Source organism: Genypterus blacodes, unplaced genomic scaffold, assembly GCF_046128005.1.
Source record: "Genypterus blacodes isolate CSIRO-AG114 ecotype Tasmania unplaced genomic scaffold, CSIRO-AGI_Gbla_v1 ptg000017l_1, whole genome shotgun sequence".
Classification (NCBI taxonomy): domain Eukaryota; kingdom Metazoa; phylum Chordata; class Actinopteri; order Ophidiiformes; family Ophidiidae; genus Genypterus; species Genypterus blacodes.
Genome location: NW_027466831.1, coordinates 1,309,571 through 1,381,659, shown reverse-complemented (window position 1 = coordinate 1,381,659; position 72,089 = coordinate 1,309,571). Strand labels below are relative to the sequence as shown.

Below are 72,089 nucleotides of genomic sequence, written 5' to 3'. Positions count from 1 at the left end.
GTCCTGATTAGCTTCACCTGTCCCTCGTTAATCTTCCCTCCCTCATGTATTTAGAGTCTGTGTGAAGCATTCCATCAGTCATCCTAGCGTTTAGTCTCCCTGTTTTTTGGATCTTTGCTTTGTTTCCCTGGATCTTTGCTCCGTGCTGGATTCTGTTTGCCAGGTTTCTGACTGATTACCTGTGTGCTCGACTCTTTTTGGCAAGTAAAGGCTGTTTTCTTTTTTTTTAATCATGTTCCTCTCTCTGGGTCGTGCTATCGAGTCCTTTTGCCTGTTTTTACTCCAGTCGTTAACAAAATCTAGGTATGCATAATTCAGATCTAAGGTGTCAAAATAGCGGGTCTACTTATCAATCAGCAGTCTGTGAGAGTGTGAAAAGGGCCAAAGCACACAGAATATGAAAGACTCCATCTTTCCCCCTTAATAACGGTGCAGCAGGTCGTGCTCATCCCAGCCAAGAACATGAGTCATGATTGGCAACTGAGGTAGTGATTCTCCTTGTGGTGTTCTGTGGGCTCAAAGTTTTTGTTTTTCTAATTCAGTTTTCGTCAGTAGGAGGTGCTATAGAGACATGTTCGCTCACATTCCATCACATTCTCGGTATTTGGATTCCTATGGATTTGAAAAAGGGAAGTGTAAGTATTTCATGGTGTGTAACAGTAACACACTTTCAATTACTTCATCCACATTTTTATGTCACTCGCAATTGATTGTATTATAGGCGCATATCAAATAACCTTTTTAATCACCACTTTCATCTATCGTGTTGCTGTACAGTTACATTTCTTCTGTCAAACTCAACAGTAGTTATTTTGTGGTTTGATAGCAGTAAAAACATGAAATACTTTTATTACCTTTTCAGTTTGCAAACCCACAGGGTGCAACCTGTCCCGAGGTTCTCTAAAGAGGGAGAGATTTATGTGCCAGTTGGAAATTGTTGCCATGGAGGTAATGTATTCGTCATACTTGCACATTGTCATTGGCATATCAGGAATACTACACACAGGAGGATGTAGGTATAGTACATATAGGTCCCAGAGCTATAAATTTCATATATTTCATTAGTACCTCTGAAACCCTGAGAAAACAGCGTCCTCTATTTATAGGCCAGCTGGGCCGATTTACCACCAACAAACAAGAAGCTGGTGTGTTGCACAGCTCCTGTAACGTCACTGGTAGAGGGAATTAATTTAGAGATATGTATGACTTCACTATTTTATTTAGAATTTATTGCAACTACTCAAAAATCTGACATTCATTATGATATCCTTCCTTCAATGACTGTTTGTGCAATTTAAAATTACGCCAGGACTACAAATCCCATGTGAAGAAATGGTTTAAACGGCTCATCAGGGCACTCACAGCGATGGTTTAAATCAATACATTAAACAACGGGTACGAGACATACAAGAAACAGCTGAGTCTACTCTTCTTCAGGCTAAATGTCTCTGTTTACATTCAGGATATTGCTTCATTGGAATGTCAAATTGAAAATAGCGACCAAGGCCAGACAGACACTTAATAGTCGACTATTTTGGAGACATTTTCAGCATTTCTTTTGCAGTGAAAGTTGAAGAATAACTACTAAGCTCAGGGGTGTTTGAAAGAGACGACAAATTCATTATCAAGAGTAGAATTTCACCTTAAGCTCTCATATAAATTAAGACTATTAATCTTAGTGCAGCTAGATTTCTCATTCTTCAGGGTACCGGTGTGTGAACTGAAGTAGAATATGAATCAAAGTTAATATCCTTCACCCTGTTTTGTGCACACCTGTAAACCATTGTTTTTATTTTCATAACACTATACATCAATATACATTTTTTATTTTACATCATATCTATGTTACAAAGTCCAAGAAACCCCTGCTGAAATTAAACCACCACCACCTCCATAACCCTCACCCCAGTCCACTTCCAGCCTCATGCTGTGATCCTGATTGACTTCTGATGGACATTATTCTTTTTATGATGGCGATAATAACTTCAAAAGCATCCTAATGATAGAAATCATAACATCAGGAGCGCGGTTTTCCAATAGTGCTCTGATAGCCATGTGGCAACCTCAGCAGGGAGCGAACAGACTGTCTAGCTGCTCAAAGGTGTGATTTGCCTCACAGTGGAGTGCAGGTCCCTGCAGCACAGGTGGGTTACTATCATTTTCTTCATGGTTGCAAGCACTAAGGTATTGTGAGAAGGTTGGAAGTCTTCGGTTTATGTGTAACCATTTCTGCTGCTTTCTCTGTAATAACTTGGAATTGTAGCTATAAACGCACAATTACACATAAATATTACAATATAGATAGAACTCTACCTCTACGTTTTGCCCGTACAAGCACCTCGTCCTTTCTGTTATATCTTCATTATGGTGACTGTATGGCCAATTTAGATTAGAGAGTGAAAGTTACTCAGAGCTCTCCGTGACATTAATATTGATCAGTTAGAAGGCAAACTTCCCTACTTTGCTCAGGCTCTCTCTCACACACACATACACACATACACACACACACACACACACACTCACATACACTCTCTCTCTTGCTCTCACTCTCTCTCTCTTTCTGTCCTCCCCCTCTGCTTGGAGTCATTCCTGCACCGGCCCTAGTCATTTTCATGCAAAAGATTGCCTTTTCTGCCTGGAGGAGAATACAATGAATAGATTGATTAGGCAATATCGTAATGGGGATAGGGTAATGAGTCTGTCAATCATACAGCAGACAGTCTCAGACAGAGAAAATACGCTCGGGCAGCAGAATTATTCTGCCGATGGATAGGTGGGCGGGACAAAAAGAAGGTTATAGGATGAGCCAAAGAAGATCCTTGACATAGAAACCCTCTAATTGGAATGTGTAGTGTCATACTATGGAATGAACTCTAGCTTGTTTTTACTGAATATGTTTGCTATCTTGCTTAATTTATTGATTTTATTCAAATATAATCTACAATGCAGCATATGTACAGTCAGTCTCTGTGACTGCTGGTAAATGAGAGACATTGCAATGTCCTGTCAGTTGGAAAAGCACTATATGAATGAGTCCCTTCACCATAAAATTGATGGGTAGTAAATACTTGAGGCATAGCGGGGGAATTCGTTCCAGCAATAGAGCCTCTTAATCCTCTCAAGAAAACAAAGCCTTCCTTCAGACATGTGCACGGATGCATTTACCCTTATGGTGTAAAATGGTCCGCAACAAAGGGTTGCTGTATCAACCGTGTGTTTCTGAGGTCACAGGGTGAACACATTTAAGAAGTGTGATATTTCTATGTGTGGCTAGATGCATTTATGGACCAAAACTTGTCTCATTTCAAAAAGGAACGGCACATTTAAGGGTCATTTAAGAAAAGCATTGAGATGTTTCTTGTAATAATAAATATTTGTGGTGGCCTTGTGGGTGTTCAGGTGTATATGTCACGGACACACACACTGATCTTAACGCTATCTGCAGAGTCCAGTCATTCCCAGTGTGAACATATGGGGGCATCAACCTAAAAGAAAAGGAAAGAAATTGTGTCTTCCTATTTGTTGTGCTGGCGGGCACTGAGAGCAAATTTGCTTGTATCTGAAGCTGAGGCGGTCTGTTTCATTTGACATCCCGCCCTATAAACTGTCACCTCTGCCACCCACTAACCCCGAAGAGGTTTGCCACGGAAAACAAATGGCTGCCATAATGACCTTCTCCACTAGAGTTGGGTTCCGTGGCGTGATGTATGTATTTATCCAAGCATGTTTGCTCTGTTTATCTACGAGTGGCTGTATGAGTAGCGAGTTTCCTCCCCTTGGTACCTCAGTGTTTGTGCTGATATCTCCTCTTGGATCTCATCATTTTCTTTGAGGGCTGTTAGAAATTGGGTGACAATTTAAAATATTTATAGGGCTTCAGAAAAGCTGTTATAAAATTCAGAACACTTTAAAGGTCTGTTTTTCAGATAATGGTGGCGAAGGTGTGTGTGTGTGTGTGTGTGTGTGTGTGTGTGTCTGTGTGTGTGTGTGTGTTCCTACCAGTATTTTTGTCTTTGTGTGTGTGTACGCCGTAGAGGGAGAAAATGAGAAAGAGAGGAAGATGCATTTGTGTTCATGTGTGTGTAACTATGAAAAAAAGGGAATGTTCAGCCAACTATTGATTTTGGAAAAGGCACTCACTGAGATGATGAGGAGGTTTGTCCTGTGAAGTGGCTATTATGTGAAATCAGTTGCCGTTGGCTGAATCTGTGCACTCTATATTCATTGCTTTCAATTCTCTAAAGCAGCTTGTGTCGCATCTCCTTAGAAATCATTGAAAGCCAGTGTTTAAAGCATACAGTAGGACGTGGTGCGCCATCCGCCATCGTCTCTACAAAGACAGTTGTCTCCATCAACTTACTTTTCTATAGCCCTCAATCATTTTGGGAGATTCAGCATGAACCTTGTGTTGAAATTGGCAAATTTTCTGTTATTAGATTCCAGAAAACCTTGAGATGTGAGCAGACGAGCGAGTGCAGCGAGGGTGAGAGCAGAGATTTCAACTAGATTGAGACTTTGGGGGATTGTGTTTCTTTTTCAGAGTTTCATTTTTTGAAGTTGTGCCCAGATGATTCCGTAGACTTTTCACATTCGTTAACCTATAGACAAGACACTGGGAGCTCCTTGTGTCTTCTAACACTGTAGACATTTGACATAACGTTCCCCCTTAACTCCTGAGCAGTAACATAATAAGTACTCCACTTATACAACCTGTCCTCAGGCTTGGAGGTTGACCTTTCCACAAATACCCTGTTCATTCCCCTTAATGTGAAAGCAGGGGTGTCATTTCCAATTGTGTACACCTAACACAGCAACACAGATGTCTACTAGCGAGCCTCTAATTGTGGCTCGGTGTGCCGGAAGAAACACAGAGGGCATATCTGTGAGATGGTGAGGGCACGTGTCCCCTGTGTGTGTGTGTGTGTTGTTTGTGTGTGTGTGTGTGTGTGTGTGTGTGTGTGTGTACTTGTGTGGACCATAAAATCTCCAACTTTGACTTGGCTACCATGGCAGCAAGGATTGAGCAAGAAAGGCTTTTGGGGAGGTCTTAACACACAATTTCACAATCACATTTTGACACATAATACATGCGCGCACACAATAAGCCATCACCCAGTTGTGCGCGGCGAGAGGAAACATGCAGTCGGGCTCTGGCTCTGTTCGACCACAATCTGGCCTGATGGGAATCTTACGGCTGAGTGCAGCGCATACAGCACAGGATGCATGGCCACCTAGTGAAAGCATTCTAGCAGGGAGAATGAACTACACACAGAGGAAAAAGAGGTATACAATGGAGGGGTGGGGGGGATCGGAGAGATACAGAGTAGCGGACAAACAGGTCCATGCTTGGATTGGTGATGAAGTGGGAATCAAGAGCCGGAGTGTTTCTCTTTTATCTCACCACCAGATTAAGAATTTTCCTTCCTCCGTTTTTATTTTTTGTAGACATTTAATCAAACAGTCTAAGGCGATTATTAGAGGCGGTGTTATAAACCCAGTTGACCGCTCTGAAAAAGGGAAAGACTTGTTGCGAGCTCTTGCACAGATGATTATTTTTGGGCTGCGCTGGCAGAATATGCCTCAGCACACAGCAGAGACCAGGCTTTGTACAGTGTTTTGCTTGTTCTTGTCTTTGTACATGTTTGCTCCACGCTTTGAGGTTTTGCAGTCATCAGGTTATTGCATCTCTGGATTCAGCCTCTGAAGTGCTCTTGAAATGTTTATTGTTCCCTGTGATTGCATTAAAGGATTAGGAATCGTATGAAAGGCGATTGTGAAGAAAACAGCTCGGAGACAGAACCAACACACTGGGGCTGCGGTATTGGGCGAGGTCTTGAGGTCAGAGGATGAGGTATAGCAGCTGATTCTCTGTTCCTGTCCCTATTCTCTCCGTCTCAGTCAGTCCTCCTGTCTCACTTTACTTAGTGTACAACCTTTCCTTTGGCCTGCGGGGCCCCCACACTCAGTGTCGGTGCCCTTGGTTGCTTTCCAATTCTCTTGGCTGCTTCGCTGTCTCACCAACCCAGAAGGTCGTTGTGTGTTGACCTATAGGGCTCCCAAGATCCCCCCCAACACACACACACACACATACATACATACACGCGTACATAAAAATACTGAAGATGGGAAGGGTGAGATGTGATGGGATAAATGGAAGATTATGAGGCAGATTATGAGATTACACAAGTGCTGCTGATTAAAACAAAATTTGCAACATTTGCAACACCCTTTATTACGAGAAGATTGTGGAATGCAATGAAGTTTTCACCAGAAACTTTATGACATGTTTTCTTTTTGAGCCAGCCAGCTCTAACTGATCATTCCACCCTTGTAGGCTCATTGCACAGTGCAGTCCTTTAAGTGTTAATACATGATGTGCTTGGAAAGCCGTAATTAAGTGTCCTCTTTTTTTGTCTATAGTTATTCCATCCTGCCTGTGTGACTTTATAGCTTCTGCCAATTGCCTGTAAAATGTATAGACCCTTAAATAAGACGTGGTACAGTTGGCAAGACAATATAGGGCGACAGCGTCGGAGCTAAAACAGCCAAATGAACTTTCCACCAACCATGATGCTCAAATGAGATGCCTCTAAATTTGGGTTGGTTCCTTATTATCGTTGGTGCTCTTTCGTGACAAGCAGACGTGGCTGAACCTTAGTTGGGTCTTCAGAAGAGAGTATCTCCCTCCCTGTCAAGCTACCAGGCAGGGTTTGACTTCTACCAAGTCCCTGCTGCCAAATGAAGCATGCTGCTTCTCAGTCAAACTTCTATGTTGACCTCTCTCGCGATGTCTCTATATGTAAGACGTCTTTGCCCGTATAGAGGGAACACTATGTGCCTAAATCACTTGTTGAACACGCCCTCCAGCTTTTTGGGATTCCGTGATCACAGGGTTTTATACAAATGGAAGAAAATGCTGCTGCAATTTTCTCGCAGTAATGCTCTATAATTTCCCCCTTTCCAGCATATTCACTGCAGAATTTTTTCCATTTTTTTTCCAAAATCGTGTGAAAGGAGGTGGAGTAACTCATTCCTCACAGAGCAGACTGGCGTGTTGGCTGCTGCTCCTGAAGCGTATCCAGTCACCCCGCCGCACCTGCACAACCTGTCCGCATTAAAGTCTAAGTAGTGTGAAAGTTGTGACGTGTTGATCGCAACATAAATATATTTTGCACAGACAATGAATATGAAACACTGTGACTAAAAAAGAGAAGACGTTCTCAAAGGTGTGCTGGTTGAAAACGTATTTACCAATATCTATAAAAGCTGTTTTTATATCAGGGCTTTAACCAACAGGACAGATTTGCACAGAACACCATTGCCAGTGGATTTTTCCGGTATGGCTGATAATATCAAGAGCACATGCTGAGTGAACCTAAGACTCGTGTGCAGTAGTGCAAAATCATCTCGCTTTAAAAAGGTTGAGAAGGAGCTCCCTCTGCTACGGACTAATCTACTGATCCATGATACATTAAAAAGCCATCATACTTATTCTGCTGCATACTTGGCATTGACATTACCCGAGTCCATCTACCTCAATATGTTCTGCAGTTCCTTTGACTACATGGCTGCAGGCCACGGTGGTCTGCAGACGTCCTCAGAGGGTCCAGAGCACAGTCAGGCTGGAGGTAAGGGCGCCGTCAGAGCAGTGTGTTGACAGAATCTAGTGCTCTCCTGCCACCCAGGGCCCATTGACACTGACAGCTGTCAACTACCTTGGTAGCAGGACAGCTGTCAGTTGCACTCTCACACTCATCAAACCTATGTAAACCAAAATAGACACACAGGCAAAAAAAAAACCTGACTTAAATAAACAATATTATGTAAAAATATACAAATACATACACAGAAGCACAAAGGGCTCTGCCCAACCACTCAGAATCTCTCTCTCTCTCTCTCTCACTCTCTCTCTCTCACACACTCTCACTCTCTGTCTGTCTGCCAGAGATGGACTACAGAGCACCAGCCACCTATGCGATGAGCGATTCCGTAATTGTGCAGCTGGCAGCTCAGGCGTGTGCCTGTGCCACAGCATTGGACATTGTAGAATGAATGACCACTCAGGTTTGAGAGGGAAGGGGGAGAGAGAGAGAGAGAGACTGGGATGTAGAGGTACGATTTCTTGTCAAAGGGAAACGTCAAAGATTAAAGGAATTAAAGCGAGAGCTAGAGAAAAGAGAGTGGGTGCAGATTCGTCTAAGCATGTGGGTGGATGCTTTGAGTTTTGAAGAGTAGCAACAGTGTTGGCTTGGAGAGAGGGAACAAGGGAGGAGGGGGGGAACAGCGATTTGAATAGAAAGAGAGAGAGAGAGAGAGATGAACGGGGGTGGAAAAGCAGCAATTAGTGTAATTAGGAGACCAGCTTTAGCAAGGCACTGACAATATGTCACCTCTCATTATAACCCATAAGCAAACACAGCAGCCTAATGCAAGGCAGCACCCATTCTCCAGACAGTTCCCTGTGTCAATGCAGATTTAGTTCTCTTCTGTCACGCTCTGCTGCATATCATTGACTTGCCAATACAAAGTGCGGGGTTTGGATCCAGAATACAGAGTCCAGTCAGTAAGAGAGAAGCCCAAAAAATAACAAGGAGGGTCCGACGATCACGCCGCTCAGAGTGTGAGGGGAGTTTGCCGGCTTCGCGGAAAGAAGAGTGGAAGCTTCTCAAGCTGCGGGGGATTGATTAACAGACAGATGAAGCGTGTTCCATGTTCCTGGTTTGAACGAGGGAGTGTGTTCTGTGGTCTGTTTGAATGGATGTATTGGTAATTATAGCACCACAAAGAATATTAAAGTTTTAAGCGTCGGATGATTGGCACCTGCATATCGTAGCTCATAGAGAAACATAAACAGCACTTTTATTGAGTTTGCATTTCAATATGTCAGTGTGTGTTTTGGGCCCGTCGGCTCACAAGAACACAGCTGGGAATCTGAAAACTGAATGCTAAGGAAGCTTATATAGGTGAAGGGAAGTGCTCATACCTGCGTACGACGTTCCCAGACACAGAGGGGGAATGTGTGTGTGTGTGTGTGTGTGATCTTGGTGGGGACTACATCTACATCTCTATCTATAACGTAGACATATGGTTGCACCGCTGAACAAACATTACTTTGTCTGTGTCTGTGTGTAAGAGCAGGATTCCCTCTCCAAGGGAACACTGGCAATCCAAACAGTGCACAATACAACAGATGTCTTTGAATTCATAATTACTGAGGAAAAAAACAAACGTGCCAGCTCATGAAAATAAGACAGTTGTGTGCAGAGTGTGTGTTATCGCTGTGATCATTTTCACGAATAACAAACAGCTCATTTAAACACGTTTCTTCTGAATCTTTTGGCAACTGCCAAGTGTCCTTTTATTATTGATTATTTTTTCCGTTTTGCCTAGGGTTCACTTTCTCACCCCTTGATTCCGTCGCACCAGGCCGCATAGCCAAGCGACTGTGACAAATTGGGATTGGGATGATGAAATAGGCGATTTAATAAGCATGGCAAAGGGGATTGGACTCTGGAGTCGGGTTCACTCCAATAAGCAGGAGCGGCTGAACTCCTCGTGGGCCCAGTTCTGGTGACAGCTTTCATCCATCTGATGGGGAGATTCTGTCAGTGGAAGACGGAGTCAGTTCTGTCTCCCGATCTATAATGTGTGTGTGTGTGTGTGTGTGTGTGTGAGAGAGAGAGTGAGTGCGCCTCTGCGTGTCCACACAGGGACTTGTTTGAATAAATGCAAAATCAGAACATGCATCAGTCTGAGGCAGGGATGCACCGTGGGGAGGCAGCGGAACAATGTGTCCATGTGTTAACCTCAGGCTATTAACTTCCAAATATAAACTCCTTCCTTCAGATGGTAATCATGTGCCTTTTTGTGTCACCGCAGTCCCTGAAATGAGAAGTTGTTATTAGAGAGAGAGAGATGCAGCGATATTCCCCAATGAGACAAGGCTCAACTGAGTCGTCATGCTCGTGTGTGTCTGTGAGAGATGTTTATGTGCGTCTGTGCATCTGTGTGTGTGTCTGTGTGAGAGATCGGTGCAGAAGACAATAAAGGAGATGCGTCTGATTGAAGAGGCTCACCACTGCTCTGAGAAAATGTGTTTGGAAGTTTAACAGGAGTGGAGGTGGGGAAGACAGGAGGCAAAGGAGAGAGAGAGAGAGAGAGAGAGAGAGAGAGAGAGAGAGAGAGAGAGATGAGTAGAAAAAGAGAAAAGCCACAGAGACTAAGAGAGAAATGCTGTAGAGGGAGCAATGCTGAGGCTGTTAAGCAGACAACTGGCACGAAAAAAAAGAACAAATAAAAGAGCAACAGGAGTGCAAAGAAGAAGTGAGTGAGAATGATGGCTGAGATGGGCAGGCGGGGCAAGGGGTGATGGGAAATGTGTTAAAGGTGCAGTATGTGACGGGGGAAACACCAGGTAGACAACCAGAGAAAAAGCAAAACACAGGGGGGAGGAAAGGAAACGGGATAGAGAGGTCGTAGAGAAATGACACAGGGGGACAAAGAGACAGAGAGGCTTTAGGATTAGAGAGGAAGATGAGAAAAAAGGCCAGACATGAAGAGTGAGACCCTGATGTAATAGAGAGAGGGGCTGGTAAGTATTTTCATTTAAACTCCATTGAGGTTGATCATTTTCAGTAACCAATCAATATTTGCAATGGTGCCTTTTACTAATTTTTAACCTCAAGTCTTACGTTTTCACCACGCAAATCCATTTTTATGCCTTTGCTTACTTTTTACCCACTGACTCTTTTCTTGCTTCTCTTTGATTAAGTTGAATAATAAAGATAGAGTGAATGTACAGCTACACTCTACTGCTCATCTTTTCTCCAAAGTTTAAAGGTTCATATGAAAGTCTAGCAGCTATCTGTGCATGATTTGAAATTACAGATGGAATGTTTCTGAGTCAGGTCACCCGACTCTGAAATGAGTGTTTCCTGAAAACAAAAGTATGGAGACGGACATACAGTACTGTATATAGTAAAGATGTAATGTGTGTGTGTGTGTGTGAGAGAGACGGAGAGGGCTATCTGCTGGCCATTGACCTCACGCCTATCAGTTTGCAGTGATCAGTCTTGGCCTGGCTGTCGTCTGTTCGCTGCCAGCTGTCAAAGGGTCGGCCTTAGGCAAGCCCGCTGATGAGACGCTGCAGCCGCACTCCAGAATCAATCCAGCAATCCATAGGTCACGAATGGCTGCACAGTATTTGCCAGTAGCTTTTGGGTTTGGAGAAACAATAGGGAAGAGATAGGAATAAAGGAAAGACGCATGTTTTTATCATGGACGCTAGGTGTTGCTGGCCGCTGAAAACTGAAAAGAGAGCTAATGGAATTGACATGCATCTGATTGATTTTTGATTTTCCTCCAATAAGTGAAGGCTTCTGGCTAAACTGTAGTGGCCAACTTTGGATTCAACTAAAATCCATGAATATAAATCTCTCTCTGTCTCTCGTTAGTCTCCTTCTTTGAGTCCTAATTATGAGTAAATGTGTTCACACTTAATGAAATTCCCTGAGTGAGCAGGCAGTACAGAAGGAGGACAAGATCCGTTGGCTTGGAGTTTGGATTGTGTTTTTTGATACCTTCTCTCAACATTTGATGCATAAATTCTGAGCGGCGGTGCACACACACGAAAATATGTGATACAAACTTTTTGTAATTAAAAATGTACAAGTTGGCACATGCACCTTTCAGTCACGATTAGGGGAACATAGAAAAATTCTCCTCCCATTGCCTTGGAGGCAGAGAAATAAACAGTGTTTCTTATTTATTTGAAGTTACACTAGCACTTCGTAGTTTAAACATTTCGAAAAAGATATTTTAAAAAAAGCATTTTGAATTGATGAATACACCCAGAAAAAACACACTGAAGCGTTCGGATCCAAGCTCAAACCAGCCCTGAAAACGACCACAATCAAGGCTGAAACCAATTAGGAACGCTGCTGCTCAGGCTACATTTGCATCCGTTGCAATAAAGAGAAATGTGATGCGAGCTATGTCAGCCTATGCATGATAAACAGACTGTAAGTGTTATCAGATAAACAGTCGCATTGTTATTTCTCTCTCCAAGCATGAGACTGAGCTCAAAAACTTCAGCGCAAGATTAAAACTTAATCAGTAAAGTAACAGGAAAGCTGTTGATTAGTAATTCCAAATAGACTCACTACGTTGCCTTATTGTGAGAGGAAAACTTCCCAATACAAACCTGCACTTTAAATGAGAAAATGGGCCAAACCCAACCCCAATATACTTCTGCTACCGCTGACCTACCAAGCTTGACATGAGCTGCAGACTTCTGAAATGCTCTATAGGTTTCACCTCTCATCTTCACGGCTGGATTTTCTTGCAAGACTCGGTCAGAGATGAGTGAATTCCCACTCGTATGCTTCCATCAAGGGATCATGATTAAGGGGAAGGTGACTTACAAAATGCCATTATTCATATGAATTCATATTTGAGAGGATGGGAGTGTCTGGGCTCATTTGGGGGGTGTGTGTGTGTGTGTGTGTGTGTGTGTGTGTGTGTGTGTGTGTGTGTGTGTGTGTGTGTGTGTGTGTGTGTGTGTGTGTGTGTGTGTGTGTGTGTGTGTGTGTGTGTGTGTGTGTGTGTGGAGGGGGCTTTACAGCAGTGCACAAGGCAAGGTTGCAATTTTGTCTTTCTTTTGTTTTGTTTTTTCACTACAGTAACACTGCTGTGGCTATGGAAACGGCCTCAGCGGAGAGCAGTGAGTCATCTCCATTGTCAAACACCACAGAACTGCTATTTTTCTATCCAGGGGCATGTGGCCTGTCTCACAGGGGGTATAGGGGCAGCAGAGGCAGGCAACATTGTGAGGTGCAGATGGTTTTGAGAGGGAATGCTTGGAAATAGGCCTGAACCGCTCACACACACATACAGTACACAAACACACTGTCCTGCTAACAAATACCCAGGCAGGCTGCATCAAGCCAAGTGCCAAGGCGTGCAGCACATGGCCGGTGTTGGCATTGCCCGCTCAGCGGACGGAATCTGTTTGCACGAGTGACAAAGCTGACGTTGACAGAGTTGGTTCTTTCTACCCATCTTGGTGTTGCTCCATCCTTTGCTGCACAAAAGAGAACAAAGAACGGAGCGAGAGCAGAGATTCCACACGTCCTGGTGTGAGCATGCACAGCGAGGGCACGAGTCGGGTCACAAATCCAGGTGCTTTTATTGTAGCGAGCTACAATCATAGACATTTTTATTCAGCCTCACCACTGGACTGACCTGCAGCTTAACAGCCTCTTGAGTGCAGGATGGAACTGTTACAAATTGAGGTTACAGTTGTTGTTGTTGATGTTGTTGTTGAAGGAAGGGCTGTATAGCGTTTAGCACGTATACATCATGGATATATGAGCCAAGATCTCCTTTACAAACGACTCTAAAGTGACAATAACAGCTGTATGAAACAATAAAGTAAAATAAATAACAAAGCATTTCTTCAATATTTACACCGGATAGCCCAGAGCAACACATCAGCTACAATATTAGATCAAACAAAATAAAGCTCAGGATCCTTTCCGAATCTTTATTCAAAATCAAAATTGAAGTTTAAACGTCTCTGCTGGAGTGTTTTACTGAGTGGATTTGACAGCCTCAGAGCACTTGGGGGTGTAAATGCCACAGACATTGCTTTGACCAACAGACCTGAGACAGAATTATTTCCGGAAGCTCCAAGCTTGCTGCCGGGCAGGAGAAGGGTGAGATTAGAAGTCCTCCACCAGCCGGCACAAACACGATAGGTTAAACCGCCAGCCTGCCCCGGGATCTTTTTCTTCGACTGGTGTTGCATTTTCCCTTTTCTCAGCATAAGACCAGATGTATAAATGTTATTGTTTGTTCTTCCCTTTTTGTATTTCTTTCATTCGTTTTTTTGCCCCTCCGCCCTGTTGGGTTTGTTTGGAAGAGGTCATTAATCAGCACCAACCACGCACGCACACACACACACACACACACACACACACACACACACACACACAACACAATCCCTCTCCCTCTCCTTCCCTCTTCCGTCCTTTCTCTCATCAACTCATTTTTCTATTCTCTCTTTCATTCTGTTTTTTCTTCTGGTCTTCCTCTCGCTCCGTCTCCTTCCCCCTCCTCCCCCTCGCCCTTCCTTTTGCTGTCTCTGCTCACTCTGCCCTGTCTTCCTGCCTAACCTCTGTGCTTGTTTCACAACAGCCGAGCGCCGTATCAGCTCTCCCTCTCTCCAGTGTTTGTCTGAGGTATTAACGGGTTGTTGCCTCATTGGATAGAATTAATTGATTAATACTTTTATCCAATTAGTGCTCCCTCATGCAATTAATCAGCTGGCCGAGGTTAGGGCCGCTTCATCAGTCGTACGAAAAGCAGACAGATGCTTTGGGTCTGGTGTGTGTGTGATCAACAGTGACCTCTCACTCTCTCTGCCTCTCTCTCTCTCTGCCTCTCTCTCTCTTCTCCCTGTTTTTCCATACACCTGTTTTTCTGTCCTTTCTTCATTGTTATGCCACAGCTCTCAGCCCTTATTGTTAGAATTCCTGCCTGACACAACAATCACAGGCACAAACACAGAGGCATAAAGCACAACGTGTCGGCGGTGGCAAATTGTGTTCTTCAACGATTCATAAATGTAGGTTGCTGGCGTTTTCTTTGCACATGCAATGAAAGCGGCGTTACTCCAGTTTTCACTCCAACTCAATAGATAAGTCAATTAATTCAAATGGAACATATTTCTCATATCCAAGTGCACCTCCTCCTCAAGTCCAACTCTGTGCTCTGCATCTGTCACACACCACACCTGGAAGACATACAGACGTACTCTTTGTGCTCATTTGACACGTTTATTTTCATTATAAAGCCTGTATGTGACATATGAAGCAGCTCATGAAGACGATGATTTTTATTCATGAAAGTTGAATGAATACACTAAATTTATTGATTTGTTTGAGTGTAGTAGGTGAAGAAATAACCAGAAATCCATTCAGGATTGTTGCTGGACGGACGTAACAGAAAATATGAGACAATATGTTCTAAACATTGAGAAAAAATAAACTCAAGCTGAATAAACAATTGTGAGATGATTGCAGCCCAGAATACAGGAGTTTGATTCCATTTAGTCCACAGCTGCTTTAAAGACGTACGTATAATGGCAAAGTGAGTCATTAGCATGGTACCAAATGTTCAGGATTGCTTCGATTTAAATGTGATGATTATAACCGGCGTTTCTTGTTTCTGTCTCACAGGTTCATACTTCTCTTGCCTTTGAATTATCACACAGCTGGACGTATCTGCTGTGAAGTTTCCACACCACTGGAGTACTTTTGAGGGGAAAGCTACTGATGATGAAACAAAGCCACCCGCAGCACATTCAACCTGGCATTGTCTCAGCGGAATGATCGTGGTTCAGGAGGAACGTTCAGCCATGGTTTCCATAATCATTGCATTAGATGCCAGTTTCGTTTGCATAACAGATCGGTGGAGTCATGCTTGAGCTTGGGAGTAATCACCTGAAACACTGAAGAAACTATACAAAATCTGGAAATGACAATAAACGATTCCTCTTAGGACATCATTTCCTTTAACTGAGAAGCATGAAGTGAAACTTCAAACGTTGCGTGGCAATAAAATGTCTTAAGAATGGACGGGAGCTGTCAGTCTTCAGAGGTTTGCTCTTCAGCGCAATTACATGACCGTGTTTCTCTCATTTCTCCGCTGTACAGTGGATCGTTCTAGTTAAATTTGCCACTCAACTTTATTTCCCTTTTACTTTAGGTGCAGTTATGAATAAATATCTAAAGCTCTGTTTTTATTAGATGGTGCTGTCGATACTAAAATAGTTTCGGAATGACTGACCGAGCTTCAGTGAAAACACAATCTGTCCCTGTAAGGAATCCAACATGCTCCCTGAAGCTCGTGATCTGATCTCTATTCAACACATAAACATCACGCTTCTTATGGATTAACTTCTCCTCAAACAGACTTTTTAAGCTTCAAGTGGATCTGTGGGGATCCTTGTATTTCATATCAAATCATTATATTGAGACTGCCTCTATTTGACGCCTTACGTTACATGTAGAATCAGGGCAAATTCTTTATTCTTTTTTTTATTTTCATCAAAATGGCTCCTCGGACAGCAGGAGCTTGGACAGTGATCACAGCTTTGGGACTTCTCAGCTGCTGTAGTTTGGGCTGGTGTGAGGCTTCAAGGACTAGTGGTTCAGCCTCTGGAGTGAGCAGGCAGGAACAAGAGCCCATGGGACTGGAACGGGTGAAGAGAGGATGGGTCTGGAACCAGTTCTTTGTGGTGGAGGAGTACACGGGCACGGAACCACTGTATGTAGGAAAGGTAAGACCTTCTTCTTTCTTCTCAATATACCTGGAGAAACTTTGTGTCCTGTTTCTAAGGACAGTTATGTCCAGTAAAGTGGCTTCTTCAATTGATTTGGCTTTTTAGCAACAGTATTCCTTCAGTAAGAGTATTCAGCAATTCTGTCAACTTGAAAAAGGACTGAGAAGCTTCGAGAAATCTGAATCACCGTCACCTTTCAGTTGTTGCTTTTACCACTTTAGAGAAGACAGAAGAAAGAGGCTCACACACTGCCTGTTTTACGGCTGTTACAGGATTTTAATCAGCTGAAAGACAAAAGTCTGAACACGTAGTGGATGTTATGTTGGTAACAAATGACCAATTAATCCAACCATTTACACATTTATTGGTTTAGTTGAAATGAAATTGTTGTACATTCAAATGTGTTCTTAATTTAATGAATAACCAAACCAAAGTGAACAAAGCCACACTCATTAAAATGAGTTTTGAAGAGGGTTGTGTGTGTGTGTGTGTGTGTGTGTGTGTGTGTGTGTGTGTGTGTGTGTGTGTGTGTGTGTGTGTGTGTGTGTGTGCGCCTCTCCACTAAACACCCAACCTGCTGTGTGCCCTTGTTTGCTAAGAGATGTAAGCAGATGGCAGCGTAGAAGAAATGGCGGAAATTGATTTAAATATTGTGCCAGATTTATCTAAACAAAGCGTCACCTGAGTGGCTCCACAGGTGTAGGCGGGGCCGCTTCCAAGCACAAATAAGCACAAACAATGGACTCACACTGATAGAACACCGTTTTCAAAAGACTCACTCTGGTCATCTCTCATTAGTTTAGTCATTCCTGAAGTGAGAGCTGTTTGGGGTTTTTGTTTCATTCTGCCCCGCTGTGCCATCAGACAAAGTGTGTGTGTGATCTGCGTGTCTGTGATTATTGTTTCAGCATCTATTCTTCCGTCTCCCTTCCTCTCTTTCGCGTCGTATTCGTCGGTTGCTTGTCAAATGAACCTAGCTGCCCTGATGAGAGCGGACAGCCGGTACCATTTAATTGCTTTTAGTATAATGCGATATGAAAAGCTGTAAAATTGATACAGAACACACACAGAACACAAGATCCACTGATGAGTCAACCGTTCCAACAATGTGCTGCCCCTGTTCGTAATTGTTTAAAACGTGGCAGTTAACCAGCTAAAACTTAGAATCCCATTGATCTCGCTATCGTAGCGAGGTAATGGCGATATTCTCTGCAGCATGACTGGCTGTTAGATTTGTCTCCTGGCCATTATCTATCTGCCATTGCGCCGTAGGTCCTCTGGGAAAATGCAAGACCAGGCATTAAAGCCAGAAGGCAGGATGATCGGTCTACTAAAACAGAAAGAGAGAGACGGACAAGAGAGAGAGACAGAGGAAGACGGAGGCAGAGACGGGCTGGATGATTGATACATGAGGAAGGGAAGGAAAGGAAAGGATGGAGATAGGAGGGCGAGGGCTGGGGGGGGGATTCATGCATTTGCTTGTGATTCATCAGCAGACAGCGTGCCAGGGAGGGCGGTGAACTGATCAAAGAAAGAGAGAGAGAGAGAAGAAGAAGAGAGATGTTTTTATTCATAAAATTATACACACTTATTGCACTTGTGAGGAGGTTACAGGCAGGCGTGATCCTTGCTACAGAAGTAATGGTGCAGGAGGTCGTGTGTGTCTCTCTCTCACACTCACACACTCACACCCTCACACCCGTACTGTATAATGCAGCCAAACACACATGGGCCAGGCTGGATTTTAGTATCAACTCTGTAATTTATGCGATAGAGGATTAAAGCCAAATAGCATGCCACTGCTGCATCCAGCTCTTTTTTTTTTCCACATTACTTTCCCTAAGTCAGCATACACGCCAAGCTCGCTCAGTCTCACACCGTCACAGCACACACACTCACACACACACACTCTGCCAATGAAATACAGTTTAAGAAATGGTAACTGACAAGATAATAAACCACCGTCTTTGTGCAGCGCCTTCATTTAAGGAAGGTTCTGGACAACGGCTGTAATTTTAATGCGATCGTCTTTTTAGATTCAGTATGTGTTGTAATACAAAGAGGGAAATACAAAGGGAATGTAATTTTGTAAGAAATACACGCTGAGCTAAAAAAGATGATTATAACATTGTGATTAGTTGAGAGAGAGAGGGGGGGGGGAGATATAGAGAGGGAGAGAGAGAGAGAGATGCAGGAATTTTGCTCTTTACCTTTTTGCATTGTAATACAAATGCATTCAGTGCAAAATTCTTCAGCTGTTCTGAAAGTGCAATGTCATGGCTATAGTGCGAAAGAAGCTACACACATTTCTGAGTTTGACCTCTTATTGGGAGGAAAACCAAGCAACGTGAGGAGAACATAGTAACCTCCAAACCCACACAGCCATCAACACACACTCCAGCACCAACACACAGAAGTACAGTATTTATGTATCTGTCTATACAATCAACACATTCTGATAATCTCCCATATGATTCTGTGGGATGTTACATACTGTGTACGTGCATGAAGTTGGTTTATTTAGCATATGATCGATGCAATTCCTTTAAACAGAATTATGACTTCTTTTTTTAAAGGAGATTGGTCTTCCTGAGCTTATTTTCGTTATATTTTCAAATTTTGTCAGTCGTAAAAAATGAATTGTGAACAAACTGTTCTGTAGTTTCAATCTGTTTTGTATTTCCTCGGTGAAATGAGGGGAGGAAGCCCACAGAGAGGAATCGTTAGTGCTACACACACACACACACACACACACACACACACACACACACACAGCAGCATGTTTCTTCATCTTCCCGCATATATTCCTACATTTATCCGCTTCATGCACCATCTCAGGGACTCTACAAAATTTCAACAAACCTACAAATGCGTCGGCCCTCTCTCTGCTCCACTAGTAAGTACTGTAAACGTATATAAATATGAAAGTGACGCTTTACATTCACCATCAGATTCAGTCTTTGTGTACGTGTTTGCGGTTTTGTATGAAAGTACATCCTCAGTCGCAACAGATTCTTCAGTTCCATGCGATATCTAAACAGGTGGTTCTGACAACCAGACACACACACACACACACGCTGACACAGACACATACACCCACACACACACATGCAGCGTTCTGTCTGCTTGAGCAGTACTTTCCCTTCAGAATCGGCCAAGCTGTAATTAGTCAGATCTCTGCTGTTCTAACATCACAAAACCGCCATCAAAGAGGAACAAAGTGGCTTCAGATGGGATAAAAGAAGACTCAGGAAGTGTAGGGCTGTTATACACGCCGTCTCGGGGAATCTCATTTCCTCCAGCGAGGACGACAGTTTTGTGTAACTCTGCTCGGTCATGAATAATGTTATCATCTTACATTACCTAGGTTTCTTTCTCATGCCTGTTTTATTTACTCCTCTATCTTCCCTCTGTTTGAGGATCTGTACCCTCACACACTTATCTTATCCTTGTCTTCTCACTGATTTCTTTCACTTTCTTCCGCCGCCGCCTGGCTGTCATTCCCCCTCGTCTCTGTCACCCACTCCCGTGGCCTGGTACCCTTCCTTCCCCGTCGTCTGTCTCCACCTATGCCGCCTCTGATACAGTCACCTTGTTAACACTTTGAAGCTGTTAAGATCGGAGAGCTTGACAAGCTTACAGTGAAACGTGGCAGGCGTAGTCCTGATTACACAGACTTTAATATAAGACAGCCAATTTGCTTCTGCTTTGAAACACAGTGAATCCGCAGCTTCCGTGTATCTCACATTCTGCTTATCTTCACTTGAAAGCTGAACATTCCAGTCCAGCAATGCCTTGTTATTCCATTATCCCACTATTCTGTCTCATATACAGGTTTTTAAATGGACTTTCTCCCTCCCGCTGACTTTCAATCATACGCCACTGGGCTTTAAATGATATATATTCAGTCAGAGTTTGTGCTGTAACGTATGACTACTGTACGCACTTAAACCAGCGGCCTCCTGACGACAAAAAACCAACAAACACAAACATCATGACTGCGTGTGACTCATATGTCATTCTCCTTCAGTTACAGTCGGACACTTTGTTGTGACCCAAAGGTGAAGCCGACAGGTTGTCAACAGCCTCGCTTTCCTATGAGACACCCACAGGCTTCCACCTAAATCTCCCAAGGCACTGCAGATTACTAAAGCAAACGCACAGCTAGCCACTAAATCCTCCTAAAAGCTAAGAAAAATAGTCTTTATACATTCAGTGTAGCCCAAACACCCCTGATGAGCATTGCGTATATTATCTTGTCTATGTGTAGATTTTAAAATGTGTGTGTCTCCTGGCTGTAAGTCAAAGCCAAGATCAGCGTATACTCAGTCTCAATGCTCTGTGCTTACAAGTTTTGCATGAGATGACCCTGAGAGATTCTGCCTGGTCTGAACTCTCACCGAGCATTTATGCTTTACAAAACCCTTTCAAGTGTAAAGTTTTGTAGACGATCTTGACCTATTCCTCTCTCAGAATCGCTTCTGAATGCGCAGAGAAATACAGTAAGAGTTACTTTCCTTCTAGCCAATGGCGTAATTTTTAGCGTACAACAGCAGGAGTGATGTGTGGATGTGTGTATCCGCACTGTCTGAATCCAGGAACACGTGGTGCAAAATGTACCCACAGATCAAACAGCATGGGGCCATTTTCCTAATTATTCACATCTTACGCCACTTTGCCACGATCTGGGTAAAGAGGTGCAGCAGCCCTCTGTGGTTTCTGCAGAGCACAGCAATTACCTATTCAACGCAAAAATCCAAGTTAATGAAGTGACATCATTAGGAGCAGCAAAGGATTCAAACAATGGGCACTAGGGCTCTGTGATGCGTGAGATCAACAGTGCGACTCAAAGCTGCGGCCTGAACTTTGCCGCGATTGCTATCTGGCTCTTTTTAAAAGGACATGAGAGGAGCCGATGCGATTGGAATCATTATTAAATTCCATCCCGGCTTCACCTGCTTATCTTGCATTCCTCTCACTAATAATCACCTCGTCCCGCCCCGGGCTCTTATCTAATTAGTGCCGTGCCGCAACAGATATGTGAACAATTTCGTACCAAATTTGCAAAACGACTGCCACGTGTTTTTCTACATACGGTCCAAGTTTTAGAAAATAACAGAACAGGCCAGTGGAAATGTTGTTCTGAATCACTGAGACGGACAAGGTTGTATTTCTTTATTCAGCCTTTGACTAATAAATGTTCATTCTTAAACTGGAAATAAATACATTTTTGTTTAAAAATCATTAAGGTCATGTTTGCACTCCTACCGTCTATTTTCAGCCAAGTGAGTCACACCCATGGTTTGACCTTTCGTGTGCAAAGAACAACTTAGCTAAATGCAATGTGTGTGTGTGTGTTTGCGCTTGTGTGTGTGTTTCAAGCTGCCAACATGAATCACTCCACTGGGGATTTAAGTTGACAGACGGATGAGAATATCCATCCTGAGGAAAGAGAAATGGATTCATCCCAGCAGGAAGATGAACTCACTGTGTATATTTTTGAACGTTCCATATCTGTACGAGGACGGCCCAGTAAGTAGGCATATGTGTGTCTGGCTGTGCACACGTTAAGAGGGGAAGCGCATGCATACTGGCGGCATTTGAACAATTGAAGTAACACAGGATGACACATTCTACATAGATTTTTGTCACCAGAATCTAATTTGGAAGAGAGAGCGAGGGAGAAATATCCACTGGCACAATGAGTATGCAGACTTTTATGAGATAGCTCTCTCAGTTTGGACCAATGCAACTTCTTTTATTATAACTGAAATATTGATATTGTCAAAGTATGTGCTGCTATATTTTCTCCAATTGTTCGTGTATTTGTCTGCAGGAGGATTCAAAATTGAGAGAAAAGGCTGAAAACAGAGAGATAAAAATGGGTACGGGACGTATAAGGGAAGGCAATATCAGGGCGCAGGCTTGCATTATTCGGAGGTTTTACGACAAATACTTAATGAAAACCCCCGTGAGGGTGATAGAAGCCTGTATTTAATTAAGCCTTTATAAAATATTAACTAGGGAGGCTGGGGCGATTTCCCCTCTCCCCTGCTTTGCTCAGTAGATTGAACCACAGTTACAGTGCATAGACAGATTTGAATTATAATTTCAGATAGAAGGTGAGCAAGAAGAGAGAGAGCGAGATGGAGAGACGGAGAGAGAGCGATAGCGAGAGCGATAGGGGGGGTGGTAGCGCTCACTAAAGAGCCAAAGGGGAGGTTGAGAAGGGGGACCGATTCTGCTCCTATTGCTGCCTCTGGAATGTCTTCTAATCACATTAGGGGAGAACTATAGCTCTGATTTATAAGGGCCCTTTTAAGTTCACTTTTCAGCCGAGGCACCTCTATGTCTCCACCTTTAACAATCTTTGAAATGACTTTGGGCTCCTAATTTGGGCGTCACATCCTGTGAAGGGCACTCTGTGCATGAAAGGTGTAAATCATCGCTCCAGCTATAGTGTCTTTTTCACTACAACGGTGATGGCTGCGATAGAGAGCTCAGAAGAAGCCTTGAAATGCAATTGCTGCTGGCGTAATAGATAAGGTGATATGTTGAAGAATTGCTCTGATTTCCTCTCATTCGCATGTGGGTGGTGACAGCAATTGGCAATCAATCAATAACTCAAACTAGACAGGAAAAATGTATTCCCACAAAATAATATCACTTGAAGTTAACTTACTCCATGTATTTACAGATTCACACAGACTCTGATGAGGGGGAAGGCAACATCAAATACACTATATCTGGAGAAGGAGCAGGTTCCATCTTCATCATCGACGAGCTGACGGGAGACATCCACGCCACGGAGAGATTGGACCGTGAGGAGAAGGCTTTCTACACGCTGAGGGCCCAGGCCAGGAACCGGCTCTCCAATGATCCGCTGGAACCGGAGTCCGAGTTTGTCATCAAGGTCCAGGACATCAACGACAGCGAACCCAAGTTTTTGGAGGGACCGTACATCGGCAGTGTGGCGGAGCTTTCACCCATAGGTAAGGCTGGAAATGTAGAGAGTGAAAGTGCAGTCCAACAGGGGAGATGTTTCAGGCCATGAGCTCTGGATACAGTACCGCGAAACCACTTATACAGTATTACATCTCCATCTATGAGCATGCGTGGGGTTTATAACATGATACTTTGTCCTGGTCTCAGGGGGAAGGGAGAAAGTGCAAAAGAGAGCAATATGCTCAAGTTCTCCTCCATTGTGGACATGGAAATAGGAAAGAGCTGAAAGTAGATGCTGGATGAAAATAGATGTGGATGAGAATGAAGAGATATAGTGTCTGAAGGATCCCTGTGTGGATTGTGTTTGAGCTGAAATGGTAGATGAAGAGGATGAAGGAAGAGGAAGGTGGGCAAAGAAAGAAAACTAAGATACTTGAATTGCATTTCTCTCAGATGAGCGTGGCACTCTGACATACTGTTACCAGTGAAATGATGAAGGGAGCATAATGGAGAAAGAGAGGCAGCAGAGAGAGAGATGCTCTTAAAGGGGTGAGATGGTGACCAGGGGAGCACATTTTGATGAAGGCTTTGATGTTCCAATGCTTTTATTCTTGACGAACATAATTATTTCTATAAACAATAGTTAAGCAGCTCAAGATAAGTGTCAGGGCATCATTTGCGTCCTATTGTTGTCTAACCCTAACCCACACCTGAGTTTTTATAAACAAAAGTGTGTGTGTGTGTGTGTGTGTGTGTGTGTGTGTGTGTGTGGTTTGGGAGTAGGTGCAAAATGGAATGGCTGTTCAGTGTTGAAGTCTGATTGGAATTAATTCCTGCTTCCTCAGCATGATCCACAACATGGCCATTTCTGCCTACAGTGCTTTTAAATACTGAATGTGTGTGTGTGGGGGGGGGGGGGGGTGTGTGGTGACAGAGAAGGGTAGAGACAGAGATTTTACACAATGCAGAGTTTAAGTAAAAAAGATGCAAAGCCTGTAGGGGAGCGAGTCATTTCGTTTTGAAAAGAGAGAGAGAGAGGGTAGAGTCCCATAAACCTGGCTTGGTTCATGCTAGTTAATGTAACGTTAATGATGGTGACCCCTCCTCTTTGGCTGCTCCCCCTTGTTCGACCCCGTCCCACCTCAGTCACATGTACGCTCTTAAATGAGCCTGCAGTTCATAGTTTAAACATCAGCGTGGCGCTCCAGCACTAATGAGCGAACAGCAAGTGCTTAGTCAGGCGATCTCGTCGTCAGTCCCCGTGTCTTTACTCTCCTCCTGTTGAACATTAGCTAAGGCAGCATTTTTTTTTTTTGCCATGTCAGTGATAAGGTCATAAGCTCAGTGACAAACTGAAGAGCCAAAGTAAAAAACATGGAGGAGCTAGACGCACCAGCCTGTCACTCCTGGTTTGCACATTTGCCGCCCACTGCCTGTATGCTGCAGGACTGCTGGTTAGGACTGGAACACACACTCAAAAAGTCACTTATTTACTTTATTCGTGACCACATAAGCCCTGAAGGAAAATACTGCTTTTACTGTTCTTGATCAGATCATTCTGGCCGTCAACATTGCATATAGTAATGTGTCTGCCTGTTTGGGTGCCACAATAAATCTGGAGATTGTTCAGTACATCTCAATTTAGCAGGCAAAAACACTGAAAGTAAAACTGAAACACACACACAAGCACAAAAAAAAACTATACTACACTCGATAACGGCACCTCAAAGAGTTACCTTTAGGCACCTTGTGCTTTCATGTCAATTTCTGTGCAAAGTGACTTTTCTTTCTGTAGTTCCAGCCGTTTCTAGCAGCCTCGTCTAGACTGCAGCAATTAAATATGACCTTCTGAAAATAGCATTCAACATTCAGATACATAACATACTGTAATATCATATAATAGAATACATACGCATTGCTATAATAATGTATAATTCATTCTATTTTTATTTAGTATTGAAACGAGAGGGGGCGGAGTTTAAGGTATTCACCAGCTTGCCAAATTCACCCACACTCCACTTGCAAATCAGTGCACATATTAAAGCTGGTAGTTTCTTCTGAATGCGTTTACCTGTTTATACTGAGCCCGAGTGATTGCACAAGAACTCTGAACAGATCGGTCCATGGAAAAAAAATGTCCATGTATATATGTGCTACAGCAGGCCGGGTGTCTAGTCTGAGTGATGTGGACAGGTGAGGAGGATTCATCCAACCTTCATCCGCTGATCAGGAGTCACACCAGCCTCAGAGGATAAGAACAGAACTAAAATAAAACAGAGGATATATGTTGAGAGGTTTTTGTCAGATTGGTGGATCAGTCTGACAAACCGGGTTGGTGGTTTTAGGTATATGCCGAATCTAATCTAAGCACAATTTATTCAATTGTCTTTGTAGATTACTGTCATAACACCATCTGGAACACATCAAATCAGTGTCATGGAGATGCATAATGAGTATAGCCAGACTCAGGGTAGAAAATTGTAGCACTATGTGAACTGAAGCAGGGTTGCATAATCTGTTGTAATGGAAACAGGTAGCAAGCATTTCCCACCGCGTTGGTACATGTACATTGCTGTTTTATAGCCGACCATGCAGCCAATGCCTTGGAAAATGTCAGGCCATAACAGTAAGAAAGTAATCAGGAGTCAGCTTCCAGAGGAATATTCATTTTTACTTATCACCCTGTCTGCATGTCTTTGTCATCGCTACACAGCCTTGTTGCAGAGATCTGGGCTGTCTGTCCATCTGTCTGCTCAGCATCAAATACCCTGAATAACATTTGTTTTTAAATATCATTCCTTGTCAGTGTGGTTTTCAGGGTGGGTTAACTCTAGGCGAGGGCAAATGAAATAGGAGTGGTAAAGACGACGATGATGAAGACTGCGAGCCTCTGTACTGTGTGGTCTGCAGGATAAATGTGCAGCTAATGAAATTGCATTCTTAAATCAAATTTGCAGGGTAAGGGGGATTGAACGTTGGTGGTGCGTGTTTTTATGTCAGGGGTAGGGAAGAAAACATGGATGGAGTCATTCAGGAACAACAGTTACTTCATCCTCTGAGTCACAATATAGCAACCGTGAAAGAGTAGAATGCATTTTTCTCTGAAGCCAAACATTCTGTGGTGGGTTTGTACCGATGTGTTGGACCATGAGGGGATCGTTCCCTTTGGAGACACAACTCAGATTTCTGGCATTACAGAATAACTTTTAATTTATAAATTTCATATCTTTTGTTATAATATAAATACAGTTGTTATGTAACAGGTTTATAACTTTTGCTCAGAATGTCTCCTGTAATTAATCTCCTGAAATAAATGACTCAGTAAAATGCAGGTTGCAGTTCAATGAAGTGCAGAATATCTCTTAACATTTGGAACAATGTGAGATTGCAGTGTGACCTGGAGGTACAGAGCTTCCATGAAGAATGAAAGCATGTTAATACTTATAGGAGAGTGTTTTTGTAAATGCTCTTGATGGACAAAATACAATTTTCTGTGTGAGAGGTGATTTGTTCAAATGGATCTTGATTCATTTCACTATAGCGTTCCAGTTGGTGATTGTTATTATTAACTCAACAAAGCATAGGGCCTCTATTTGGCAAAGATGTTGTGTTTCAAGTAGCCCTGTTGCTCAATCGCACAAAGTCCCATGGTCAAACTCTGGTAGCCGACATGGGTCTTTCATTTCTTTCTTTGATTAAAAACTGCCCACTGGGGTGAGCTTGAGACTGTCTATGCATGTGTCCTTTGTTTTCTCTTCCCTCTGTGTAGTATACAGCATGTTTCTATAGTACGGTATACGTGCTAACCCGTATGAAACAGTGAAATCATTGTTTCCCCTTCTGTAACCTTGGATCATAATGAAACAACCTGAGCTAGCCATGAACAGCAGTAATTGCTCAGCAATGTCAGCAACAATTATACCCAAACAAAGAACCCTATAAATATTACTTTGGTTGGTATAAGGATTTAGTCCTCATTAACCTTGGAAGCGAAAAGGGCCGGAGGGCTCTTGTTTGAAAACCAGTAATGGCTTGAAGGAAGTAAAGATCTATTGTGTTGTAAGATAAAATGTTACACATTGAAGGCCTGTTTGACTAATCGCCGCTCACTTAAAGTCCAACAGGTCATCATCTCCCTCTGTATGGCTCACCGGCCCCTTTATTTTCCAAGTAAAAGCTATTACTGCATTAATGTAAATAACCTTCAGTGTTAAAAGGCTAATGTTCTCCTGTTAAAGGTCTTTCTTTCCCTTTCACAAGCACATCTGACTCATCTTCAGCAAAAAGCGGTCTGGTCCAAAATGTCTCAGTAATATTCAGAGTTCACATTATGTTCAATTAATGCATAAACACTTTCTCCTCTGGTTGGATACATTAAGTAAATGGCTTTGACGGTCTTGAATTAGAGATGCAACAGGTGAGATCTGCTTTTGGTGCACTCAAGGCTGAAAGACTCACAGTGCTGAAAAGAACATGTGTTATATAGAGTATGCAGGACTACCATAGAGCTAGATGGATACATTAACATCCAGTTTCATATGTATCCAGTTATTTCCTGTAAATATGTTTGCAAATAGAATTTAATAGAAAAGGGGAAAATGTACGTTTTCTTTCCTCCCCTCAGATCTCAGACAGATGTGAGTTTGGACTTTTTGTCCGTCAATAAGATATTTGTGGAGCTGCTAAATCAGACTGAGGGTACTGTGGATATGTTTTTGAAAAGCCTAATTCATATTTCAAATGTATTCATCTCTGTTGTCTTTGGTTTTGACCAGCTATACTGTTCAGATACCTTTCAGGCAAAACAACTGCAAACAAAACCCATCAAACTGGTTCACTCTTATCTACAATATGTGATAAAGCTCATCACCCTCTAGACAGTGAGATATTGGAAAGATTGTGCTATTAGATACAAACATACAGAGAGATGATTGAAAGCTTTAGCAGTGAGACCCCGAGTTTACTCCCCTTGTCTATGGAATACTGATATCACAAACATTTCTGTTATTCTGTTTTTTAGTCTCACACTATGACAAGTTTGAACCTTGTTCGACGAAGGTCAGGTGACTGCAAGGACGGGGACGCTGGGAGTAAACACCCTCTGATGATGGATTCAAAACAGGAGGAATTCTGTGATTTATATGGGTCCATTAGAGACGACCACAGGGCTCTTGATTGGCAGAGATGTGGCAGGCCAAGACTAGAGTGCCGTTGCTTCGTAACCCCGGGTAACACTGATTGACAAATAAACAACAAGCAGGGGAAAAAAACGGTCCGCTAAGAGACTTTAAACTGGCCGGTAGAATCCACTAATGAGAAAAACTAATGTAGTGGAGGATTAAAAAATACAACAACAATCGACTGAGCTGAAATGAGCCCAATGTTGGATTCAAAGCGGCAGTTATTCTGCACTTTCCATCGAAGACATACCTAACATTTGAAGTTATATTGCAGATATAGATTGTGGAATGACTGAAATATGTGTTTTAAACTGATCAATATCCTGAACTTTCAAGTAATAATCAAATTGTGGCAGCTTTAGAGATTTTCTGCCAGTCCAGCTATACTTCTAAGCGTGATATCCTGAAATGCAGCAGCACTTTAGCTTCATTGTTGCTGTTCTTCTTCATCAATGGATCAATGGATCACTTATTTAATGTATATGAATGGAAAAGGTATTGATTGCAATTATCAAGCATGCTGCGGTTCCTCACAACTAAGACATTTTGTGCAGGAATCGAATTTGTAAAGAACCTGCAATGGCCATGTAGCTGACAGGCAGGTTTTCAAATTACATGAAGCGGGGCCCAGAGACAGACGAGACCTCCCACTGCTTGATCCAGCACTTTGAACAAAATTACAACATTGACTTAGGATTTGATCGGAAAATCACTAATATTTCCAACTATGTGTGGTGATTGACACATGGAATAGCTGAATAATCAGGTGCAGAGCTCAAAGAGAAGAGGTACAGCAGTGAAAAGAAAAAGGCCGCAAACCCGTTTTCCCCTCCTTGCCCTCCTCTTGACCGGTCTTTCTCATTTCTCACCCTCTCTATCTGATTTTATATGGTGACCCTACTCTAGCGGTACAGAGACATATGCCTCCCTCCACTTGAGAGGAATTGTGAGAACTCCACTTGGGGGTTAAAGTAATAATCAGCAGCTCTGTTGCTGTGGTGTAGAGAGATTGCCCAGGATGCTGCAAATTGCCGCAGTCACCATTAGGACAGCCCGGGTCTGTCATGCTAACAACAGATGAGACATTTGGGGCAGTGGGATCACAGCAGAGAAAAATGTGACAAGGCAGGAGCAACTTCCAATCAATATCCCCCCTGGTAGCCATTTTCATGTGGGTGACCAGTAACCTTCGCTATGATGCGTTCAGCCACGGTGCTCGACATCATCGATTACGGCAGATTCCGGTGCGTGTGTGGTGTGTGGGGGAGGGTGCGGAGAGACTGAGAGAGAGAGTGAACTTATGAATTCAGTGTGTGAAAATGTATGGAAGATGTACTGAATGTGACACCAGCAGCAGTATTGGAGAAATGCAATGGTGAAATTAACTATTGCAGTCTGAATGCCTGCGGATGGCTGGCATAAAGACAATACAGTATACAGGGGAGATTTCAATCACATTGTTAAAGCTCCTTAGGTTGCTGTGGTCCTTACTGTTTATTGTAGAATTGTTGTGTTTTCCCCTGAAACTAAAGAGAGGATTAGCATTTAAGAAGACATATCACCTGGTCCACAATATTGTCTACAAAACGAATAATGATCCAATCTATTAAAAGACACAAGTTGAAAGGCTAACAAAGGCGGGATTTATCATCTCGGTCGCAGGAGATGAAAAATATTTCCTAAATTCTGGCAGACATCTCGTTGAAGATCAGTGTAAGCAGGCCATTGGCTTTTATGTCATGGCAGATTTTCCCCCCATACTTTATTCTCTCCGTTCTTTGCCTCACTCTTTCCCCTCCTCTCTCTCTCTCTCGGGGCATTTATGTGGACGAGAGAAGAATGAATCACAGTGGAAGTAGTGAAGAAATAACTTTTCATGTGAAAACATCTCAGCTTTTATGGCTTTACTAAATGATCCATAATGCAGGCGGGGGGCACTCAGTCCTGCAGATTAAGGTGGGTCGGGGCAGGGAAAGAGCCTCGCTGCCGCAGCCGTTAGACCCCTCCGCTGAGGCGAGAGCCAGCGCGGCACCGTCTCAGATAGGCACAAATCTCTTTTACGAGGCTGCCTCTTAAATAGCTGTCAGTCTAGTGTCTCACACGTGCCGCACTCCTCTAGCTCCCCTCACTGTAATTGAACCGTCTCTCCCAGGGTGCTGAGATGGTGTGGGAAGCCATTCCAACAGCCTGTGTTGATACCATTAAACCAAACTCATGCATAAATCTAACTATATAGCCATCGTCATCCACCATACACCTTATCCCCTACGCCCCAAAACAACCTCCTCTTTACTCTATTCCATCCCGGGATTAGTTTTCCTCACAACATTATTTACATTATCCTTCAACTGATATTGCACATTGCTCTTACTTTCTGCCGGCTGTATTTCACCACTTTAAAAAGACTGCAATAATGCTGTGATAAAATGAGACAGAGATGGATATTGTAATGTTTGAAGTGATTGTGATTGAAGATTAGTCAGTAAGGAAAACAAAACTTTTTAAATAATGAATGTCTGGAACATCTTCGTATTATGCATAAAATATTTTTATTACTGTTATATGCCTTACATAACAATTTCAGAAAATCAATAATTTTTATTGAACTTCTACTAGACCATCAATGGCAGAATCTGCCTAAGTGAGACGCCAACCACGCCAACAGATAAGTAATAACTTCTCCCCCCTGAGCACACTGACGCAAGCCAGAGCTTTAATAAGAACTCAAGAGCCAAACCTCCCTGCTCTTTTTGATATAAACACAATAAAGTAGGATTTGCATTTATATAGTTCTTCCACGCCATGTGAAGTCACTGCCGGCCAGTACCCAGAAACAGCTGAGCATCAAGCTGATTGTTACCTGGGGAAAATTAAGATAAGGGAATAATCCCATGGATGGAAATGGCTCGGTTGCATCCACAGTAGTAGGACCAACTGGGCAGGCAGAAGTAACAAACTCCCGCCACTTGCCAGTAATGAAAGCAGCTAGCCTCTACATAGCAATATGTTTTCAATATGATAAAGAATGGTATCTCACTCTCCCGCTAGCTCGGAGTCATAGGTGCGACAGCAGGTTATTACGACACGCCAATAGTCTGAAAAAGCCCATCAGCCCAACAGCCCGCTATCCAGAAAACAAACATCATTTGCTCCGAAAGCCCATTGCTCAGAACATACACTTTATTTCTAGTTGTGGAATAGCGGAAGCCAAAATAGTCATCTGTGGTTCTCTGCATTGCTAATCCTGTGCAGGGTTATGAGGTGGCTCTGGGGCCTGTCCCAGGTTTCTTCGAGTGAGAGGCGGAAATCACCTTGGACTGGTTCCCAGTCTATAAAATAACTAACATACAAACTCATTCAGTTGAACTTCAGTTGATGGCCGCGCACCATCATATTTGTGCAGATGAGCCCACAACTGAAAGCTCCGACTATTCATCTGAAAGATTTGGGAGAGGATTGAACTGTGTGCGGGCAGAAGTGAGAAGTAGAAAAGTCAGAAAAAAAGCTTAAAAGTGGCGATGTCGGTCAGCTGTGTCCACACAGTGCTGCTCTTTGGCCTTATTAAGCACCAGGACACATTTTGTTTCCTCCCCATGCTCTGGTGGTCCTCTCCAAGCGGGAGGATTCCATAATGGCATAAAGAGAGGTTCCCTGTGGGACAAGTCCTTGCAGCATGGGAGGCTCCCATAGTCCAAACACAGGCATGTTAGGTGTGTGTGTGTATGTGTATGTGAGATCGTCCTGTTAGCTTTCAAATAAATGCTCAGGTGCAGCTTTCCATGGCCATGTGAGGACTGTGCTCAGCCAGCAGACACCAAAATGTTGTACACTCAGTGGTCATCAGAGTTTTGTCCTCTACTGTCACGTCTGCGACCATTATGAAGTATAATTTCGCCTTTAGGCGTCAAATCTACTGAAGCTGACATGGCTACTAACAAATGTGAATGGAGAAATTGCTTGTAAGTTTCATTGTTTTTATTGTGCTAAATTTACATCCTTTGCTTTTGAGCTGCAAAACACTCTTTACTTATCAGCTTCACTAGCCTATAGACTGGGGTCAGTGTATCATGCATTAGTGATATCCAGCCTTAGCATCCTAACCAGCCAGACTTCCTACGTGTATGCATTAAAGAGAGACCAAAGGGTGTTACTGGTGACAGCAACAGGATAGTGATCTGAGCTGTCTGTCGTAATGGCCTGGTGGCTTTAATGATAATCTACTGGCCTGTCCCACCCGCTCTCGCCCCCCCCCGGGACCTCCTTTAGATGACAGGAAACAAACAGCGGTCTGACACTTCCTGCTAATTAGCATCATTAGCATACGGCCATTATGTGGTTGGACAGTAGCATGACAGGGCTCTGAGAAAGGCTACAGCGGTGACCTTTGGTGGACAACACCAGCTGTCAGTAATTACCCATAGCACTGGCCAGGGGGGGACGGAGACAAAGACGGACTCCTCGTCCTTGAGGACATACGCTTCCCAGGAAGCTAATTTTTTCCCCATATTTTCCCCCATTTTTTTTGTGTAATTGTAATTATTTATGGAAAGAGACAATACGAGCCTGTGGGTTTGTTTCTATAACCTTTCAGCTTCATAGGCTTTAGGTGGAGCTTAAACTAAAACGTGTGACTAAGTGGTACTGTTTGTGCTACCAGAGGCTTGTTGTATGTCTTTGCTCTTGACAAATGCATAATACATTAAGTGCAGTATAATTTCTAAAACACTGTTGCTCCACAAATATGCATTTTAAGGCATGATGTGGTAATAAGTACTCTGCATAAGTGCCACTAATCAGGAATAACTGTAGTAGACTACATGAGTTCTCTCTCATGTCTTTGACGGCAGCGATGTTGACTTCATGACTTCGTGTTCCTTTTTATCTCTGAGCACAGCTTAGAATCAAAGAGTCTGTGAACGCAGGTAATTTAAAACATAAAAAAATGTGTCCAGAAAATTATGTATATAGAGCTGAAAAGGGTTACTGCTGAGATGGAACCCAAACACATTAACCTGCCCCTCCCACGTAGAATTACAGACAAGTCCATGTGAGTGCATGTACCTGTGCAAGCAGACACATACAGAGACATTGGAATAACTATTTATGACCTATTTGAACTATTCGTCCATTTAATGGAACCTTAACTTTGGCATTCAACTACTGAGATGCTCTATATGTCAAGTTGTGAACCAGCCACTGAGACAGCTCAAGGTGACCTCAATTCTACAGGTTTGACTCTCAAAGGGGCCTCACAAAGCTAAGTGGCTTTTGAAACATACAAGTTGTGTCCTTTTCTACCTTACATTTCACAATTTTCTGTCTAAAGCTTCTCTTGCAGTGCAGCTAATAAGCTTTTCTCTTTTCTAACACATTTTCAACAGGAACATCTGTGATGAAGGTCACTGCATCTGATGCTGACGACCCCGCGTACGGCAGCAGTGCCAGAGTGGTGTACGGCGTGCTGGAAGGAGAGAAGTTTTTCTCTGTAGACAGACACACTGGTAAGATTGAGGAGCATTGCCAGTTTAGTAGCACTTACAGCAACCTCGTTTTTTTATAGGATTTCCTCTACTTCTTTTTTTACCATAAGCAATCTAAAGCTCAGAGACCAGAAATCCCATATCAATCAAATTCTATGACCAGCAACATCGAATCAATTGACCACTAACTTCATAAAGTTACAGCCAACAACTTCTCGCTGATTTCAGCAAGTACATACCAAGCATCAGTACTTTGGTTCAAGACCATGGGTAGTGCTATCATTTGCCCTTGTGAGTCAAGAAGTTAAAACATGTAGCTGTTAGCCAAGACAAGTAGGCAACAACAAAAATGTGTCTGTCTAGAGGAATCTACCCACATACACAACGTATTGCTATGTTTTTTTATTTCTTCTGTTTGGCTGTGCTAAACTATTTCACTTAGTCTTTTTTCACAAGCTTGATTTTCAGCCTTGTATCCAGCTTCGCCTTTGCTTGCTATGTTGACTTACTGCATAGTTGTATTGTACTACTGTTGTATGGTTGCTTTACACACGCTATTGCTCCGCTTTGTATTCTGAAAAAAAGAGTTCTACTTTGATTCACCCTAATTAATATGAAGATGAATATGATTCTTATTTATTATTGAATTATTGAGACAGTTAATAAGTTGCTTATGCTCTCACTGCCACCAGAGGCAGATTCCCTCTAGAGAGAATCTCCCTATACGGTTGAATTCCTTGCTTCCCTACCAGTCTGGGGTTTATAAGGCATAACACCAAGTCTTCTGGGAGTAGCTCAGCATTGGTGTTGCCTTTTAATGCCCCCTCTGGGAAAAGCACTAAAGTTTTAATGATTCTTTTTTTGGTCTCCACCACTTTGATTTGGTACAGCCTGGGTGCCTGGATGATAAATGGCTTTGCCTTGGTGGGGCTAGCTCGGAGACTGGGAAGTTTGTTCCAACGCCTGTCTCACGACCTGCATTCCTCCTACCCCCTTTCTTCAGTTTGTAGGTGGATGGGCCAGCTTAATAGGTGCGAGTCAGGAGGTGACAAGGAGGAGGAGACAGAACAGCTGAGAAATCTGCCTCATTAATATCACTCTCACTCGCCCTGACAGCAAACTCAATACCAAGTCTGTTTTTTTTACATTTCATCCCTGCTGGAGTAGTTTGAAGGTGTTTTGAATGCCCAAGTCAAAGGCGTGATGGTAATGGTTTTCCAATGAGAACATTTTTGCTAAGCTTATGTTCATAAATAAATGTTTTTATTTTGATTATTAATTCATATAAAATAACACAAAAGATCAAACCACAATATGTACTTCTGTACACATTCATACAACAGATTTTAGTAATTGCTTTTGTAACATTTTTTTACAAATTACGAATCCAACGTCAGCAGCTTGTGTAGATTTGAAATGTACTTAATCATTACACTGAAGGGATTCTTCAAGTAGAATAATTACAATCAGTGACTTAAGGAAGCATCTATTAAAGTCAGAGCTGCTTGCATTAATTGGGGGCAGTATTATTTGAATAATAGGCATGGACCAAGTTGTTATTGTAGTACATTACAATATACAGTTCAAGGTCAAGCAATCAGTTCCAAGAGATAGAGATCAGTTTGATCAGTTAAGTTCACTTCATTGTTCCCATGGTTATTGCAATTAAGATCCCATACATTTCATGACCTCATATCAGGTCTTACCTGTACTACAGTTTTATAATGTAAAGCAACTTTTTACAGTTGCTGTGACAACAAAGACTTTTCAAACTAACTACAGGTTTGTCTTATTATTATTACATATAAGTAAATGTTGTGTTTTGCTTTTTCTAGACAAAATGATTCCCAAAACCTATTCATAATTGCTCACCCAAGTTTAGTCATTGGAGTAAAAACCATGTGGACTTTGCTACATGTAGTCTAATCAAACCTGTAACAGTGACTGGGTGCTGTGACAGTTGCAGGGTTCAGCTTTTCTAAGATAGATGCATCACCCGTGTAGCCTTTGGTGGATGACAGAGGAGCTTGTCATCTGTCTCCTCCCTTAATGCCAGTACAGCATGGATTGTATTTTGGCTGCTCATACAACGTTGCCTGGAGCTAAGTGGAGCTAACTGTGACGGGAGTCAGTGAGTTGTGTACCCTGCACCAATGCAAACCTGCAAGGAGTGAAACAGTGTACCAGACCCAGGAAATGCATGGCAGGATCCTGATGTGGAAAACCCAGAGGGGAAAGTGGAATTATATTTTTTGTACACAATAAACCAGCTACTGACCGCAACTGGATGAGCAAATACAGTGTCTCTTTTGAACCAAGAAGAACTTGGTGCAACCTTGTGAGACAGACGGAGTGGGACAGAAAACATAAAGGAACAAAGCACCTGGTGACTTCTTTTCATGAATGTTTCCATGCTGTCTGCAGCTAATGTATCCTGTATGCTGTCTGCAGCTGGTCATTAAAGCCTGACCTGTCATCGCTTTTTGTCATGGTGAACAAATCACAATAAATGCAATGGTTAGAAATACTGTAAAATAACATGCAGGAGAATTAGAACATTGAGATTCGTAGTGAACCGATGACTAATTCTGTTAAATTCTCAGCAGGATGTGCAACCTAAAGTAAATGAAGCCATCGCGGACTGCTCTCTGTCCTTCAGTCGTCTCTCTCTGACCCTGTAGTGGTTTCTTCGCTTACCCTGCTTGCAGTTTGGAAACGACTCCCACCATGGAAGCGGTATAACCCCGTTCCGTGTGGCTGAGGCATGGCTTTACTCTGCCTCTATATATTATTCATTTTAATACAGCTAAGCTATAATGGCATATGTGCAGAGACGCAAATCTGTTCCATCCAGCCTGTTTGAGAAGGTGAAATGGAATGCTCTGCCTCCATAATACAGTGCTTAGCTGAGGATGATATTCATACTGAGACTGAAAATGTAGTTGGTTATCGCCTAAGTGCTAAACACAAAGGTAACCTTTCTACTGGCCTCACTTTCTACTCCTACTCCCGCTCTCTTTCTCACTCCCTTCTCCATCTCTTGCATTTCTCAATCATTAGGCCTCATCATGACAGCGGTGGCGGATTTGGACCGGGAGACGCAGGATCGTTATGAATTGGTCGTCAAGGCAACTGACATGGCAGGACAAATGGGCGGCCTCTCCGGCTCCACCACAGTGACCATAGTGATCACAGACGTTAATGACAACCCGCCGCGCTTCCCTCAGAGTGAGTGTCTCAGCCGCACATTCCCTTGCTTAAGCAAAGACAGAGAGGGTTAGACACAGGAGAGGATAGGAAGGAAGTGACAGGGAGAAAGGAGTCTGTAATGACTGAGAGTGTAAAAGACAGAAGTGAGATTTAAGACAGAAGGAAAAATAATGAGCTCAGTGAAAAGCGAGACAGTGAAACACTAAAAAGGTGATAAAAGACAGACAATATAGTTTTCTTCCTGTGGGCCACTGACACCAATAAGCAATGGAGGCATCAGCAACCTGCTGAGTGTCCTGCATGCTGTCAGAGAAAAAATAAAATCTCCTCCCTTAAATTTATGGCCCAGTCCAACACTCAGTACATAACAAAGAAGTCCATCACATGTGGAGAACTGATGCTTTCCACTGGGCATCTTATCATTCATTAGGCTCCATAGAGGACACGATCAATGGGTTCGATTTTACTGTCATTATTATGTTATGTATGATCCTGTAGTGCCAAATATACAGTCTGTGGATGAATTCGATGGCCTTTATACACTATACAACTGAAAGATTTTTTTTTTGTCTGGCGTGATGTATGACCAGAAGTACACGTTACCCAATACAAAGCAAGTGCACTCAACGTATATCCCCTTTAAGTCTCCCCCTTTTCAACACAAATTTACCCAATAGGCACTTATCCTTACAGTAAGATTTGGTTTATTTACAAACATTTCACCCACTTCTCTATGCCATAGTCTATTTTTGTAAATAGCACTGTTACTTTTGTCACAGCTTGGGGAATACCACCTGACAGTTTAGTTTATTGTATTTGATATGTCCCCACACACCTTTCCCTATATCTTTTTAAATCCCCTTTTCATCTCAGTAATCATGTTTACTCAGGGCGAGAGATAAGCCCCGTTGGATTACAGCATCCCTGTACTGTATGCTTTGGGGTACAGAGAGAGTTCGGGAAGCAGCTTCATAAAGATGCACACAAAGACGATCTAAATGTAAAGGCTGCTGTTGAACGAACACATTTTGAAACATCTTTTCAACATGTTAAAATAAACTCTGGCGGCTTCAGAAGTTATGAGATCCAGGATTTTCGCTCACCGTTCTGTTACAACAAATAATAAATAGCTTCAGATTTTGTGACAGCACTTGAATGTTCATGACAACTAATTAGCACTAGTGAACCAGATGTGACACAGCTGTCTTGGCGTCGTCATCATTTGATAAATAATGCAAAAGAAAGAGGAAGAGCTTTATTCTGTGCAGCAAGTTTGTTGCACAAGGAAGATGTATGAATAAATGTTTATACACTGGGTTTAGTGAACACACAGTTTGAAGATACTGGATACATACATACATACATACATTACATATGCACTCCTACCAGTCAGCTTGTAGAAGGCGCATTGATCAGTACAGTTCATTCTAACAAGGTCCTCTGATGTATTCATGTTGTTGAGCGTCCAGATCGTCCTTCAAGATGGAACCTTTGGACGCTCCTTTCATGCAAACACAATAAGTGCACTGACGCCAGCTACCTTGAGACCTTTATGTTTGCTACCCTTTCATTATCATTCCTACCCTCTCTCCTTTCCTGTTATCCATCACTTTCCGCATCAATTGTCATCTTCACTTTTTTATGTTACCCCCTTCCCTTTTTTGCCTCCTATCTATCCTCATCTGTTTGGCCCTTGTGTCCTAAAGGAAGATGGGAATGGATAGGAAGTGAGGATATTAGGTGGTGAGAACTAGAAGCTCCCCTTCTGGTTCTCACCTCGTAATATCCTCACTTCCTCTCTTTTTCCACCTAGGGCTATCTATCCATCCTCTCCCTCTATCCCCCGCTCATCCTTCTTCCTCTGCTATTTTCCTTCTTCTTTTCTTATTATCATTCTCTCTGCCCCTCTACTTCCTCTCAGGTGTCATTTTATAACACCCCCTACCCTTGTTTTGTGTCCCTTTATCTCTCCACTGCTTTGCTGACTCTCCCTGCCTGTCCACAAACTTTCTCTATATCCCAGAGATGTACCAGTTTTCTGTGTCAGAGGGGGCAGCCGTGGGGACCCCAGTGGGCCGTGTGATTGCTTCCGATGTGGACATGGGAGAGAACACAGACATGAGCTATCTGATCAAAGAAGGAGGGGAACTCTTCAAAGTCACGACTGATGTAGAGACACAGGAAGCAGTTGTCTCTATTAAGAAGGTATGGTTCATTAAAAAAGGCTCTGCTGCTTCTGTTTGGGTGTTAAACGAGTCTGGAATGTTACCTTAGCAGCGGAAAAAAAGCCCTTTAAAGAATATGATCACAAGCCTTTGCACACAATATACACAACTAATTAATATCATCAAATATTGTGTAAGTGTATTATTAGATTCCATAAATACTTGAACAGTTGTCAGCTACTCAACACTTCTTGGCACTGCTTGCTTCTTTTCATTCATTTTTGAAGGATTCCAGCCCTCTTGTCTCACACACACTGGAATTCTCAGGTGTCTCTTGCAGACTCCAGGAGTAAAGTCAGTGCGTCTCTGTTGGCTAACGTTTGACTAAAAGTTCCATTGGCAAAGTTAACACTGTTCGTTCCCAGCAGCCGTGTCAGCAGGCTGTCAAAGAAGCAGCAGGCCAGCAGAGGTAGGGGTTTTGATAACCTGGTGGTTCAGTGCTGCTGCAACATAATCAAAAAGAAACAACCAATGCCAACAAAAGAGAGTCGTATACTTATTAAGTCTGTGCTCGATGTTGTACATACTGTATGTATCAGCCATCGCTGAAACATTCAGGACAGCGTTGGGTTGTAGCTACATCTGCAGCTGTCGCCCCTTAGTTTTCGCGATGTAATTCTTTGAAAAAGAAGCGGTTGTGTAGATGTCTTTTAAACAGATACCCTCATTTGGAAAACTTGTCTCTCCCTCAGCCCCTGGACTTTGAGAGCAAGCGCACACACAACGTGGTGGTGGAGGCCGTAAACAAGCACGTTGACCCTCGTTTTGTTGACCTGGGTTCCTTCAGTGACCAGACCATCGTGCGAGTCAGCGTGTCAGACGAAGACGAGCCACCCATCTTTCAACCAGAAGACGGCTCGATCATGGAGGTGCAGGAGGATGCCAGAGTTGGTGCACTGGTTGGCATCGTAACCGCCAGAGATCCAGATGTGAAGAATATGCCTGTCAGGTACGGCAATTTGCATTTCAAACTTAGGTTGGAGTTATGCTCACCTGAGCTTAACCTTTCACAGACTGTATGTTCTCCAACAAAATAAACAATTTCCTGTTGAGAATGGGTTGAACGGTGAGTCAGACAGCAAGAAAAGATGCAACTAGTAAGGGGTGAATCTGTGGTGTACATCTTTTTCTCCCTCAGATCTTTGTGAAAGATAAAACGCTATCTAGTAATCTTCTGCTGAGATCTGAGGTTTGTATGTCCTCAGATGAACGATTGCCACGTAAGGAGGGAATGCAGAGAACGGCTGAGGCAGTCTCACAGACACAGTATACACCAACACACACAGGGCCTGTGCAAATTACCTCTATTAAAAATGCATGAGGCCCAGAGTTCCAGGTGTAATAAAGTACAACACATTGGCAGCGCTGTCGTTCACCAGTGTCTTGGCAGCCTGGAGCTGAAAGGCTGTGTGTGTGTGTGTGTGTGTGTGTGTGTGTGTGTGTGTGTGTGTGTGTGTGTGTGTGTGTGTGTGTGTGTGTGTGTGTGTGTGTGTGTGTGTGTGTGTGTGTGTGTGTGAGTGGGTGAGTCGGTGAATAGGATGGAGAGAGGTTGGCCAGGAGCCACCCACTGGGCAAAGTTAGCGAGCTCCTAGCCTGAACTGCCCATCAATGCCTCTGGCGTTCACACAGCCTCTTTTGAATCAGCACCGTTGTGCATCCCAAGTGATCAGGTTTAGTAATTTTATGCAAGAATGCATAAAATACAGATGCATGAAGATCTGGCCAAGAAAGCTAGGTTGTCAAGATACATTTTAGTTTAAACAAAGCTACAGTAACGGTGGAATGATTATTGAGGTATTGTTAAGTCACCAGCCAGAAAATTAAAATGGAAAGTGAAAAATTGTCCGTAGTGTTGCATCTTTTAAAATCATAATCACTATGGGCCTTTGTGGGTGGTACCGAGAGACAAAAACAATTATAGTCTTTCTATGACTTCTTTTGTGCTTCTAGTTCATGCTTAGTTTTGGCCAAAGACACATAAATGCTGTGTTAAGACTAATAATTCGTCAGAGACACGTATCATCTGCTAGTCACATAACCTCATACAAAATGTCCTGTAATGTGTCTGGGGAGCAAGAATTAAGATTGAACGACACCAGAATGAGAACCTGCTCTGTTTGCACGGCACGTTCAGGGCTGCATTGACACATTATCTCACCAAATTGCATGCCATTGTTGTATTATAACATCTCCGACGTTGTTGGTATCGCTTTCTTATTTCTACATTGTCACAATCACAGTAACAGTACCTGAAAGCAACACACTGCTGTGCCGGAGATGGATATAGTATTTAAATGATCTTCTCCGTGCTAAACGAATGCTTTCTTTCCACGTTGTGTCATCCTAGTGAAACCCGAGAGAAAGCTGACTTGTGTCTCGGTTTGAATTGTTGTATTAAAAGCAAATAATGGCCGTGATATTTCATGATGGTTTGTGTGGGCAAGAGTGAGCCTGTGAGCAAAGAATATTTTCAGCAGATTTTCGTCGACTCACCAACCTTCTGGGAGCACCAAGCACCCCAAGGAAGTGAAGCTCGGTTTTGGGTGTTACTCAGTGAAAATGTTCTGTTTGTTCTCTGAATCTGAATGAGCTAAGAGTTGCTTTATGGCAGCCTCCAATTTGGGGGAAATCAACAGGATTTAACATGTAATTACTTTTTCCCTTGTTTTTAAATGAAGTCCAAAATATTTTTTTTTACCACAGTCTTGTTAAAGCAGCCAGCATTCACAGGCCTTAATTAAAGGAGTGTGAATTGGAATCCTTGAGTTATTGGAGGCTCTGTGTCTCTCTCTGCTTCTCTGTCACTCACTCTTTCTTATTGTCTGCTGTTAAAGGTTCACCATTGATCGAACCACAGACCAGGAAATGATCTTCCACATCGATCCTGACTCAGGCGCCATCACTCTGGGCAAGATCCTGGACCGCGAGACTGCAGGCTGGCACAATATCACAGTGAAGGCGGTGGAAGCAGGTGGGTGATTGTGTCAAACTGAGATCCTCACACGTCTCATAACTATTGGGATTCGTGTAGCCACATAGATTCTGTGACATAAAGCTGTGGTTACGTTTTGTTGGATACATTCCATTCAGTGGTCACAATCTGAACCAGGGTTGTCTGGACGTTTTCACTCTGTGAGATCGCACATGTAGTGAGTTTGAGATGAGAGCTCAAGAGAAAGGTTTAATTGTGACATTGTATCCTCCTCCGTGGGCACATGTAATGGCCAACTGTAGGTGTTACTGCAAAACCACAGCCAAAGTATTCACCGACAAACTGAGTAAACAGGAATGAAAAAGCAATCAAATTCACACTAAAAGAGAAGTCTTTGTCGGGGCTCGGATTTAAAAGGGTTAAAATTGATCTGATGATTGGCAGGCTTAGTCCTGAGCCAAGCGGCTGCCAGTGATGGAGGCTGTACAAGTTGAATTAGCTGTCCAACATTTGCTGACTCCCACCAGGGGTGAAAAGGAACGACAGGCAAATCTCAGACCGCTGCGATCATTAGCTACCAAGGTGTCTGGCGGCTTTTCAGCATCGCGGCGTTGTGACTTTCAGGTTTGAAGAAAACAGGGAACCGGAAAGAAATCTGGTACTGAAGGGGTTAATGTGTCTGTAAATGGCAACGACAATTTACAAGTAGTAGAAGCATTGCATGTAGAAACAACAAGTCCTATGTTATTTCAGCAGAGTAAAGTGGAATAAGTAGCATATGGTGGAAATAGGTGTGCTATTGTCCTATCAAAGTACCTGCATGTTCTTCAAGGTGCACATTGCAGCATGAAGACTGAACGTGTGTGTCTTCTCAGGCAGTGTGTCCATTAATGGCATTTATCGCACAGACTGTGTAGTTGGATTGCACCATTGGCTAAAGCTCCAGACTAGCACGGAGCTTGTTTTCATTTGTGCCGCTCGGCCATTAGAGGCATCATGGCGCTCCGCAGTAGCCATCAACGCGCTGTCATCTCTCTGATGCTGTGCAGTAAAAGGTTTATTGCTTATCTTAACGCTGACAAACACGTCGGCAGAAATGAAAGACGTATACATCAGGGAAAAAAAAAACCTTCACGCCACCGGATGCTTTTGCCACAGGGGAGAGAATGAGGACTGTAATCAGCCGCAGAAGCTGGGAAGTTATTACTATACCATTAGAAGTAAAGCACATTTCCAATCTCATGCAGAAGAAGTGATTTTGGGATTGCGGTGGAGGTGGAGACGAGATTGCATTCTGTATGTGACGCACACTATCAACCATCCCACACGAGAATATACTAGGGGTGAAAACAACACACGATTGCATATCAACAAACCAGATAATCATAATTTTGTGACCCTCCCTCATAGGCTAGGAGTGTTATTCCTCCATTATTCAACACAGCAGAAAGTGAGCAGTAAGCAGTCTTTCCCAACACAAACAGTCAAATGAAAGACTTTCTCAGTCTTTTTTTGGAGCTGTAATCCCGGGGCAATTTGTGAGCTTTTGTGCACCGCTTGGCATTATGTCATAGGCGCATTTTAATGTTAATTAAACGTTTCAAGCAACCATAACCCTCCGCCAATATCGTCCTTAAACACATGCATGCACTCAACAGATAAAGCCTCTCACATAGCCTTCCCAAGGAAACACGGAGAAAGGCGGAGTCAGTGGTCGGATGCATCAGAATTCCCATCCAGATTGCTCCCGCACTGACTACGAGCTTCGCTGAGACCTGGAGACAGGGAGACGGCAGACGGTAGGCAGAGAGAAGACAATAAAGAAGCATAAAAATAGAGAGGGAAACGGAATTGTAAAGAGAGGTCGTGGGAGGTAAAGACGGATGGTTTGAGACAGGGCCTCATTGTCCTCTGTAATGATTTCATTTCATCTTTTTATTGGGTCCCTCAGCTCATTAAGGCCTGAGATCCACAAGGTCAAACTATCTTGAGAACATTGTTAAAGCTCCAGAGTTCTGTGGCACAAACCTTAATTATTCCCCCAGTCCATTATTGACCTTTGAACCGTCGTATTGCCACTGTGCCAGTATTGGACAAGACCCAACAACTTCAGTGGCACTGTTGTGTCTGTGTCCCGAGATTAACCCGGGCTGCAATACTGCAAGGAGATTACGGCACATGTCTCTGTGGGCGAAGAAGTTTCAGCACAAAGTGGAAGTACAGACAGAAGATACACACACACACACACACCTAGAATGTCATTGAATTCACCCAATTAAGAGTAACAACCGCAAGCATCTGTTCATGTAAACTATGACATTGGATAAGAAGAAACAACCTTTCATCTGCACGCCGCTTGTCTGCTTTCCTGTAACCGGGGCGTCACTAGGCACAACGCTTGTACTACTTGACAGTCTTCCTCATAGAAAACGCGTCGACTAAGTTAGAGTGACATATAATTTCTTGAGAGGTGAAAGCAAGTAGGATATCAGCGAGCAAAACTACTTCTTCAGCCCAGACAGGTAAGTAGGGAAAAAAAGAGTATCACCCTGAGGGCAGAGCGATGGTGAAGTCCTGCTGTCGGCAAAGTCTTTATCTCTTGCAGTGTTACAGGGAATGGACATTTTCCAACAGCATTTCATTCCACTCCTGCTGCTCAGTAAACAAAACACAGACACTTTGATTATTATGATGTTTGAACATTATGCTCCCAGACGCCAAATGAGTCACAGACTTGTTGTAGCGCCGCGAAAACGCGATAAGTGTGTCTTTTCAATCAAAGTTAGAAAATGCAAACGAAAGAATGGATCTAAAGTCTAATTTGCAATGTACAACACCGCGCGTGGTGTTGGCTTTAATCTGCAAGTAAAAAATGAGAGAGCGAATTTGTTAAACAGAGCAGAGGATGTGATGTTTGCCAATGAGGAGGCTCGGTTTGAATGGATGTAGCCACGCTGTTGCAGAGGAACGTCTGTCAACACCAGCAGAGTGAGAAAACCACGGATAATCACTGACCAGAGGCGTTGACCTGGCGTATGTAATCACTCACACGTACTGTATTTACTGTCATCGTCGCCGCTAAGGAGAAGATATCTGTCTCTCTTGTTTGGTTGCTTGATGAAATACGGCGCTGATACTGATGTGCACCGCCGCTGCACGTTCTCACATGGAAGCGCTCGTACGGTGGAGCCTTCAGATTCTGTTGGCACCTGTTTGAGGGGGAGGATGGGCCGACTAAATCTAATTAACTATGCTCAGAGGGTCTTTATGTGGTTTATAGTGGAGGACGTTAATTGCTGTCAATTCTTAATTGCGCTTAAACAAAATTGTAATAAAAGTTCAGGTGGCTATTGACGAGCCTCTGTGATGTTAGTTACAATTATAAAATATGTGTGTGTGTCTGCCTCAGGCTCAGTTGCACGCAGGCTTAAGTACATTCAGACTCATTTGCTCTTTTGACAAAACTAACATTTAAACCAAACTGTTGGAAAAAAAAGAGAGGAGTTTCCTGTGTTTGGTTACAAGCAATGACTTTGACACACAAACACACACACACAAGCATGCACATGTACTGTACACACATAAAGTCAACATAATTCCATGTCGGCGAGATCTTTACACAGTTCCTTTGAAAGATTTGTAGCAGCTGGTGAGTGCAGAACAGATGTTGAGGCATGCCAATAATCATTTGAAATCCTTTTTATTCTTCATCTGTATTTGAACACAGATTTGGAATGGCGCCACTCTACATGGATGACTCCCCCCCTCCCCCCTGTGGGCAAACGGGAGCGGGGCGTTCACGCATCGCTCATCAGTGTTTGACTCTGCGGGATTGAAACGCAACATGTACAAAACTCTGATGATGCTGATGTTTATTCTTGCTTGACGGCGGGCCGGCAGCGCAATCTGAGGACCAAATGAGACGAGATGAAATAGTGGATGAGATACTGTGTCTGCTTTTTGTTCTTGCAGGCAAAAAGCAGTCAATTAAAGCTCTGTATTGAAGTGAGAATTGTGCCATTAGTTGAGACCAGACAGAGGAGAAGCGTTTGAGAATTTCCCCGCACTAGCCTGGCTATTATCACTTTGCCCCGGCTGTCATTGGCAACCTGTAGCCAGCTGTCAACATTTCTATCAGTCTCACTCCTGAGCTGTAGGAAAGAATGATGTACTGCAGCCGCTGTGACTTCACCAAGAGAGTTCTGAATTGTTGGTTTATACACTTAGTAACACTATTGGATACAGCAATGTCATCGTTTTTTTTTTGCAACAAAGGAGGGGTGAGGCTGAGGAAGGAAGAGCGAGCGAGGGAGCGAGCGAGCGCTGCAGCAGAGTGTGGAACTGTTCCCGCCTGGAAACGTCAAAATAACACAACAAACTGTATCAAAATTTGCACGCGTTGTAAGAAGTGAATGAGCTGAAATTCTTTGCATTCAAGGAACTTCTGGCGTTGACATTCATCCACGTGGCCACTAGTTTATTGATCAGTCTGTGTTTCTAGTGAGTAAACCAATAACTGCCTGCTTATTTTCATGTTTAAATGGTTGTTAGTGCGCGTCTGTGTCGGTTTAACTTGCAGTCTGTGAAAAGTTCAATAAAGCAAAAAAATAATACATTTGCACAAACAACTAATCTAGGTAAAAAGAATATGAGATATAAGCTCCTTAAAACTGAGCTTAGTTGCTGCAAGGATATAAAAGAGAAAAGAAAAGGTTGCAAACATCACCTGCAGCTCAATAACGCTCCGATCCTTTGATATGAGACGAAGTCAATCATCTCTCACTCAAGACGCGAACATTCTAAAGTGGCTTTACAGCACCATCACACACTTACTTACTGCTAATGCTTGTAATGTACACGTGTCGGCATCTTGACTTAATGTATGTAAATGTGCTTTTCCCATCAGTGGGTGCTTGGCATTAGGTGCGTGTTGCTTTTTACTGTTGGAGGTGAAACTGATGTAGACCCTGTGTACTTCAACTCACAAAGTCACACGATCATAATAAGGCTTTCATTCTCTCTCTCACTCTCTCACACATACACACACACACACATCTCACACACACTTGAGGCTTCAGGCTCCCGACTGTACTGTACACGGCATTTTATGAGTAAAATGGAAACTCTGTCAGACATTATCGCACAATTGAGAACATGAAAGGTAGCACTAATTTGAAGTGGGTTTTGATTGTAGTAATTACATAATCTTCTTTGCTCCCATATTTCCATCCTTGCCCATTAAGAGACCTGTCTTGAGAGAGTGTTGTGGTTTTCACTCCAGTTCTTTAATCAGTCTGAAAATTGCAGGAGAAATAACAACGTAAGCGTCACTCTTGCAATTTTGTCAAATGCATTTATTTGTCATTATTGTCATGCTGAGGTGTGCCTCTTGCACTCAAGCTATTAAACAGTGGTAATGTCGGCTCATTATTGCACAGTGAGGACCTGGGGAGGAAAATGGAATCTTTGGTACCATTTTCTTGTCAGTCACCAGTGCCAGGAAGTGTAATTCAGTAATGAGGGTAATTTTAGGAGGCATTAGATGAAAACCCTGCAGCACTTAGCCACAATGCCAAACCAACTGCCTCTTTCATTGTCGCAAAATTGTGTCCATCTGAGCCTCGTCGTCGTCGTCGTACAGGATGAAGTTCCGTCAAAGACTCTCGTCAACAGTGTCCTGATAGGTGCTGATTGGGACGTGACCCCTAGTATATCCACATTCTGAACCTTCTCCCGCCACACTTTGTGTCGTTATGCTGTTCTACTTCGATTCGCAGAAACAAATCTAGCCTGCGAGTGGTAATTGCTTTTCTTTTCTTTCTCTGTAGATAATCACACGATGTCCTCCTATACGGCAGTGAGTATTCGTATTCTGGATGTAAACGACAATCCTCCTGAGCTGGCCACACCGTACGAAGCCTCCATATGTGAAGATGCCAAGCCGGGGCAGGTAAGTTTGTGCTGTTTTAGGGTCTATGGAGTCAAACACATGCTCTCTCATGCTTCCTCTCTTTTCTGGAAACGTCTATACAGATTCATTTGCACTTTAAAGCAAAACCTCCTCAAATGCATCAGCAGCCACACTTTTCTTTAATAGTCAGAGCAATATCAGCCAATACTCTTCACTCATATTGGCCCATCGCCGAGATCTGTACATAATTTAGAAGTTGCAGCTTTCACTAGGAACAGTTGAAAGATAAACCTGTAAATTGTTGAGCTTCGCAACAGCCATCTATATAGAAAGAAAGTGTGTGATTAGACAAATTGATGTCAAACATGCGTGAATAATTCCTTTTCACATTCACAACTCAACTACTCGCTTTCACACTGGCACGGATAGAATAGGAGGAATGTAAAGACGAGACGAGAGCCGTGGCCAAGCTATGAGTGGACGCTCTGTGGACGTGGACACGGTAGATAGATTGCATTCAGCTCCATCTGTTCTATGTACTGTACCTTGTGTATTAGTGATTCATTTATAAAGGCACGTGAACTGCAGTGTCTATTAGTTCAGCTGAGCTTTTGTGTTAAATGGTTCCTATCAATAATTAAGAATGACCTATCATTCTTTTTCATGCCTCCATCCCCAGTGTTTTTCATTAAAACATTCATTAGATCCAGGATAGTGTTTGCGCATTATGTTCACATGGACACCGCAGACTTCTGATATCTTTGTAGAACAACCGCTATTCTCCTTTTCATTATTTACTCCTTCTTCATTCTCCTCCTGTTGCTCACAGCAATATCAGCGGCAATCACTGCCAATCCCGCACAGCCAGATATACTGTGAGAGAATCATTTACAGCATTAAATCTGTGTAACTGAAGAGGAAAATGTGTCACTGAAAATTTAACAGCGTGCAGCAAACCATGAAATGATGTGAGGCATCCATTTGTGCCACCTCGTGCCGTCATTCAAATGTCGAATCCATACGCGCACACAAGGCTGAAGTGCTAAAAAGCAAAACAGAGGATGTCTAGATCAAAGGACGTCGGCACCTTTGCCCTCAAATGGCGACGTAACGAGCTGTGATATAAAGCATATGGACGACGCTGTATCACATATCACGTATCAATCATTTCCCCCGCTCGTCTCTTCTCGGACCTTTTTAATTATTGCCATATTTCTGGGTTGGAATATTCTCAGTTCAGCACCGTTATCTCTGTGACATTTTGTCCCAAAGGCAGTTTATAACCTCAGTTTGGGCTCACGCACAAGAGAAGGTGCCAGGAAGCCACTGAGAAGATTTGTTTTGTCATTATCTTGTTGCCGATTGCAGATAAATGTTTCTCTGATTTCAATCCTGGACTTTTGTGTGTGTCAGCAATGTGTTTATTTATTTAAAGAAAATAAATGACTTTGGGAATTCATATTTTCTGAGTATACTATTTATGGGCCTATACAGCCTACGGAAAAGTTTTCTGCATCCCATTCTACTCCAGGCAGCTTATGCAAGACATTAATCACCAAGTTTTTGTTCGCTTACACGGGCTGCATTTAAACAAATGTAGCTTTATCTGAGGTAGTTTCTCTTGCTGCTGCTCTGTGTTATATCGTTCTACACATGCAGTGAGACAGCAGTTTATATAGTTTACCCTCATAACTTCATAAACCACAAATTTATAAAGCCTCAGAGAGCTGCTGTTGTAACCAAGCCAGCAAGATTCATGCAGTAGGAGACTGAAAAATCATGACAAAAGTCAGAGCCATGGTTGTTTTCAATACAAGGCCAGATCTCCCCCACTGATCACCATTAAAAATGGACAGAGTCATTAGGGTATTTAATACTCCTTACACAGTCAACAGGCCCTGGGCGCAGTTGGACCCAATTATAATGTGCCGAGCAAAGGAATAATTAAAATAAGTAAGGCTCTAAAGTGGGGTCTCAATGCTGGAAGCTGCATTTACATGTGTAATGAGACTCAGGCATGTGTTCCCCCCTGATCCACACACTCTTAACCACTTATAGCCCCTCTGCGCATCTGCAATGCTCAGCCCTGCCGCCGCCCTCCCCCCATCTGCCAGAGCCCACATTAACCTTCAGCTCCTAATCACGCCAAGACGTTTACTCCAGAAGAAGAGAGAAGATCCACAATGTCTCCCTGCATCCATCTATCTATCTATCTATCTATCTATCTATCTATCTGTCTTTCACACTCCTTTCCCTAATTTTTTCATATGTGAGACAGGTTTTTGTCTCGTTGCCATTGAGTCTCCTTTCTGTGTTATTGCAGACTTTGGCTGCATTGAATGAGAATGTCTCAGCCTTGGGTCAGAGCCTATCTAGCACTCATTTTCAGCCTCGGGGGGTAACCTGTGAAGGCACAAAAGAAACAATTCAAGCCTCCACATCATGGCTATAATGTATGAAATGCAGTGGTCGTTTTTAGCCCCTGCATCGGCCAGTGAAAGTGGAAGGAGTGTGTGAAGAAAAGGATTCATTGTGTTCATATTGGTGCGGAAGAGCTTGATGTGGGGTTTTTTTTCCGGACTAATAGCATTAATGAAGCCTTTCCAAAAGAAAAAAGTAAAGTAAAGCGAATGAGTGAATCAAACCATTAATGAATTACAGATGAGATAACACGTACTCGCCTGGGCACTTAGTGTGAGACAGCAATTCAACTTTCAAAAATTAGAGCAAGAGCAACGAATAAAAACGGATGACACGCGGAGGAGGAGGCCGTGTTTTAAGCTAGCAACATTTCAGCGTGCATCTATGGATGTCACTGTTTTTGTTAAGCATGGTCGCTGACTCAAATAGATTCATCCTCCTCTTAGGGTAAAGTAAATTATTAAAATCCTGCCAGAGTGCCCTTGAGGTAAACCCAGTGGGCTCCTCAAAGGTTTGATCATACAGCAGATTATGACTGTATACACTGAGTTTATTTGGGTCTTGAGGACAGCGCTGCCCTGTGGGATGGATGCATAGTTTCTTCTTACAGTTTCTGCAGCCACACACACACACACACACACACACACACACACACACACACACACACACACACACACACACGCACACACACGCATTGGGACACAGTGTTATTCACATTTCATCAATATTTCTGATCAAAATCGCATGAACACTAGTCAGGTCATATTTTTGACTTCATTATTCAACAAAGGAGGATTCTGGTTATGTTGCTATTCTGTTTATGTTGCTATGCACAAATTGACTTGCTGATTAATATATACAGTATATATGTATATACTGTATACACAAGCACCAATACATTATTGAATGATAGGTGCTTTTTCATAGTTTTGTAACACATTGCAGTGTATTGATCACCAATGTAAACTGATTATAATTCCCTACCTTGTTGGTTTGCTGCATATTATGATTCACTCCTACTGTAAGTCATCTCTATCAGTTCTCGTCAGCTGGTTTGGCTTCATGGATACGATATGATTCGTTGTATGTAAAGGCAAGACCATAATATTACAGTAACGGGAGCAGCAGTAGCTCAGTCCATAGGGACTCAGCTTGGGAATGGGAAGGTCGCCGGTTCAAGTCCTGTATGGAGAGCCCCCAAAACTGCTCCAGGGTCGCCGTATCATGGCTGCCCTGCGTTGACCCCTCTGTAGAAAGCATGTCTGTCTGTAAGAGACGAACGGAAGCCAAATTTCGGATTGCCGTGTTTGCATGGTGACGTGTTCGCATGTGATTTGATCCAATAAAGTTTATTCTTCTTCTTAAAAAAAAAAAACTAGGTTTAGGCTGAGGCCAAATACACACAATCTGCAAACATCTGCACCACCACCCTGCATGTTTACGGCAATGTTTCAACTTTTCCATTTCACACAAGATGTTTGTGCAAGCAATTATTGTTAATGTATCGAGTGATCTCAGTGGAAAAAACGTGATTATGAGATTGGAGTAATATAGTCACGAATCTCACATTAGGTTCTGCCCAGTCTCGTCTCATTGTCTTATTATCTCTACACAGGAGGGTTGAGCTCTTCTACGTCACAAAGCAAACACATATTTGATCTGTATCTGCTTAAAAATGACTAAAATAGTACCTAAAAAATGCAAGAGCTGATTGCATTGTGTAGTTTGTCACCATTGTAAGCTTCTGTTGTGCTCTGTTAATATTCAATATGAAGGCAATGGTCAGATTCATAGGATTATCATGGGGCTGAGTGCTGTTGCCTGATATGGAAGTGCTTTGATCTCTCTTGCTTCCCAGAATGCACTTATTTATTCAGTAAATGAAGCTGCCAAAGGAGGAGCCCAGAGGTATACGCATCAGCCAGCAGATGTTTGCGTGCAAAATGAGCTTCAATTTTGTTTCAGTTCCCCAGAATCCTGTTAATAAATGCGCTAACTTGGATGGGGGTTACAGCTCTCGGAAATGGGCATAATTAAGTCAATATTTCTTTCACCTGGAATAGAAGACGGGCTTTGGCTATCTGCCCTCCGCACCACCCCCCGCCCCCGCCCGCTGCATATGCCTCTGACTCTAACCCAGAGAACAGGCTTTACTCATTCCATCTGGCATCAGAAAATCTGAAGGTAGAAAGCCTTCTAAGTGTGGTTTCTTGTCCTGCATGTTTCTTGTTCTTGAAGGGGCCTCACATATTGGCAGAATTAATTAACGCCCAGCACAACACCTGTTATTTTTCAGTAAAATCAACTGTCAAATTGCCTCGACTTGATATTCAAAACTTTGCACAGGAGAGTGTTCCTTAGTTCCACTTTGCTATTACAAATCAGCCAGAACCCACTTGTGAGGCATTATGAGTGTCACATGATTGATAGCAGTGCTTGATTATAACTAATCGTAAGCAAACACTAATTTATTTTGTAGCTAAATCGTTCAGTCAAGCTGTCAGTGGAGCAACAAGGCATGCACTGTAGTATGTGGGACAGCAAGTTGAGTGTGGGCACAGAGAGAGAGAGAGAGAGAGAGAGAGAGAACGAGAGAGAGTAAGTTATGTGGAGGCTCTTTTTGTGGAGGTTTTTCTTTGACATATTCTTACGTTTTCTCTCTCTTTTCTATCCTTCCGTCTGTCTCATCTCCCCATTTAGCTCAGCTACAAAGTACATTTCGGCCCTTTTAATTAGCTGGATCCTTTGCCCTTTTTTGTTTGTCACAAACTACATCACACCCACACGCTCATACCTAGCCTTCACCGTCACACTCTTAATATGTCAGATCCAGCTGTGGTTGAGGGAGCTAATGAGGAGCGGCCTTTGTCTCCTGCTGTGCGCGGCGTTATCATGTCGGCTCCCTGGCTCAGGTCGAGCTTTTGGTGGAACCACGTAGAAAATCAGATTAGCCTAAGCCTTTTTCAACTGCGGTTGAATTTGATCCCATTTCAGAGTTGGCAACCCTTTGTATTGTGTGTGTGTGTGTGTGTGTGTTTTGTGGAAAGAGTCGCCTGTGATGGGAGGGGGGATTTTTAGGATGAGGAGTAAATAAAGAAATGTGACACTGGCTAAGCAGCTTTTGCTTGGGGATGCGGTTCAAGCCAGAGGCATGAACCAAAGAGTTTAATAGCTCCTCTCTTTGATTATTTCTGCGGCCTGTCGAGGTCTAATGCAGGACGATGATTCGGAGGAGAACAGAGGAAACCACAGCTCACTAACTAAAGACATCCAGGCGCTCAGTGCAAATTTTTAATGACCGCCCACCTGGAGATGAGTGCAAGCGTGGAAGCACATACACACCCGCACACTCTGGTTTCTCTTCCCTGACTTACTCTAAATTAGAGGTTGGCTGTCTAACATTGTTAAACAAAACTCCACTCAATTAAACTTTTTAGCATCAATTTAATTCTTATCATATCCTGCTGCTGCTGCTGTTATTGTAGCTAACTGAATATCAATGTTCGGAAGAATGCCTCGAAATTTGATATAGAGATGTATGATTCAATGGAATTTAGACCGTCTATTCCCATTCAGTCAGATATTAGCTCATTCAAAAATGATCCTATTATACAAAATTATAGTGCATAGGCTTTTAAAACGCGACCTTGGTTTCTGTCAGCTTGTATCCAAGTCCTGGTTTGCGTATTTCACCCACCTGCTCCACCTCCCTGACTTCAACGTGAGCACACAAACACACACACACATCTCATCCTCTCAGCTTGCCCCTCACCCACCTGGTGGTATTTATCCGACTGAATGCAGAGGGACGGGTATCATATACTGCCATGTGCGCTGAAAACGGGCAATGTTGAAGGCCAAATCTAAATATGGCCTGAAGGTAAGGGAGGCCTGTCAGCTCCTCACAGTCAGCAGGGTGACCCACACTGTGACAGATCACCTCAGCTCGGCCAATCTACCCCCAATCGTCCAACCCCCTGGAGGAGAAGTCAGATAGAAATGGCTGCAATGTAAACATCCAGGCTCTGCACTCATACAGTACAGACACTCAAACAATTCCAAAACACACACACACAGACACAAATACGGCGTGAGTTAAAAATATGGAGCAAATCAATACAACCAAAGTATTAAAGTCAGACAGGCTTGTAGTGTTGGCAGACGGTATTGCATTAGACGAGTGGGAGACTGTGACTCATCTGTGCTCCCCGCCAAAATGTTGCTTCCCTTTCATCTCTCAAATGTTGAACCAGACCAATTAGCGGGATATTTCGGTTCAGTTTTACTACGCCTGTGTTGATTCCAAATCAGCCTCGAACTCCCGAATACTCTGTGTACAACTTTGGATATGGGTCGCACGATTTACCCAGTTTGTTATTTCGGTGATACATGAGGATGAAGGTTAGAGATGTTCCGTGTGACCACTTAGGCTGCTCTTATCATCTTAACAACAGAAGGGATACAGTGGCGAGGCTGTTAGACACCTATCAGGAGTAGTTCAAGGCTGGCTTTGCTGGTTATTATCTTCAGTTTCAAGGAAATGCTGGCAGTAACTTGGCCTTTCCACCTCTGAGAGTCCTTTACTCCTTGGGCCAGGCGAGGACTGTGAGATAAGGTTTTTGATATAATTTGATATATATCAAGAAAAATATCCATCACCGTGTCTCCAAAAACCATGAAAATAGTCACGGCAGCATCATCGTCAAACTTGAAACAGGTTTAGATAAATGCATGGAGTCAGTTTAATGCTTCGCTAGACGGGGTGAGTGTGCATTTCTCCTCTGAAATTAATGGTTGTGTGAAAATTTGCACCTCCGACACATCCAGTGCTTTCAGGCTTTAGAGGTGAGTCACATTCAGTTCATTTTAAGTGCCCGCATATTTATTCAGTCTTCCATTCATTACTGCCTTGCTGCCATTGTGAAAATAGGTGTTTTTTTGCTGCATTTGAGGAAGCCCCCCTCCCTTCCCACCCTCCCTCCCTCTCACAACCTTGACCTTTCAAACGCCCCCCGTGCAGAGCAGCTGTCCTTTTGGGAAAGTCTCCTCGTCTTGCTTTCCATGTATGCTAGAGATTTAAAGGGGTCAGAAAAGGGGACTGCAAGATAGAAATCTAATTAGGTGATTGTGCTTGAGGGAGCTTCGCTGGCTGCTCAATAAACTCCCACACACTCTCCTCCCCTCTCATTTCCCTCCCTCGTGAGTCTGAGCTCAGCCTGAGAGAGTCGTCGTCCCCCCCCCCCCCCCCCCCCCCCCCCCCCCCCCCCCAGCTGAGGGCTCCGTCGCAAATAAGCACATCACGGCTCACTTACTACATGTTCGCAAGCTCTTCGTCTCTCTTCAAAGAAAGAAGTGCATTCATCGCTCAACTGATCATATTGCTGTTTTCTGCTCATTCCTCTTTTACCCTCCGGCTGAAAAATAAACCCAAAAGGCCTTAGTCCAAAGAATGGGGAATAGATACAATCAGACCTGTTTTTTGCTCAGGCAGTCCCCAGGTTAGGATCAAATTCCCTTTTTAAGCCTGTCTAAAAGCCGAATTTGTACGTAGGTCAGAACCATTACGTACGGTTCACATCTAGTGCCAATGAGTCAAACATAAAACCACGCTACGCTTCCCTCAGGCTGATGAACTGCCGGAAACACGCATTGGTTGTGAGCGCAATTCACACGGGTGCGTTGTAGTCCGCTTGTTCGTTATTACAAACCGTTGTATGTAACACAATGTTTTATAATAATAGACTGGGGGATGTTCGTAAGTTGGCCGTTGGTAACTCGGGCCTACAGCACACTATGTCTATAGTCTATTCATCAGTGTGAATTTGCTGTGCACGGGCCTGTGTTCCATCTCCTTTTGTGTTCGCGTGCACAAAAGAAAAAAAAGCACACGCATGTACAAGAGCACCGGGATGTAATTTACAATCCTACAATGAATACAACAAAGATGGTATACATTTACTTCAAGGGGAAGAAAAAAGCATCAGTGAGACTCTGTTAGTCCCTTTGCAGTTTGTTTAGCGTTTGCCCCGCGTCTCTAGCTCTCTCTGAGAGAAACATGGAGAAGTATATCCACTTCTGTAGCATGCAAATTGCAAAGAAGCATGTATAAAATTCTTGGGGGATTCATGCATAGAATTCCATCAAAATGTCCTTCAACTAATGCAAAGTCGTTACAAATAGACCTAAACATTTTGTAATGCGTAAGTGTACTTATTCCTCCTTTACTGATCTCCCTAGGAGTACACAGAGTAGTTCCTATTTAATAACTGTGTGTTTCTTGAGTGTGTTGTTTCATTGCAGAGGCGATGAAAGAGGCACGTGTTCGACCCTGAAATCATGCTTTAGGGTTTTATGATTACACTGTAAGTCACATTAACTTGCACATCCTCTGCCAGCTGTGGATGTGTTTGATCCTATTCTGTGTCTAAGATGATTGCCTCAATGCTGATGTGCCTTTTATTCTAAAAGTACAATTGTAGCCTGGGAACGTGCCCGACAGCGGCTTAGTCACAGTAACCCACAACCAACTCATAATCATCCCCACAATTCAGCGCGTGGATAAATGAGGCCACAAAGATCACTAAAGACGGGAAACACCAGCTGGAAAACAAACAGTAAATTAGATTTCTTTATGTGCGTGGGAGATGTGTTTGTTTTGTTGAAATAATCAATTATCAGGCTGTATGATGAATGAGGGACACGTCTTTCTAGAAAGGTCATGGATGAGAGAGGCAAATACTTTGAATCAGATAAAGGCAAAGGACAAGGAAAAGCAGGAAGAGGTGCTCAGAGTGATGGAGCGAGCGAGCGCAGCAGTAAGAGAGGAAGAGGGTGGACAGAGCGAAGGGTTCAGTCCAGTAAACAATGCCTCGTTTAGCATTTCAAAGCTTCCGTTCGCCGTAAAGAGGAGACAGGCGCAGTAACAGGTGAGTAATGGTTTGATGAATTTCCTTAGATTTTATCTGGTACGGAGAGCTTTTGTGAGTGCAGACAAAGGAATTACAAGCGCTGAAACATCCTGCTTTAATCATTTTGAGAAATGTCTCCCGTAATAGTAGTTCACCAATGTCTTAAGAGTGCCGCAGTATAACACAAAGCAAGCTTTAGTCTTTTGACGAGACACTTCAAACGTGAGGAAAGCCAGGCGGGGATAAAACAAAAGAATTCCATCAATGTGTTGTCGTTTTCCTCGTAATCTTTAACAGCGACTCGTCTGATACACGATTACACAATTACTACTGGTAATATAACAAAGCCTTAGTATTTTGTTTATTTTAAGTTGTAAATCGTGTATCATACTAGAGCAGGAGTGAACACAGACTCATTAGAGTGCCAATCCAATACTGACTCTGTCTCTCAATTATGAACTTCAACAGGTTATTGATTAGACCAGGATCCCTCCTCCTCCTCCTCTCCTAACAAACCTACACACTTTCGATTCATTTGATTGTCCAGTTACAAAGATATTGACAAAATGTAACTCTTGTTATTGCGCCACCATCAGGTTGATTCTTAGAGACAACTCATGCATGAGATACAGCACGGTGGTGTAGAATGAGCCCAGGCCAAGTCAACTTTAGCTGCTCATTATAACGCAATAGTTAGGAATATGAAGAAATTAAGCTTTAATTTACAATACAATCAATTCAAAAGTTGTCGGAGGACACAAAAGAAAATACAAAGTGGTTGGAAAGCCTTGTTAGGCACAAATGGTCTATATGGATGGATGCAGATAGACCAAAATAATTCTATGACTTATGGTTAAAAGGTTATAGGTAGAATCTTCCCTTGAATCTTCATGAAAACCATTTGATAAACAAACAGGCAGACAAACCAACATCAATATTCCCCAGCAATTATAATGTGTGCGTGCAGTGCGAGTGATGCAAAACGTAGACGCACACACAGGCTGAGATGAGTGGGATGTAAAGTAGCTGAACGTATTCCAAATTAAAGGCAGAAAATAAAGACTCGCTCATCTCCAATAAATTTCTGCGGTGTCGGAGCTCCTCTACTTCTGCTGCCAGAATGTAAGAATGTTTGTGTTATTGACAAAATGATGCTTGGCCATCTGTGCTGCATGTGTGCCGCACTCGGTGACAGGCAGCTCAAATATTCTGATATTTGTGACGCTTATGATTTGCTTCTTTGAAACATGTTGGAAGCGTTCTGATTTCTGTTATCTGCTGTCAGTACCTGCAGTGAATAAAAAGATCAGACCTGGGAAGTAAGAGAAACATGTTGGCTGGTGTTTTGTATGATTGGAGGAAATGCAGCCAGTTGACGTGATGTGAAAATCCTGTTTACCAGCTTGTGGCCGGACTCTGGCTGCAGAGGAACACAAGCACAGGATGATGGATTCTCACTGAGAGGCCCGTGTTCAGGTGAAAAGATCTCCAGGGGCTTTTTGATGTCTGCAGAGCTCACGCTGAATCCTATCTGTCCACATTGGGTCCACAGAGAGACCGTAAAAGATTGGCTGGCACTTGAGAATGATCTGTGAATGCACCTCGCCGTCATTACATTACATAGGGAGCTACAGCTTTACCTCAACACAACAACAACACACACCTTTCTTTCTTCCTTTCTTCTTCCTGTCACATTATGTTTTTATGTAAAGCAAATATTAAAGTAAACCCAGCAGTCTCGCAGAGTCTCTCTGTCCTTTTCTGATCCCCTCAGCTTTCCAGCATGGCGTTAGAGACAGTTTCATATTTCTAACATTCGACATTGTCATATTGCTGTGTCAAATTTATGGAGAAAGATGTTTCTTATCTCTTTTTGACTGTGGCCCCTTCGCACTGTTACTTTTACTGTCAGTTTCTTAGTCAGTCGCATCCAAAGACTCCCACGCCCTCCCCACCCTCCATGAGAGCGGGACTTGAATCTGTGATATGTTTTGAGGGAATCTGACAAAATCCCTCTTTTTCTTCTCTTCTTGCAGCTAATCCACACCATCAGTGTGGTCGATAGAGACGAGCCACAATCTGGACATCGCTTCTATTTCACCTTGGCCCCCGAAGGCTCCAGCAATCGACACTTCACACTGTGGGATGTCAAAGGTGAGATGGCACGGGGGTCAGCGCATGAGGTCGTAACGGAGGGATGACATTTGAGTAGTAATGCCGATGTCATTACAGGTGTAGCTGTGTTGTTGTGGTATGGTAGAACAAGTGGTACAAGTCTGTAATCACCGCTGGGTGGAATTTGCAGTTGGTGGGCGTGGATTTGCAATGTAAATGTGCAGAGGTGCAGCAGGACTGTTTCACATCCAAACCCTCAGCATGTCAGAGGCTCACTGCTGCATTGCATCTCTTGAAGTAGCAGAGATCATTGCCACGCACAAACACGCTCCGGTTCGTCTTCTCCAGCTTTGGAGACTTTTGCTGCTTCAAAAAAGCAACAGCTGGTGGAATCATTTCCTTCTCATTTACACACCTTCTGCTTTTTGCTTACATTTGCTTCAGAAACTATAAACTTCAACAATAAACGGCAAGGAAAATGTAAAGAACATCGCCTGAGCACCTTTGCCACTAGAAGGTACTTCAAAAATATATTTGCCACACGTGTCTAAAGCAGTACGTCTGGCAGTATAAATACAAGCTCTATACTGAGACCTTTTTAGAGCAATAAGCTTATCATTCCTTGTCATTAGCCTTGAAATGTGTTTAGTTGCTCAAACACTTAAAAAGGCATTGAACTTTCCGTTCCACTTAAATGTTTCAGTGTAAGTGCCATTATAAAAATAGCATGATGTTTCTTCTTAACTGCACAATGAAAGGCAGCGCAAAGATCACCACACTCCTCAGTCATGCTCCTGTGTGTGTATGTGTGTTTGTTCGTTGACACAACACTGCCTACACACATGCAGATTCCTCTTTTAGAAATGTGTGTTTAAGTGGATGTGACATCCGACTCAATCAAGATTGATCTGACACCAGGGAAAATGTCAGGGGAGCGACCCGAGTCAAGCGAAATGTCACAGCCAAGTTTACTGCAGACACACTCCAGTACACACATTGCACAAATACACAAACGCGCACACACATTCGCACACATAGACGTACAGAAATAAGTATGACATAAGGATGCCTCTAGCAAACTTTTTCAACTCGGCACATTCACATCGACTCACATGCTCAAATACACACACACACACACACACACACACACACACTGGTCTTCCTGCTCCCACCTCTCTGTGATCTGTTTCCATGGACATGTTTCTCAGTCCGTCACTTCCAATGCTGCCGCTGCTTCTTTCCCTCATCATGGCTCCACATTGTGGTCCTTCTCTAAGCCTTAATGCACAATGATGAGAAAGCTTGTTGTTGTCTTGCCCGTGTTAGTAAGCTTGTTTAACGTGTTGCTGGCAGTCTAGGGAGGAAAAGCTGTGCTGTAACGTGACGGAAACAACACGCTGTTTCATGACAAATTGCCACTGAGTTGCCTTGTAAATCTCATAGCTCACACTTAGAAGGAAGACATTTGAATTTGTAAGACATTTAAGCCAATAGTGACAAATATGAAAGAAAAGTGGAAAGAGTTAGCTCACATTAAAATAAACGCCATTCTAGGAAGTAGATATAGCCAATAAAGAATTTTAAAACCTTTCTCCCCCTGCAACACGCTGCAGAGTTCTTCATCCTGTGGATTTCGTGGTCAAAACCGAGAAACAAAATTCTCCAAAATCAGGTGATGCATCGCTTTTGCTTTTAGCGGCTCAGTGTTATTTCCTTAATATTCATTATTTATTCAGCCTGAAAAATAATATCAACAATGCAGAAAGATAAATCTGGGTGGAAGTAAAAATATATTTTTCAACTTACTTTGAGGACTCTGGCACACAAACGGGTCATTTGCATGTGCTCTCCATTTTTCTCTTCACTTTCTATTACTGGAAGCAAATCCTGAGTTGTCCTTGTTTACTGTAAACTACAAGTGTCCTCTGGCAGCAACAAACACGACTTTAGGATGAACGGGGACATAAATTACAGGTAACATCTGTCTCAACCAACTTCCACCTTTTGATGAATGTGGGCATTTTTCTGTGTAAAAGCTGATGTCAATAAATAAAAAATATACACATTATACAGTCAGATCCTCAATCTTTATACCCTATATTATCCTTTAAAGTATATTATAGATTTCCTTGTCAGTCCTGGTCCTGTAAATACATATAAGCAGCCTTTTCTTGTACTTTACCCGGCGTTAAGTTTGATAAATCACACACACTTCATCTTCATGTGCATTTAGAGTTCAGTGCATTTGTGGTAATTCATTGTTGGAGGTTATTCAAGTTAAACTTTGCACTGTTGATGAAGAAAATCTATTTGCCAATCTATATTCCTCTATAGGTTTTGGAACAATTTGTATTTTTTTTTAGTTTTTCTAAAGGCGATGCTGTGTTAATGTCAGAAGGACAAAGTCAGGGTCATAACATTCCCGCACATAAATGGCAATATGAAGATTGTTCTCCGTGTGCCAGAGAGGCAGGAGGGCACCGTGGATCATGGTGATGTATGTCCGGGGAGATGGATTGCTCGGTATCTACTATGCAAGTCTGCCCGCTGAAGCAACTCTTACTCTATTTGTCAAAGCCTCCTCATGTATTCCGTGTTGCATTTGTCTACGTCTGCAGAAGAGCTCATATATACAGCGCTGAAGTTTAATTTCAAACAGTGGCTCTCTCACTCATTTTCCCTCCTGGTTTTATTTGATAAAAGGAAAAAAAAAAGGGAAGGGGCTGATAAATGTGAATATCACACAGGCAGGCGACTTTCCTGGTAGAATTATTCAACTTCAAGTTAAACCTGACAATCCTGACACTGTTCTTCTTGTCCTTGAAGTGTGTGTTATGGCCGATGATTTATTTAGACTGAGTACAGCAAAGATGGTTTGTCCTCTGACTGGATGCTTGTCTATGAAATGTACATTCTGTGTTTATTGTATGTTGAATATGTCATAAGAATGTACTTAACATCTTCTACTGTCACATTTTCAAATCTATAATTCATCCTGACATGTTACAAATGATCATTTTGTGTCAGAGTCTGCTTTTACTGCCCATTTCCCTCCCGCCTTTTAAAACCACACGTCTGTGAGCAGGGAAAAAGGTGTTTAAGTCTTCAGAAACTTTATCACTGGTGTCTAAATCTCCTATTCTCTCTTTTTCTCTTTCTCTCTCTCTCTCTCTCTCCCACACACCCACCCACCCAGATAACACAGCGGGCATCCGCACTCAGCGATCAGGCTTCAATCGCCATGAGCAGAACACCTACTTCCTGCCCATCCTGGTGGTGGACAGCGGCCCTCCCTCCCTCAGCTCCACCGGCACGCTGACCATTCACGTCTGTGGCTGCGACCCAGGTGAGAGCCCAGAGCTGCGTTGTCACCAACATCATCGCCGCTGTCATCTTTCTCGTTTTCTGGACAAATAGCCCAAAGATCACACTGAAACCCATTATGTGGGTCAGCGAACATTTCTTATCAGCTTATATCTGTGGAAAAGCAACACGGACATGCATTAAAACGCTCCCTGCAGGGATGTTCAACTGAAAATGTCCACATAAAGAAAGAAAGAAATGCAGTGCGCTTTTCATGCGTAGTGTAACCATGATTAACCCCGGGTGTTGACCTGATTCCTTATTCTGTACTTACAGAGGGAGCCATCCAGTCCTGCAATGCTACAGCCTATGCCATGAGTGCGGCTCTGAGCCCCGGGGCACTTATAGCTCTGCTGGTCTGCATGCTCATCCTCATAGGTAAGCAGATGGATGTGCTGGTGTGTGGATCGATGAGTGAGTGATGGATGGATGACAGATAAGCACATGTCAGTTGTAATGTTTCAGGCGATTTCAGCTCCCTACCGCTCGGTCACCGCTTGTATTATGTTGAATATGTGGAATATTGGAGTCACAAAGGGAGACGGAAGGCAAAAACCCTTGACTTTCTGTTTTCTGCTCATGAAACAACACGCAACCAAGCGTGTTGCTTTTAATGGATTAGCCACTTTTAGACGTTATCTATATTTCAGCACTGCAATTCCATGTGAGATGGCAGAAAACACAAACAAGAATGACACAGAAAAAGGGAGATCAATTTTTCATCTTCCTTTCATGAGTGACTTGAATGTCGGACATTTGGCTGCTGCCTCTGCGGCGGAGTACAGATGACGCCCGGCTTTATGAATTATATCAACCCACTTTGATGTATGGGAGGAGATGGAATGAATGGAGGGTGTGGTAGATAGAGCAAACAGCAAAGGAGCTGCCTCAGCACTCGTAGCCCTCTGAAACAGCCGGCTTTAAATAGACAAGGCTTTCCAGACATCATCTGAGCTACACACATGCACGCACACACGCACGCACGCGCGCGCACACACACACACACACACACACACACACACACACACACACACATGCACACACATGCACACACACACGCACGCATGCACACGCTCACCCTCTCAGAGGAAGAATAAACCGAAGAGCGTCGTTATTGTCATTTCTGAAATTTTTATGAGTTTGCTCCTGGTTCTCTGCTTGTTGTGTGTCTTTGCTGTATCCCCGCTGCTTCAGTGACACACTAACCAAAACCCTGTCACAGTGTTTTGTCTCCCCCACTCATGTCTCTCACACATTTACATCATGCGGGGTGAGCGTGTGTGTGTGTGTATGTGTGGGGGTGCATGATGTGACACTAGGCGGCTTTAACTGTGACATACATTGCTATTTCTTTTAAGAGCTTTTTTCTAATGAGGATGGTTAAAACTGTCTCTCCATTAAGCCAAACGTATACTGGAGTGAACTCCCAAAGCAAAGCATCATTTATTCATCACGGTTATATAAACCTCCACCAAAAACAAAACGCAGAAATCTGAGGCAACGCTGCCAGCTTTGGAAAAAGTGTGTTATTAGTAGGAGAGTATTGTAGCTTTGGTATTCTGAATGAGGCAACGACCCGACAATAGAAGATGAAAAAAACATCAAACTGAGAAACTGACCTTTATAGCTGCAGTGTAGATTTAGAAAAAAACACGACAGCGATATTTTGATATTATTGCTCCTTCCATTTGAATTCCTTTGGTGTCGGTGTCACTAATTGTGGGTGCACGTGTGTTGAGTGATGCTGATTGATTGACTGACAGTGGAGTGAAGTGACTGCACCTGATGGAGGCACTGAGGGGCCGGCTGAGCAGAGCAGAGGGCCCCTGCCAGTCATTATGCAGACAGTAATATCTCTTGGCTGCAGGGCCGGGGATCACAGGGGTGAGCTGTGTGTTAACAGCTATCTTGTGGTGTGAATATCAGGCTGGAGTGAGCCGTGTGGCAGCAGCCTGATCCACTGCACATGGCCCATATTTCCCTGCTCCTCCTTTGCCCACTGTGCACACACACACACACGTTTCGCATGTTCCTGATCATGTAGCACAGCTCATGTGTGACTCTCTCTAGATTTCCTTACTACTGTACGTGCCCCCCTCCTACACACACACACGCGCTACCATAAAACCAGCCAGGCAGCTTTCGTCGTCTCCTGAGGCTGGACCACCTCTATTATATCAATTGTCGGATGATGAGAAAAATGAAAACAAATTTCTGCTTAATTACCCTACAAACAAACAGTCTCTCCATCAGTTAATTTATAGATGTGATGAATCCATTCCAGCGTATCGCAGCATCTGCATGCATCCATTCCAATTACCTCCCATCTGCCTGTGATGAATTCCTGGCCTGGGGCACCCGGTGCAGCCCAAGGGTAAATTAACCGTCTTGTCAGGAGCGTTTATCGGAACATCTGTACACCTGGGAACCAGCTTTGTATGTATAGGAGGCATCTATACACTTGTACACATGCTTCTTACAAGGTAAACTCTGTGCGTGGCGTCGTGCTTCGCCTCAGGTGCACTAATCTCAAAGTTAAATAGCATTTAAGTGGCTTACAGTTCAAGCGTCTGAATCTGAAGCATGAAAGAAGGAAGTTTGCCTTTGCTTCAGACTAAACATGCACATACCTATGTCAAGATACCTGCCTCTTATTTTGGCTTCTGTCCTACGCTTGGTGTTTAGAAAGAGAGCACAACAGCACTAAGAGAAGCCGCTGACCTTAACAAAAGAGTTTATATCATCAGGGTTTCTAGTACTTTGCACATTAGTGTGAATTTAGAGTAATTGTCTTAGTGCCTGATTTGTATGCACAGCATTGTTTGCCACAGTTTACCACAAACCATGACTGTTTCCTCAACCCCACAGCAATTATTTCTCCCTATTCATGAAGGAGAAGAATAAACACAATCACTACAGACACTGGCTTCACAATAGAGCCCACCGAGCGATGTGAGAGGAGAGCGATTACCCATTATTAGCCTGAAAAACTGCATCAAATCCCCATGTAGGTTCTCAAGTACAGCTCTGTTGGCAAGAGACGCAGGGGGTGTTTTCTCTGCACAGGTTATATTTCAAGCCATTTACACTAAATGAAGACAATTACCAGATCCTGCAACAAGTCCATTTGTACAAATGAACAATCTCGCGAGCAGAGCTGAAACAATTTGCTCTGGAGAAGTTTGCACGAGGACAAAAGCGACAAAGTGCCAAGTGTTTTGTAGTCACATCCTGACTCCCAAGGTCACTCTGAAAGACTACATTTGTCCGTGAGCTTTTCCCATGCACGCTAATGTGTGTGCTTTAATGTGTGAATTTCCTGTACACAGCACGTAAAGTCCTGCCATCCATCTAGTTTGAGTGTTAAACGATGTGGGCATATCCCATTTCCACAATGTATGGATGAGTGTGCTTGTGGCTTTACAGCATCAAACATTCTGTGCCGTCCTCAGACAGCACCGCTCTTATTATAATTGATGGTCTTTTTATCCCGGCAGGCTTGTAGGCATTTGTTTTAGGCAACAGGCTATCTGTTCTTAAAGATGCATGGTGCCCACTGCCTAATGATGTATCTAACTGTCCCTTTGCCGTCAAACCCTTTGTTGTAGTCGCCCTGCTGAAAGATAGGAGCAGGGATAGTTCCCACGGTAACGCAAGACATCGTTTTTATACATTCAAATGCTTTTATCCATTTTTCAAACGTTTACTCGCATATATTGCAAAAACATCCAAAACAAAGTTGCAAATTGCCTCTCGATCCCCTGAAGGACTGTCCCTCTCTCTCACACACACACACACACACACACACACACACACACACACACACACGCACACACGCACACACAAACAGAAGAAGTAACACAATGCCTGTGTGCTGTGGTATACTCTGTCCTACAGGCTACAGGGATTAATGAATAATTAACAAATATAATATTCTCACTTCTTTCAGGATATCAAAATCTTAACATCCACAAATGAATCACAACAATTTCATACCGGCTGTACTTTTAATGCATCAGCTAAAATACAAAAGAACAAAATGAATTCACTCTAGTACTCACACTATGAACTATTATAATGTAGGCTTATGGGATGTGGAGTGTGTTTGCTTGCAGAGGTGTGTGTGTTTGCATCTCGGGTAAGGAATCAAGCCGTTTCAAAAGTGTATTTGCACAGGCTCAATACCAAAATTAATTTAGATTTCTTTTCATCCATGAATGGAAGTGAGCATTAGCGCGCTCATATTTCTCTGTGCACATCATTTATTCCTAATTGGCTGTTTACTGTGTGTTGTATAATCACTGAAATTGACATTTGATGTTGCTGAAGCAGAGTCTAAGATTAATCTTGCCAAGTTTTCAAAGTAAAAGGCCCAGGGAAGCCAAGGTGAAGTCAGCAGGTGGGTATATGAGCTAAGTAAGACTTGTTTAATCACAAATGTAGGCAGTAATTAAAAGAACTCTGCTGAAATTAGAGCCTCATTGATTTATCTGTGCATACAAGCGTTTTCCTTGTGTCTCATTAGTTCATAATGTGATCAATCTCAATTGTATTCCAGTTTTAATCAACTCTTATTTTTCCTAGCTCTTTCTCTCTCTGCTGAAGCTTCAAACCTGCAAACTCTTGTTTTTCACCTTTCACTTGGAAAAGTATTGGTACACATTTTGGTCCCTATTAAGCTTTTTGAATCAAATATCTGTGAATATCAATGCTCATACATTTGAAATGTAAAACTTGATAATCTATCATCATCTTCCCTGCAGCGTCGCCTTGGAAGTGCAACAGAAGTTACAGTGTCAGTTCAATAGTTGCCAACTTTTTGTGCAAGTTCTGGATTTTAGTCTCTACAATTGCAGCCTGCATCTTTATGTGCAGAGCCAGAACTCAAACATTCAGTGTGATTATGGAAATTGGAACATACCTGGAATACCCTGAAGGTTTTGGAATCTGGATGTCATTAACATTTAACATGAAACTACTCCTTTTCGCATAAGTTCTTCCAACTTTGAGCCTGTTTGTAATGCATCTCCAGACCTGTCAGGGATCTCTAAAGCATTGCAGTCATTACTATTTTTAACATCCCTTGATTTGCCTGCCTCCAGACCTGTAAAGGCAATGATGCAAAGATATCTTCAAAAATACAATATACAATACAATATGCAGTATGACACTTCAGCAAGAAAAGCACGCACATGACAATAACTTGCACTGAGAGAACACACTTGTGTCCAAGGTCACCAACAACATGCTGAGTTTCTCATAATGCACCAGAGTGTGCTGGTCATTGGAGATTTGTGTGATTAGTTTCAGATCAGTGTGAATGTGCACTGCAGAAATAGCTCCTGGTTCCTGCGGTGCAAAAGGGGCAGAGTTCCTGAAAAGGTTCCTGCAGTGGAGAAGCACCTTGTTAATGACATGACATTTACATATAACACCTATTTACTGTACCTTTATGCTATATTGGACCAAAACAAGTTCCATCATTCTGTAGATTTGTTGTTTGACACAGAATGAAATAATAACCGGGCTGTCTCTCTTTTTATCTCCTTTGTTTTTCCGCCAGTTCTTGTTTTGCTGATCCTCACCCTGAAGCGCCACAGGAAGGGCCAGAGGATGGCGGAGGATGAGGAGGACATGAGGGATAATGTCATCAAGTACAATGACGAGGGCGGAGGGGAGCAGGACACGCAGGCCTACGACATGAGCGCCTTGAGAAACCTCTACGACTTCCCCGAGGCCAAAAGTTGTGACTCTGGGGCGGAGCTGCACTCACTGCCGCAGTGGGCACAGAGCAGCCAGGCCGGGGCTGCAGAGGGACTCGGGGGAGCAGACTTCTCCCTTTTCAAAGGCTACATCCGTAAGAAGGTGGAGCAGGCTGATAATGACCTGTCAGTGCCTCCCTATGACTCCTTCCAGACGTACGCCTTTGAAGGAAGCAGCTCGCCGGCTCTTTCGCTCAGCTCCATCCACACCCTGTCCACCACATCCGAGCAGGATTTCTCCTACCTCAGCGACTGGGGACCACGGTTTAGGCAACTGGCAGGCTACTATGCCCCGGGAAACCCTGAGGAGGAGGGTTCCTAGCATAGCCTTGTCCCCTGAGAGACTTTAAATCTCCCCTCTGCCCTCTTCCTCCTCCCCCTCAACCTACTCTGCCTCCTCGTCTCACCCGCTGGCCATCAAAGCCAGCACTGTGTACTCCTAAAGGACAGAGCACCACATCTTTATCTCTCTGGAAACAAACTCACAATGACTTTCAGTTCAAGTTTCTACTGCAGTCTGAAAGCTCCAGCGATGATATGAAAATCAGGAAACCAAGAGACATTTTCGGCGACCATTTCTTTACAAAAGGAAACATCGGACGTCAGTGGAGCGAGAAGACACTGCTGCCCCACTTTGAGAGGCTATTTTACCATTTAGATATGTCTCACGGGAGGATTTTCACTCTCTAATCATAGACGAGAACCTTTTTTGTAGAGTGAGATTTCACTTAAGAGGACTGACATTTAATAACCCAACAGGGTGAAACAGTTTACCGTGCCAAGGCAAACGTGTCTGAAACATATGTATTTATTAAAGGAGGAGATATTTATGTATTTATTTGTTTTTATGTATTTATTTATTTATTTGCCCTGTGGTCGCAACAGTGATTCCACCCCTTGAACTTTGCAGAAGAATGAGGAGGAGGAGGAAGAGGAGGAGGAGGAGGAGGAGGAGTAGGAGATAAAGAGAGGGTCGACAGTGAAGTGGAGAGATGGAGACAGGAGGACAGTGAGGGCAGAGGACTCCACTCCACACAGAGGCAGAGGTAATATTTGGGTCATGAGTAATTGCATTCAAGGAAATATTTGTATTTATTTTCTATGACCACTTTTGTAAAAAGGGCAAGTAGAGGAAAGGAAAGGATAAAGAAAAAAATAGAGGGAACACATAGAAAGAGAGAGAACTGTGGGACAAAGAGCTGCCACTTCAGTCTGAATTGTTGGAACTCACACACTTTTTCTGTATTTTGGTGATTCATGAAGATGTTTTGCAAAGTCACATATTGAGGACAACTGTGTGTTAACAGTTTCTTTCCTTATTGTTTCTATAGCCAGTTGTAAGGCAATAAGGCACAAACCGCAACCGTGTTTTCAGACTGAGAAGAGAACGACTGTTTCCAGTGGCCGGCTTTGAACCTCCGAAATTCATTTCAGAATCGTGTGTGAATGTGTAGAATTGGTTTGATTCATTTTTTATATGCCGTGAAATTGGATTTGTTTTTGATATATTTTTCATCGGGGGGGCGGGGCGGGGGAACCAAGGACAGATGCGTCGGTTGCGGTACAGCAGTAACACGTGATCATCGGACCGGCCAGTCCCATCCGTCTGACATCCACACAACCTATTCAATGTTGCCCTTACCTTGCAAATGTATGGAAAATGTAAAAAATATTAAAATAAATATTTAAGTTCTTTTGTAAAAGAAACACGTTTGTGTGTGACGTGCCTAAAATGACTCAGTGAAACAGTAAATCAACCAACCATGATAAAGTGCATCCAGCATCTGTGTGCCTAATTATTGTTTTGTCACTTGTGTGTTGAAGACGTCTGTTTAATTGTGAATAATTGTGAAGCCACCTTTTGTTTACTCCAGGGCCAGATTCAAAGTAGATGGCAACAATGGAAACAAACGGACCATATGACAGGCCGCAGCCAAACAAACATGATCTCCTCCGTGCTGGACTCGCCTGACAAACTAGTGTAATTGTCCTTGTCGTCAGAGGATACACAGGCACAAAGGAAGGTGCTTTCATCTCCATGATCTGCTGTTAAACTCCTCACGCTGTGGCTAAGATCCTCCTTGGGGTTCTCTGACTTCACTGTTCTCTGATCGATTTGAAACGTCAACATGATGGCAAAGTGAAGCTTTCTGTCCGTCTGTCTGTCTGTCTGTCTGTCTCTATCCTTCTGTCCATCCATCCATCCCATCTCGCTTATTCGACGTGGCTTCTCCAATTTTATTTACCATAGATCATATTTGACTTGCAGCTCACTAGAAGGTCCTGAAATATTTCCATTTTAAGAACGTCTTAGCAGGAGTTCAAAGTAGGAGGTAAATGATCCGAATTATCATTAGCGTAACTTAAAAATATCTTCCGTATAAAAAGTGTCAGAAAAGGGGACAGATGGGGAAACTTTAGCTATTGCCCAAATCTTAACTTAACAGATTTGTCGTCTTGCAGATATCTGTTCATCCTGCCTCCATTTGCATAGAAGCAGATTTACATTAATGCTGTTGGCATTAATCTACCCCATCCACATTGCATAATCTCAGCACAAGATGGAGAGAATATGGTGCCCAGTTTATGAAAACTTTGCTCAACAGCGTAACTATTGATCTAAATCTCCTCAGGGCTCCTTTAACTTAGCTGTCTTCATCCGTATACAGTTTACTCTATGATGTTGTACTGTTCCATACTGCCAATGTCTGTAAGTAAATACAGTATAAGTCCATGTCAATGTTTATGACATGGATGAATTTAGACAAATGCAGGTCAGCAAGAGCGCTTTAGTCTCAGTCACTGCCCTATAAGAAGTGATACATGTGTGCTTTTGCAGAAAGCCTGTACGCAACAATGTCATTTGCACGGCCACAGGTTGTGCGACTAATGCTGTAAAAGCTGAGATTAAACAGTGAGGCATATTCAGACAAAGGCAGCTCTTCTGCTATTATCCTCTGCGAACACATTCTCCTTCATTCATTGTCAAAGCAAAGGTCTTTCCTGTGTGAAAGCCTGGGTGATGTGAAAATTTCAATGTGTTGTCATAAATCCAGCCCAACTCCAAGGGCAAAACGAGACGCCTCATCAGTTATGCAGATAGATGTTTGTTGATTGACAGTTCTGTGGAGGCAAAGTCGTGTGCACACTAAATACCCTCATCTCTTCTCTCGACTTGGCGGGATAATGACAATTGATTAAACATTGAGGGGAAACGTGAATGTGCACTGCCGAAAATATCAATCACGCAAGTGTAATAGCTGAATTGCATTAGTTTTCAGACATACTCAAA

At 43.0% G+C, this 72,089-nt stretch overlaps 1 protein-coding gene across 1 annotated transcript; it reads left to right on the top strand.

The window, feature by feature from the left end:
* The first annotated feature begins 16,114 nt into the window (after positions 1–16,114).
* Positions 16,115–69,611, top strand: cdh22 (cadherin 22). Its single transcript, XM_076141102.1, has 12 exons — positions 16,115–16,342; positions 23,043–23,337; positions 33,852–33,971; positions 37,011–37,178; positions 39,184–39,365; positions 40,078–40,334; positions 42,220–42,356; positions 48,146–48,267; positions 59,594–59,711; positions 62,869–63,018; positions 63,312–63,413; positions 68,599–69,611. Exons 1-12 carry the CDS (start codon positions 16,115–16,117, stop codon positions 69,117–69,119), a joined length of 2,400 nt encoding a protein of 799 aa, XP_075997217.1. The 3' UTR covers positions 69,120–69,611.
* Positions 69,612–72,089: the final 2,478 nt, after the last annotated feature.

Coding starts and splice junctions, on each gene's coding strand:
- cdh22 (XM_076141102.1), top strand. CDS start 16,115: ATGGCTCCTCGGACAGCAGGAGCTTGGACAGTGATCACAGCTTTGGGA. Junction 33,972..37,010: donor CTCTGTAGACAGACACACTG/GTAAGATTGAGG, acceptor CTCAATCATTAG/GCCTCATCATGACAGCGGTG. Junction 63,019..63,311: donor CGTCTGTGGCTGCGACCCAG/GTGAGAGCCCAG, acceptor CTGTACTTACAG/AGGGAGCCATCCAGTCCTGC.